The following is a 60,450-nucleotide window of genomic DNA, read 5'->3' as shown; positions in this document are numbered from 1 at the left end:
CATTCAATAATATAATAAAATAAATCTAATAATCATGTTTGTTGTATGTTTCTGACCCTTCCAACCAATGCAACAATGCAACATGGCAAATAGATTGTTGTAATAATTTGAAGGTTGTTTTCATTTACATCACCCATACACAAACCATTTTGTATAACTTCGAATCAAATCTATTAATTACTTTTTGGATTTAATATTACTATTTGTTTGTTGGAGACTATCATCATATTTATATGTCTATTCTGGTTTAATCACTAAATAATTATAATTATTTTAAAATTATTCTCTTTATTCTGAATATTTTTTATATATGTATCTTTTTTCATAAAAATCTTATATATGAAACTATATTTTGTTTACTATTTCTCTTATGTTTTTAAAGTTTTAATTTTTCAATAAAAATATTGAATAATTAATTTTATTCTTAATGTATTTGTTAGAATTCAATGAATTGATAGATTTATATATATATATATATATATATATATATATATATATATTCTCGTATTCTTATGAACCATAATAGAAAGTTGTAACTGCCCTTAATAAAAAAAACAGCTGAAAGGTTTTTCTTTATAGTTGGAAAAATAACATGTTTTTGTAACTGTAAAAAAGGGGTTGGTTTGGTATAATGGTTACTAATTATAAAAAATTTAACCAATATCTTCATAGTTTCAAAGTTAATTTAGTCCAATGGTTTTAGCTAGTTCACATGGAGCTTTCATAATTCATTTTTTTTCTTAAAATGAGCAGTTGAAAACTTGGAATAGAAGTTTCATTCAAAATAAGTTCACCACACAGTTTATCACTTTAGTTAATGTGATAACGATACATTAATATTAGCTTACATATTTAAAAATAATAACAGTTGAAATTATCTGAAACATAAATAATAATAACTATAATTATAACAATAAAGAGATAATAAACTTAACTTATATTTACTCTTATACATAGATACATATCTCACTAGCAGAAGGAAAGAAGAAAGAAAAGAAAAAGAATAGAACACCATTGAGAATGACCTCCAAACAAATATTGGGAGGATAAAGGAGAAAGAAAAAGAAAAAGAAATTGCCCAACAAATTTGGACTTTGATGGTGAAGAAAATATTTTTTTTTTGTATAAGTTTAATTTAGTAATTTTAAATAAAGCTACTGTTGTAATAAATACAAAATTAGGGTGAAATTTGTGAGATTTGATAAATATACACTAAAAAAAATTAGAAAATATAACTCAATTTTAAAGAAAAAAATAATTAGTTTGATTAAATTAAAGAATATTTTAGAAACTTAAAAAAAATAGTTTCTAAATTAGTTATTATTATTGTTAAATAGTTTTTAAATTGGTATCTAATTAATTAGCTACCAAGGTGTTAACTATTAATTATTTAGATTTCTAAATTTCTAACAAAAATTTTGGTTATTAATTAGATATCAATTTAAAAACCATTTAACAATAATAAAAACTAATTTAGAAATCAAATTTTTTTTTATCTAAAATTATTTCTCATTTAGTTACTATAACAACTAATTATTTTTAATATCTAAAATTATTTCTAATTTAATCATTATAATAACTAATTATTTTTTATTTTTAAAATTAGTTTTTATTTAATGATTTTTTTAGTGATATATCCGGTAAAAATTAAAAATTAATATACAAAATTATGAGTATTATATGAATGATTATTATCACTTGTCATGTGTGTCACTTGCACAATAATAAGATTTAAAATCATGACAAATAATCATTATTCTGGGTTAATATTTTAACATATATTAGTTGTGTAATGATACGTAAGTGAGTTGTATGTGGTACTGTGGAAATTATTTGTGGGTTTTAGGATAATTAATTTACCTTTTTTTCCATTAATCTCTTCATTTTTATGTGAATATGTTGGTTATGTTTTAAGATATGGATAAATCCATTCCACATTAATTTCTATTCAATGGAAATATTTGTATTATTTTTCTCATTAATTCCTTTGAGAGTCCCAATGTTATAATTTCACCTTGATTTCCTTTACAATCCTTTTTACTATATATTTATTTGGTTGTTTGTTAAAATAAGTCAAATCATTGTACAAATCTTGATTTCCATAAGTAATTATATTAGTTTCTTCAAAGCTAGGGTTTGCATGTGTTGCTTACAAGTGCACAAACTTATCTCTATTTTCAACTCAATTTAGAAAAAAAAACATTTTTACTATGAGATTAACATGGTCTCAAGAACAATAAGAACCCTAACTTATCATTATCATGAAAGGATATTTCCATTTGATGATTTAGGATATACTAATAAGTTAACAAAAAGAAAAATTAACAATAATAATAATAATAATGAGATAAATACAAATTAGATGATGATATATATAAAAAGGTTATATCATATCTGCACTTTTCCTGTTTAAAAAAAATCTAAAAATGTCTGTTTTTATTATATAAAAACATATAATTAAAAGATTATGATAAAATATTGTCATTACCATTTATATATAGTAAGATCAAAACAAATAATCCAATTCTTGATAAATAATTCTCAATCGAGATGAACATATCACTAAAAACCATTCATTAGTTTCTTATTTTTTTTCTGAAGAAAAGAAAAAGCATCATATCATAAGCTGTTTTGTTATCTGTGTGTTCCTCTTGTATACGTTACTTGAAAAATTAATAATTTGAGTAGATTTATTGAATAGTTTAATGGATTGAATTAAATGTATTAAAGAGTTTCTGAATATATGGGTATTGATATGTATTAAGTAGTGCAATAGTTTTTTTATTGGTATGAAAGGTATGATATGATGAAGGGCGAAGTTGTTTTGTTGAAATGGTGAGAATGGAAGGAAGAAGGCGTGGAGGTTGCAGTGGTCGACGCATAGTGGCAAGCAAAAGAGGGAGTGGCAACGGCAATGGCAACGCCAATGGCATCAACACCAACACCATCAACAACAACAACAACAGCATCAGTGTCATCAAGAAGCTTCAAACCCGCGAGATTTGTTCCAAGCCTCATCGTGCTTTTGCCTCAGCCACTTCCCCTCACAGATTCCGCGCTATGCGTTTGACGCACTATTATGACTCTCATGATCCCTCCAAGTCTCGCTCTTCCCTTTTGCCCTTCTTGTTGAAAAGAACTAAAGTTGTAGAAATTGTTGCTGCCAAAAACCTGATTTTCGCCCTCTACCATTCTGGTCTCTGTGCAGCTTTCAGTAGAGGTGAGGCTTCCCTTGTGGCCTTTGATTCTTGATTTCTGGGTTTCAATTGCCATTATCCATTGCCCGTTTGTTAATCGTTGTCGGGTTTGTGTAAAAATCAAAACTTTTTTATGGTTTCATGCAAGAATGGCCATTGCTCATCGCCCATTTGATAATCAGGGCGTATTTGTGTGAAAACCTTATATTTTTTATTCCCTCATGTGTGTTAGCCATTACCCATTTGCTAGGCATTTTCATGTTTGTGTAAAAGCCACAACCTTTGATTCTTTGTTGTGTGAATTGCTATTGTCCCATTACTCATTTGTTAATCGTGAGAAATTTGGTGTGAAAACCTAAACTTTTGGTTTTTTTTTGTATGAATTGCCATTGCCCGTTATCAAGTTGTTTGTTATTCATGGGCACATTTCTGGAAAACTCAACTTTTGATTGGTTGATGCATGAGTTTCCATTGCCCATTACCCATTCGTGAATCATGAGCGCTTTTGTGTAAAAACCTGAACTTTTGATTCTTTCATGTATGAATATCCATTTTTAATCAGGGGCACATTTGTGTTAAAATCAAAACTTTTTATACTTGCATGTGTGAAATGCCATTGCCCTTTACCCACCCATTCTTTAATCACGGGAATGTTTGTGCAAAAGGCTCATGTTTTGATTCCTTCATGTATTACTGCCCATTACCCATTTACTAGTCATTGTCTTGTTTGTGTATAGATCTACTCTTTTGATTGACTCTTTCATATATGAATCCTGTTGCCCATTACCTTATGTTAATCATGAATACTTTTGTGTATAAGCCTAAACTTTTGAGTCTTTCATGTATGAATTGCCATGGCCCATTTTTTTTCATGTATGAGTTTCCACTGCCCATTTGTATAAAAACCACAGCTTCTTATTGTTTTATATTTGAATTGTCATTGCCTATTGCCCATTTGTCAACCATTTGTATGCAAACGTTGTTCCTTTTTGGGTATGGATTTTCGTTACAACTACAACTCCCTCCCACTTATTAGTTATTGTACTACATACGTGTCTTTTTGGGTATGAATTATCATTTACTGCTTCCCATTTATTAGTTATTGTCCTATCTACACAGACCACTATTTTTTGTATGAATTGCGATTACCACTTCTCATGAGTTAGTTATTGTTGGATTTTATACAATTCATGTAATTGGGGTTTTGTGTGTGAATTCCTTGCAGAAACCGATGAGAGGATTTGCTTTTTGAATGTCTGCCCTGATGAAGTCATCCGCAGCCTCTTCTTTAATAAGAACAATGACTCACTTATTACTGTATCCGTTTATGCTTCAGAGAATTTCAGCTCTTTGAAATGCAGATCCACAAAGATTGAGTGCGTGCATTGTATGATTGTTCTTTCAAATCCTCCTATTCAACGTGTTAAAACAATTTTGCTTACATGATCTTTTGTTTATGTTCTTAGATACATACGGAGGGGCACCCCAGATGCTGGGTTTCCTCTTTTCCAGTCTGAATCATTGAAATGGCCTGGATTTGTAGAGTTTGATGATGTCAATGGAAAGGTCCTAACATACTCTGCACAGGATAGGTACCTTCATCATTCTATTGTCTTTCTGTTCCAATTCTACTGTTTTGCAAGTGTTTAGTCTGCTCATTGCTTATTCTATCTAATACATTTTGTTTGAATGGTGTCAGTATTTACAAGGTTTTTGATCTCAAGAACTATACCATGCTATACTCAATTGCAGATAGGCATGTTCAAGAAATCAAGATCAGGTACTTTCTCTTTCTCAGGCTGACTTTCTGTTTCATAATTCCAGGTTTTGCAAAAGCCCTATTTATTTAATAAATTAGCATGCATGGTCATGTCGCTGTCATGGTAATTTTATCCTATCTGTTTGTACTCCTTGCTACATAGTTACCGTTATATTGTTCACTGGTAAAAGTTATTCAGGTTCTTATTTTGTGGATGATGGTTGGGATGGTTATATATTTTAGAAACCTAATGATTGACTCAGGTTTTATTAACAAGGTTCTAGGGAAAAAAGGATTTTCCAGCAGATGAATAAGTTGGATATCTGCATGTCTCACATCTAGTACATTTGGTCAATAGAGATCTAGAAGCTTTGTTTCACAATCGAAGAGGTGTGAGGCAAGGAATGTGTTATCTCTTCTTTGTCTATTTTTGTTGTGGATGTTCCCCTGTCTTATTTCTTGATCAATTAATTATGAGCAGCAGGTGGACTACAGGAACCATAGTGGGTTAGAAGGGGTAGTACTGTGGTACTCTGTCATTTTCAGTTTGCTAATGACATCAAAATGATGTGGATAATATCATGATTGCTCTCTCTCTATTCCATTGAAGTTCTGGCGTGTTGTTGGATTTGTACAGTGAGTGACCTCTTGTTTACTTGTTGAGTTCCTTTGGGTGGTACTGTTTCTTTTGGGGACCCAGTTGTTATGAAGATTTCTAACCACCTAGCCAGTTGGAAAGGGGCCTAAAGTCAAATTTCCGTCACTCAGACTAGTCTTTCCAGAGCATTAGTCTCTGCTATTTCTCTTTATTCCATATTCTTTTATGTATGAAACAGTTATCATTGTTTCACTGCTCTTTTCATTGTGGCATTTAAGGAAGCCCAGTTCTGGAAAGTATAGGGTCTCCACTAATTTCTAACATTCTCCATTCCTCCGTCACCTTAACAACATGCTCCTTAAAATTAAAATTAGCTTGTATCTCCCTGAAGATCTGAAGCCACTCATGCCCTCCCTTCCCTCCCTATGTCAACTGCTCATAAATAGAAGTACCGTACCACCTTAAAAAAATCAGTCAATTATGGTTCTAAATTCCCAACACCCCCAATTGTTTACCACCTATATCCATGCCCAACCTCTAAATTAATATACCCTTTGGTCGTCTCTGGTTGAATTATTCACTCCCTCACCTGGATTAGAGAATAAAATTATTTGAAGCACCTGAATCTGCTAGCACCATCACCTTTTCTTTGATCACTCATTCCTTGATCATGGATGTCTTTGATGTCATCCCGGCAATACTGCTCATGTTCTGTTGCATGCAAGCTCCACTGACGAAATTCTTTCCTTTGCTCTCCTAAATTATGTCCTATTTGTCCTTTCAAAAGATCAACATGTGTAATTCTTTGGTATTTTTTGTAAAAGAAATTATTTTCATCACAACAAAGACGAATCTCTTATTTTTCATCATAACAGAGACATAATCTCCTCCGTACCTTTTCTGAATTTCATCCTTGGTTAACTTCTTGAACTCAGCATTTCTTATATTTCCATCACTAGAGATGCTGAGTGCCAGCCACACTAGACATGCTGGCATGCTCTGTTTGCGCACATTGACCATTGTTGCCAAGTGCTTAGATCTGTCTTGTGTCTTTTCTCCCAAACATTTGCTCTTGGGCCATGACCCAGTTGCTATTATGTGCCTATCAACTAGAAGCTTACCCAATCCACCAGGTTGACTTCTCATGTCCTGATGACATCACTACTAAGTTTCCAGACTGCTTGATTAAGAGACCAAACTCCCTTCAGAACTGCCTCCTCCATTCTCTCAGCATACTTCTATTCTTGTCCCTTTTTTTTCTCTCATACACCAAACCTTACTGATGTGGCCATCTTTTGGCTTCTTTTGTCTCCTTCTATGTACCTGGATTATGGATTAGCTCATCAATATCAGGAGTTGATAATAATATAAAAGATTTTGAAAGATTTATTCCACATGCTTTTACACTTATACTACATTTTAGTCATTGCATTCTTGGAGGACAATTGGGTATTCATCTCTTACTTTGGCTTTCGCACAACTTATCAGCTACCCCCTTTACACAATTTTCCTATGCACATTTTTAGTGTTCAAGACTCCAGTCCTTATAATATTTCTATTTTTGTTTGGAATCGGTGACAATCTTGGGTCTCCTTGACTTTGTTCTCGTGTTGTTTGGTCTGGATAAAAGGGATTTGGTCCCTTAACCATCTTAGGTGGTTTATATGCGAATCTGTGTTTTCAATTACTAGCTCCTTGAATATACATAGTATCACATTGATAAACCTGTTTGTAAGTCCATTGCCCCCTCCAAGGTTTAAGTCCTTTATTTGGACTATGGTGCACATGAAATACCAATGACATGGAACAAGTTTGAAGGCTAAACAAGGATCTCTTAATATGTGTTTGATGCTAGCTTAGAATCCTTTTATACCTATTTCTTTGTTGAATACTTTATTTTTGTCATTTTAGGAGAATGCCAGGTGGTCCTGAAGTCCTTGAACCTTTTTCTCATTTACTAGCTTTACTGACTTTTGTAGAAACACAGTTTTCTAACACTTCGGTGTATTTGATTAGAGATTAATTCTCTCATCTTTAAGTAGATCTACTTGGTGTAAAGTACATGGTCTTTTTAAAAGGAATCTCTTACTCCTCTCCTGATTTTTTCTCTTTTTTTTTTGTGTAGGATCTATTCCTAATCTTTTTATTTCGGTGGATTTCTTCTTTTGTTACTTTTCCTGTACTTATTACTTGTTATTTTGTTACAGTCCTGGCATCATGTTATTAATTTTCAATAGAACCAGTGGTCATATTCCCCTCAAGATTATATCCATTGAGGATGGCACAGTTCTCAAAGTATTCAACCATCTGCTTCATCGGAATAAGAAGGTGGACTTCATAGAGCAATTTAATGAAAAGCTTCTAGTCAAGCAAGAAAATGAGAACCTTCAGATTCTTGATGTGAGCTTCATTTTTCCCTTTTCTTTTAATATTTGTGTCTGAAAAGGGATCCACTTACTCCTTGAATAAATCTTCTCTAACTGTAATATCTTTCTATGTACTTTTGAATTTCAATAAACTAACGTTTAATGTTGAGAGTTCTCATTTAGTAGATTAAATCTATAAAATTTATTTCATGTAAAACTCATTTAAATTAAGCAGATCCCTTTCTTTCATGTCTGTGTTTTCCTATATAATTATTTTCACGTCTGGTTGTGTGATTTTCGTAGGTTCGAAATGCCGAGCTGATGGAGGTAAGCAGAACAGAGTTCATGACTCCATCAGCATTTATCTTTCTGTATGAGAATCAGTTGTTCCTTACTTTCAGAAACCGAACAGTTTCTGTTTGGAATTTCCGAGGGGAGCTTGTCACTTCATTTGAGGATCACCAATTGTGGCATCCAGATTGCAATACCAACAACATATACATAACAAGTGATCAGGATCTCATTATCTCTTACTGCAAGGCAGATTCTGATGATCAATGGATGGAAGGCAATGGTAATCATGTTTGAGTTTAGTTTTCCTTTGATTTCTAAATGGAGTAATCATAAGCAGCTTTTAATTTGTTTAAGTGGTCTTATATCTTTATAATTTGCTCTTTGGCACAGCTGGCTCAATTCATGTCAGCAACATCTTGACTGGGAAATGTGTCGCCAAAATTAATACAACAATTAGTTGTGCCAGGGCGGATGAGTGCAGCCGCAACGGTTGTAGCTGCAGGGAAAGTCTTTATCCCTGCCTAATGAGGAATTCAGTTACAGAGGCTTTGGAGGACATCACTGCCCTCTTTTACGATGAAGATCGAAATGAGATCTATACTGGTAACAGACATGGTCTTCTTCATGTATGGTCTAACTGATGACTTTCCATGTTTCTTCAGGCTTCATGGGCCAAAGAACCCCATGCTTGGGTTTTCCCTTTTGATGATGGAATGGAACTATTTCAGCTTTGGATTTCAGAAATACAAGCTGCCTCACAGCATTGTAACAATAGTTTGTGAAACTATGATCTAGGACTCTGCATTGTGGATTTCATAGTTTATGCAGAGGTAACCAAAAGTGTTCAGGAAAACTTGATATGTATGCTTTTCTTAGGCTCTCTTATATTTTCTGTATAGTACAATCACTGCTGAAAATTGAGGCAGATGAGACATACTACTTGTATTAAGTTTGTCCTGGAATTCATAGGAGAACGATGTGGGATGGAAAAGGGGCATATTTTATGGAGTTTTTTTTACCTCATCCATGTCATTGGTGTAAATCTCTCTATAAATCTGTTTTTCATTTTTTTTTTTTTTTTTGTTTTCTTAGAACGAGTAGAAACATAGGCCCTATGAGTCCTAGGTATGATCTTCTATTCCCTAGTTTATATTTTTTTATACTTTTCTTTGATCTGAGATCCTGCAATTAATGGAAAATTGAATGCTTTGGGACAATGGCTATGGTGCACCATCTTATTAGGTGGTTTATGGTGCACCACTAGATTGACTTGATCTCTACACCATAACATAACTTTCTTCCTCTCTAGTACCATTTGTCACTGCCGACCACTGTTTGTTGTCAGAAACGTTTTCCTGCAATATTGTATCTTCCTCACCATGTTCTTCCTCCATTTGTAACCCCTCATTGTACCATTTTCCTCCACCAAAGAAAATTCAAGAACCCTCACTGTCTCTTTCCTCTCATCCCAAAATAGCAATCAACCTCAACAAATCTCTTGAGCCTTGAGCAAGTTCACCCCTCTTTCTCCCTGCTTGTTGTTACTTGATAAGATGGTATGGGTTTGTTTCCCCTCATCCTGCTTCTATTTGTATAACTATTGAATCAAATAGGATTTATTATAGCTTAGGTTAATGTCACATGACAACCATACAAGTTTGTTTTCTCTTATCTACCAATGTAGCATAAGTCAAAATATATAATTTGAAAATTGAGATTTTTACTTTGGTAGTATGTTTTTTTTTTACTTAAGTATGTTTTAAGTTTATGCAATTTAATTCCTTTTGACTTTAATCCTTATAGTTTCTTTTGTTGATTTTAGATTTCTTCTCATCATTAACCATTATTAGCTTTTGCATTAAATAGAAAATATGAAGAAAATTAAAGTAAAAATAAATAAATAAAGATAATTAGGTTATCTTAGATGCATAATTCAATTAAATGGTGTATTTCTATCTTAAATAAATCAATAGCATATTATATATAATTTTTTAATATACTATTAACAGTGTTTTTTTTTAATCTTTTTAATAGTAGTTTACTTTTTAACATTGCGATTTAAAAAACCTATAATTTATTAGATGTTAGAATGTTCATAACAATAATAAGAATTTATTTTTTTTATCTTCTCAGTCTATAAGTCAAGTAATATTTTTCATAATATATTAAATATATTTTGTTATTAATATTTATTAATACATTCACTCTATTATGTAATGTAAAATAAAAGTAATATATTTAACTAATTTCTTTAAATAATGTATTAATAAAAGTGATGATTATTTAATACTCAATGCAGTGGTATAGAGGGTTTAAGATCATTAACACGAGGTCTTAGAGGGTCATCATACTTAAAATTTAATAATCTAAATTTTAAATTAATTCAAATATTTATTATTTGATGAGTGAATGAAAAGATAATTGTTTAACTTTAAAGTTTTAATTGAAGCTTCTGGATGAAGACTATATATACTATGTCAACATTAGCTGGAATAAATCCTTTTCCTTATTCTAAGACACAAGTGTTAGGTTAGTGTATAAAGTAAGAATCTTGTGGAAGTTTTATGAACATTAAAGACCATAAATTATGTGGTTCAACATATTCCTAATGTGAATGCTCTGAATAAAATTAATGGTATTGGGTTCCCTTCTATCTTGTGTGCATAAAAATTCTCTCAAACTCAAATTACAGCCTTCAAAATCTTATTCGGACTGTAGCTAAATTTATAATTAAATTAACTTAAAGTTTGATTACTCATTATTCAGACTAAAACGAATAGCTCATTCCGCTGTTGATCAACCCCTGATACAACTTTCGCCTGTAATTTTCACGTAATTCAGTCATGAAGATTATAATGGTCAATCTTCTATAATGATCCTTACTTCCTAATGGTACTTTTTTGTGAAGAGGGGTATATTTGTGAATGTTTTTCAAAGTGTGCAGATGGCTCCTATGACTTGATCAAATAAAAAGTTTAATATTACTGTTTAGAGTAGCTATATTTGATCATAATGTTAATTAAAAACATTACACAGAGATGAACAAGAAAAATTCCTGATTCAAATATAATTCGGCACAATAAAGTGTCAAAATGGCATTAATTAGTGTACTGTCATCTGCAGACTGAAATGGGAAACTCTTAAAGAACAAAACCACCTCACATATGATGTATGTGGAGGGATGAAACCTTGAATTATTTGAGCTGTATAATCTACAGCATTCCCTGTATTTTTGCAAAATATTATAACTCTTGTATTGGTTCCTATTTATCAACTACTTCTATGAGAGTCTGCTCATAGTCGCTGGGAGCCTCAAATCCATGAAGATTGATCACAGTTGCAGCAACGTTGGCCAACCCACCTGATGGAACATCATTGCGGAATCTGACACCCGAGCTCAATCCAGGACCTCCAATAGCAATTGGCACCTTAACCAAAATTAGAACCAAAAATGAGATTTAGAACCAAAATTATGACAATGTCGTAACAAAAGTCAGATTCAGTTCCTTTTGTATTTTTGGCCTCATTTTCTAATCAGAATTAGAGTTTCATTTCGGTTTATAATTGTATTTGTGGAGATCCTACAAGTTATCCAAAGCTCTTTGAAAGTTGACAGTAGAGAATATTGTAATTCATGTGAACTTGTAATCAGTGACTGACAAAATTTGTAAAACTTACGGGCTCAAGAGTATGGGAAGTAAGAATCTGGACTTTTCCATCCTTTAGAAGTGGTTTTCCAGATTTATCCCTCTTCACCATATCCTCTGCATTTCCATGGTCAGCTGTGACAACATAGATTCCACCCACTTGCTCTATTGCATCAAGAATCATCTGTACATTTACACATGTAAATATACATTAATCAATACAATAAAACTTTGTTTTAGTGAAATAAGGAATTCCCAAAATGTCAGCTATAGTTTAAAAAGATTACAACAAAGTTCTAGTTACACAAATGCTCCAACAAATGTGAAAATTAAGCTTCGTACCTTCACAGCCTCATCAGCAGCCTTGCAAGCCACAACTGTTGCCTCAATGTCACCTGTATGACCCACCATGTCACCATTTGGTAGGTTGACACGTACCTACACGACAGATAAAATAAAAGAGTAAATAACAGACCATGATTCCCAAAAATCACCTGATAAACCATTTAATTACCTGATCAAAATTCCTGCTAAGAATAGCATCCCTAGCCTTTTCAGCAATTTGCAATGCTTTCATGTTTGGTTTTTCATTGAATGTAATCCCAGAGTCGCTAGGAATTTCCACATATTTCTCCAATTCTGCATTAAAATATCCAGACCGGTTTCCATTCCAGAAAAATGTGACGTGACCAAATTTAACAGTCTCACTGTTGACAAAAAAAATTCACACATAAGGTAAGTACTAGACATAGTACTAGACAATGAAGAGCACACAAGGTAAACATAATGTCACAATGGAAATAAAGGACTCTCAAATGAGGAACATTTGTTCCCTAGGTAAACAACATGAACACAGTGACTTCTCATGTGTTACAGTTACACAGTTCCATCATTCACCATCAAGAACAAAATAAGCAGGTAGAAATATTATGGATTTCCATAAATTACAATATTACAAAAAAACCCTATTAATGATTTGAACAGAGACAATTTACCTGCAAGCAAAAGTCCGAATACCATTCTTCACTAAATATTCACCAGAAGTCCTGTCAATCTCTGGTGGAGAAACAAGGTAATGACTTGGAAGTTTCAATTCACCATCATATTCAAGCATTCCAGCATACCGGATTTTTGGAACACGAACTCTATCAAATTTGTCAAAATTTTCATATTCAAGAGACTTGGCAATCATGACCATACGATCAGCTCGGAAATTGAATGTAACTACAGCATCACCATCGACAATCGGACCAACAGGTTTCCCGCTCTCATCAACAATAACAAAAGGAGGCAGATACTGGTCATTGGCCTTTGGTTCTGCCCTCAGCTTCTTGACAGCTTCAAGAGCATTTGTAAACTTATAAGGGGCTTCACCAAGAACTTGAGCATCCCACCCCCGTTTCACAACATTCCAGTCATTCTGCAGTTTGTTTTGAAAACAGTGAATCATAAGTACTAGAAATACACAAATAAGAAAAGAAAAAGTCAACCATATTTATTTGCTGTATAGAACGATATGAAATTGAACTGCAAGTTAACCATAAAAAGGCAGTTTTATTACTATGAATAAGCAACTAAAAGAAATTAAATAATAAAAGATTTAAAAGCAAATTATTTTGTTTTTCTTTGTCAAATTTCAGAGGTAATATGGCACTGCAACAGTGAATCTCAATAGACAGAATAAAATTGGTAGGAGTACGACACATGGCTGCACAAAATCAGTGACAGACTTGTTAAAAAGTTCAATGATGTAGGTTATGTAGCAGTATAAGATGTTACAATACAAAGCTAAATTTGAAGTGACCCAATAGAATGGTCAGAGTACATCTAATGAATACTATAATTGACCAAAACATTTTCAAATTTAGAGAGAAGTTAAATGAAGAAACAATTAACATATGTAATCAGGCACCACAAATTGAAGGCCATTTCCAAGTAACTATATACCTCATAGCGATCCATTGAGACATTCATACGACCTCCACCTGATGCTATCTTAGCATCAATGCCCTTCTCCTGCAATTTTGCAAGATCATTTTCAAGGGTTTCAACAAACTCCACACTTGAGCCATCCAAAACATCACGACCATCTGTAAGAATATGGACACGGACTCTTTTAACACCTCGCTCACCAACTCCTTTAAGCAACAACTGTACAAAAATAGCTAGTTAGAAAGAATGAGTTGTATACACATGAAGGAAAAACAGCTTCAACCCCAAATAATCACCTGCAACTGATCAAGTCTGGAGTGAACTCCACCATCACTCAATAACCCAATGAGATGCAATGTGCCATTTGCAAAACTTTCCTTTATGTAATTAAAACCTTCTCCTTCAAAAAATTTTCCAGTGGCCAGAGCAATGTCGACAAGCTTGGCACTAAAAGGAACAATCACAGATCAAAATGTATCAATCATCACACAGCTAGGGATAATGTTGAAGCAAGAAAAAGAGACTCAATGGTATAGCTCAAAGGGAAGGCCATAACTAAACATTTCAAGGTGGTAAGCAACAATTATAAATCCCAATTCCACTGAAGAAATCAACTGAAATACTAACTAAACACTGTGAACCCAAACTTAATACAAATTCCTTGGGAAAAGTGACACAACAATACAAAACCACAACCATGTTCCGTATTGCATCCTAAAACAAGAGTACACAAGTGTCTGAAGCACATTTAACCCTATTGATCACATACATCTATGATAATCTAAGAAACAATGCAGAACAAAGCAATGTTTTGTTCAATCCAAGACATAAAAAATGGCAGGCACAGCAAAACAAATACAAATGTTCACAAGCGGAACAAAGCAAAAAATTTAGTTTTTCAAACATCAATTAGTTTAAAAAATGGTATGCGACAGCGATTTCAGCTGTGGCTGCATTGGCAGATCTGTCCGCAATTTCTAGCAATATAGAAAAGAAAAGAAAAAACACTACAGCACGCAACCTCAGTTCAAAACCTTGGTAGTAACAAGTACATAGGGGCTAATAGATGAAAAAGAGAGGCTAATTTTAGTTTACCCCTGAGCAAATATGCGACCAGCTCCAAGGGCATTGTGACCAACTTCACTATTTCCCATGTCATCTTCTGTTGGAAGGCCTACAGCGGTACCGTGAGCCCTAACCAATCTCCACAGTTCAGGGGCACCCTGTAATACAATAACAGTCCTGATTAATGTCATCTAACCCAAAAAGAAAGATCTTTTTTCGCCTCTCACTGATATCTTCCTTTGGAGGCAACCCTCAAAACTATCATATCCAACGGATATTCGAACCTTGGTTCGTCACTTCGTAAAGGACTGGTCACTATTGCTACACCCAACCCCCCATCGGTTAAATAACAACAGATCTTTGAAATCTATAAACAAAGATTGGATCCAAAAATGGTAAAAATTGAACCTTTTTAAGAGAATCCATGCATGGTGTCTCAGCGGTAGCGATGCAGTTATACTCGTTGGGCTTGGCCTCTCCCCAACCATCCAACACCACCACAGCCACTGTCTTCCCCTTTGGGAGCTTTGGATGATCCGCCAATTTCCATGAGACACCTGAGCTACCCATCTGCGCTTTCTCCCTTTTTTTCTCCTATCAGATTCAGATTCAATGGCAAAACCAAATACAAATCATTCGCATAAACAAATAATCACTCATCACCCATCTGGGTCATGGTCATTTCTTTTTCCTATCAGATTCAATGGCAAATCTAGATGAACAAAATTCAGACACACTGATAATCATTCATGCTATGAAATAAACGCCACAGTGCTACGATGTTACAGAAGACAAACTGTACATACCTGTTTGTTTCTCGGTGTCAGCCGCAACTAACAACACAAATGTCACAAAAGGTAACCTAACAAGACCGAACTGTTTTGTGTGGTTTGGTTTATTTATAAATACAAGTTTCTTGGTAGAGTCCAGTAGAGTCGCTATTATTTTTTTCTTTATTGGAAAAAAGGTAGCACGTGAATCCTGAGAGAAGTTTACGAATAACCACGAGAACATGAGAAGAAAAAGGAAATACTAAAAGATTTTACTTTAAATATATTAATGAAAAAAAGTTTATACAGTGTTATTAATTTTCAATATTAAATTGTTGTTTTTACAATAATTCGTTTAAAAGTCTTAGTTGGATTTATTTGTAACATATTGAAATAAGCCTACAAATATAAAAAAAAAAAAAAAATGAATAGCCACACAAAAAATAACCATATATGAGTTAAATTTCATTTGTTTTATACGAATATATAAAAAGTGTTATATTAACTTGTTTGTATTTTTAAATGATTATTAGGATTTAACTTTGGATTAATCCTTTTGAAAAGCCTTACAAATGTACAAATTATTTGGGTTTAATTCATTCTTAATATAAAACACTTGGATGAACTACTAAAAAAACAATTAGATGTAAGAAAAAAACTAACTAATTGTTATATTAACTAATTCTTATATTAATTAATCGGGAAATGATTGATGATATTATTATGAAAATAAACACTTTAATTGTTATTATTTTGAAGATAAAAGATATAATTGTTATTATTTAGTTTGTGGTATTATTCTGATGAAAAATTCTATAAATAAAGGATGATCTCAAAAAATAAAAAAGATATTTATGTAATACTTATATTTTATGATTTTACTAATTTTATCGTGAGAGTATTATTAACAGGTGAAGTTTTTCTCATTTCACTATGATTTTTAAGCATTTAAAAGCTGCAATTACTAATAATTATCTCGAAGATTACAACATTGTCAACTTTAGAATATAAATATTTAGTGACTAAAATTTTGGTAATTAATTAGATATAAATTTAGAAATTATTCATCATATACTAATTTAGATATCAATAAATGTTTTAGTCTTTATAATAATACCTAATTTAACAATTAATTATTTTTTATCTTTAAAATTAATTTTTATTTAATAATTTTTTAATCATTAATTAAACTAAAATAATCTTAAATTCGTTTGAAAGAATAAAATTATCTACCTTTTATTCTTTTTCAATTCTTATAAAAAAAATATTCTCATCATATTCTCTTAGCCAATGTAAATAGATATCTTAATATAATGTTCGGAAAACGGTTAAATTTATATATAATGAATAATATATTGTTTTATTTTCTTTAATTTTTGTTTTAAATTACTCTGTGTAAATAAATTTATAAATGTCTAAATTACTTTATATTAAAAGAAGTTTATTAAATTTTTAAATTATATTTTGGTTAATTTTAAAATGGAATATTCGTTAAGATGTTTGGTATATTCCTGAAGCATGAAAACAGCGACGGTATTTTCAAATGCAGATCAGCGTGCTCCATTACTTTATGCTGCCGTGGGTTTGCAAACAGCGTCATTCTCCATGCTTTCTTTCTTTTTTACAAATAGGTATTAACATTAATTTTAGAAAACTATTTTTTACCATATCATATAAAAAATAATAAATTAAATTAATTAATTATGTACAATAATGAATCTTTAATGTTTAAATGATGAGATTTATTTTAAAACATTTTCGGTCAAAACATAATAGGGCCACTTTGTATATAAAAATATAAGTACAAAAGTAAATATAAATTAATTATAAATGCAGTAATAAATATTTCATATTTATATAATGATAATATTTTCAAAACAGTTTTAACAGATTTGATGGTTTTGGACTTGTGCAGATAATTTGAAAGGAAAAGTAATGAGTAAAAAGGTCAATTTTCTTGCTCATTTATGGGAAAACGTGCCCATTTTAAACTAAAATTTATTATGTCAGATACCACTCTTTCTCACTCCTTTTATAGAAAACTTATGTTTCTATTACATCTTGGATTTTAAACATATTCTAAACTTATTGTAGTTCGATTCAGTCTATTTTAAAAGATTTTAAAAAGTGAAAATATATTTTTAAAATTTAAATCATATTATGAAAATAATTTTAATTTTAATATAATTATTTAATATATATATATAATACATGTTTATATTTTAATAAAATATTTTTTTGAAATAATAAGTTTTATCATATAAAACAAGTTAACCCATAAATTTACGGATAAACTCAATCTAAGTTCATTTAAGTTACATACTAAACGGATTAGGTGAATAATGACTTAAAATAATTTAGATAATAATTTTTTTATTTACTTGATAAGTTCGTGTGTGAGCTTTTAGGTTAACATGTTATCAAACTTATTTTAACAAATTTATACATATTAAGTTTTTTCTCTCATCAAAATATATTAAGAAATTAATTTTAAATTTAACTCAACTTTATCAAACCGGTTTGTATCTTATAATTTTATAGGTATGTCATAGTTAAGTGCAAAATAATATAATAACATTAATAAAATATGTATACTATTGATATTCAACACAAAATTATCGAGGATACAATTTACTTACAGACATCTCATTGTTTGAGGTTGATTGTCTTAAATTTGATTCATATGCAACAATTGGATTTGTTTCCCGATTCAAAGAAAATGTTGGTTCTACAGGAGAAGGCAATTCAACTAAGTGACCATTGAGATATGAGACAATAGTCAACATTGTAGGTCTAACATCTGGATTTTCTTGAACGCATAATAAACCAATCTTAACACATCTGATGACTTCAATATTAGAATGATTTTCTTTCAACCTTGGATCTAATGTACTCAATGGCGTTTCATCCCTCCAATGCTCCCAAACCTGTAACAATTGGTAAGCTTAGACAAATCATTTCCATTTTTAGGTTTTAAAACTGATTTCATTTATACATTAAGCATAAATGATAATAGATAGAATAAAAATATGGCAAAATGATATTGTACTCACAAAATTTAAAAGACAATTAACAATACGATGTGGTTCATATGAACCTATGTTCTTTCTTCCACTAATAATCTCGAGAACCATAACTCCAAAACTGTAAACATCTAATTTCTCAGAAAATTGTCCAAACACAGCATACTCTGGAGACATATAACCACTGCAAAATTAGGAAAAATGATAAATAATCGTGAGCATGTTGTACAAGGGACGATAAATGTAGGAATAGATATTGAAAACTTACTATGTTCCAGTAATTCTCTTTGTACTTCCTTCTTGTTGATCTTTTTCAACAATTCTAGCAAGACCAAAATCTGAAATTTTTGGATTCATATTTTCATCTAATAGTATATTACTAGGTTTGAGATCACGATGTATAACTTTAAGTCGAGAATGATCATGTAAATATAGAATTCCTTTAGCAATCCCTTCTATTATCTTGTAACGCTCAGGCCAGGTCAAAAACTTTTCTTGTTTAGTATCTACAAAATATTCATTACATGAGAAAATTAAGTGATATATGTTTCACATTCAATCCTTAAAGCATGTTAAACTTATAAAGAAACTAAAGAGAAATGAAAAGAATCAAACCAAATAAGAAGTAGTCCAAGCTCTTGTGTGTCACGTATTCATAGATAAGTATTTTCTCTTCCTCATTAACACAAAATCCCATGAAAGTCACTAAATTTCTATGTTGGAGTTTGGATATCAACAAAACCTCATTTTTGAACTCCTCTAAACCTTGTTTGGAATTTCTTGAAAGTCTTTTTACAGCTATAGAGGTTCCATCAATAAGAATGCCCTGAAAAAATGGATAATTATTTATGTTAAAAGTCAGAGCATATAATAAAAATAAAGTACAATTTTTCTTACCTTGTAAACTTCTCCAAATCCACCTTTCCCTATCTTATTGTCATCTGCAAAGTTGTTCGTTGCTGCTTCAATTAGTGCCAGATTGAACTGCAGTGACTCGATTGTGGAACTTCCAAGTCCAACTGGAAAAAAACTTCAGTCATTAAACCAAGTTTGTGAACTTCCTTAAGTTTTCTAAATGAAAAGTAAATATTAGAGTTCCCTTTTACTCACAATTTTCTCTGAGAATAACTTTATTACTCTTTTTTGTTTTTCTTCGCATCAAACTATAACAAATGCCAAAAAGTAGTCCCAATAAAATGATAATGGAAATAAGGATCAAGATAATAGTTCGTGTTTGATCTTTTCCTGTGTCAAAAGAGAAGTCACTTGTTAAAAATATATAAACTACAAATATTGTTGATGGAAATACTACAAATATTGTTGATGAAAATAAATTCTTCATGCCAACAACTATTAGTTGGTCCAATTAAGTTCGTCATATTTTTAATATTGTGAATTGAAAAATATGATTTGAATAAGGGTAATCATGAATTGGATTTTGGATAATCCAATCTAAATATTTGGATCAAATTTATAATTCAAATATGTACTTTTTTATAAAATTAATTTGAATATTCAAATCCAAATATTTGGTTTGGATTTTAAATTCAAATCCATATTTTTCTATAAAAAAAGTGAATTGTATTTTAAATCCAATTCATATTTTTTTAAAAAAAATTAACATAAAATTAATATAATAATATGTAAAAAAGTTAAATATTATATACATATTAAAAATATAATAAAATTATAATTTATTAATAGAAAAAAATAAAAATAACATAATAATTTTAGCATTAAAATACACCTACTTATAATACTTTAATTAAACTTTAAAATATTATATCCATTTATTATATTTATTATGTATTTTAAAACTTATAAATATTGGAGCCAATAAAATTCTAAAGAAAAAACTTGATCTCACCTTTGAATGGCTAGCTAGATTCTATAAAAAATATCATGTCATTAACAAAACCTATAGACTAATATTATGATTATGATAATGATGACTATAAAATATTATGACTAAGAAAAAAAGTTATCATTAAAAATGTTATCATATATGATAATGATAACAAAGTACCCAATAAAACATATGTGAACTTTATTGTTGTAAAGTAGTTGTACACGAAGGTCAAACTAATATTTAGAATTATTTTTTATAGTCCATTTTTTAAACAAATCACTCATCCTTTTTTTATTTCAAAAAATACCTTAAAAAAACCCTTTAATACACCATCCATCGTTCACAAAACAACACCTCATTCCTCCATTACAAGTCACATCCTCACCTCACTCAATGAAACAAGCCCTACTACCACCATAAAATCTAAATTCATTGATTTCCATTAACAACAGTTTTAATTTACGAAAAATCAAATATCCCCTAAATTTAAATATATACAAACAAGTTACTGGTCATCTAGAACTAGACTAAGTTTCACATTCAAAACTTTGCAAATCTACATATTAGAGTCTAAAGAAAATAATAACATTCGTATCAAAATGGAAAAAAAATGATTGGAACTTTTTTACCAATTATCATCGAACAATTATCTGCACATTCAATATTTTTTTGACATTTATATGGAAACAAAACAAAATAATACTTATTGATTCGCTCGGCCTATTGTGCCATTTATGCTAGGAATCTTCAATATTTTTGTGACATTTATATGGAAACAAAATAAAATAATAGTTATTGAAAAAAGCAAAATTAAGTTCAGAAAACTTCATGGTTAGCTTTGATTCGGAGTATATGAAATCATATAAACATAATCGCTTTTAGTGGAAGCACTACAAGAAAATCATCAAATAGAAACTAATTTTTAGACATCAAAATAATTAGTTGTAATAGTAACTAAATTAGAGACCATTTTAAAAACTAAAATAAAAATTGGTTTCTAAATTAGTTTTTATTATTGTTAAATAGTTCCTAAATTGATATCTAATTAGTAACCAAGGTTTTAACTACCAATTATTTAGTTTCTAAATTTGGTCTCTAAAACCTTGGTTCCTAATTAGATACCAATTAGAAACTATTTAACAATAATAGAAACTAATTTAGAAACCAATTTTTGTTTTAGTTTATAAAATGATATCTAATTTAGTTACTATTGCAACTAATTATTTTGGTATCTAAAATATAATTTCTATTTCATGATTTTCTTGTAGTGAATGGTTGATGAGGAAGAACTGATATATGTTGTGGATGAAATATAAACTGTTGGTTTTCTCTTTCTCAAATTAGCTATTGTGTCCAAATCTTGGCTTAAAACAATTAAATAACTTAAATCTATATCAATATTTGTACCAGGATCTTATATATAATCTTCTATGGTATCTTTTTATTATGATACACGCGTTTTGAATTTGTCCTCCATCCTTTTTTTTTTAAAAAAACTTAATTTTTGACTTTTGGAATATTTTCATGATTTTCACTTGAGCTAGCTGATTGATGTGGAAGGTACATTTGCTGCAGGTGTGGACAACAACACTTTGCAGCAGTAAAGCAGGGTGATTAGGTGCACCACATGCATGGGAAATACACTTTTAGAAGAGTTTGTGGTGATTCATGAAGCACAAAATTAACTGCAAAATGAAAAGGAATGCTCTTAAGAAGCAAAACTCACTGGTTGTCACTAAATGGTGGTTTTGATATGCAGGGTTGTATGATACTTGTAGCCCTAATTGTGGGATCATTTGTGTGTTGTGTGTGTTACTGTGGACTTATGCAATTCAATTGTATCTGTTTAAACATCTATATTGTGTGAATGTGTAATTAGAAACATGGATTTGGTGTATGGTTAGAGGGTTAAGGTTTATCTTTAGCAACTGAGTGGATCTTGTCTCATTTTAATGAGTGGTCACTAAAAATCAAAATACATTCATTTGACACCATTAAAAAAATAAAAGTATTCATTTATTCTTTAATTTAAAATCTTAATATATATTATTATGTTATAAAAGTTAATTGTTAAGTGAGTTTATTTGTTTAGGGTTGCGAAAGGTTCAGGGTGCAAATTAATGAGAGGTGATCAGTTTTGTTTCTTTCTTTTGCATGGAGCATGGAGAATGATGTGTAAAAAACTATGGCAAGAAGCTAAGTGAGTTGTTCCTGGAGGGGTTTGACTCTAGATCCTTGCCAAAAAAGTTATTTGTAAGGCAAGTCCATGAAACCCTTTTTAAACACTCAACCAGAATCAAAGTATAATTATGCTAGATGATGCAACAAAAGAAAATTAGTTGGACTGATAATTAGAAACATGAGCATAAATTATATGTAAAAGAAGGTGAAACCTTCTTTCTACTTGTTCTGACTTCACGTTTGTTAACAACATATTAGACTCATATTTTCCTAAACATGAAATTTTTAATGTATCTGAAGAAGTCTTTGTTCAAAATACTAATGAAAAGAAATTATACCTCTATCCTCTTTCTAGTGCCTATATTTCAAGGTCACGACTACAAGAAGAAGATGAAGAAGAAGAAGAAAAACCTGGTGATGGAACGAGTGTTTTTGGTGGAATATTATCCGTGACGAGGCCATAGAAAGGGTACATCTCATACCAAATGTTACAACTCGGAAAAATAACTCTTGCTCCTTGTTTTCCATCACAGCACGTTGGAAGAATCTTTATTCCTTCAGCAAGACAAGTTCTGCAGTTTTGCGGTGACAAATCTTGTGTGCACTGAGCGAGAGCGTAAAGGGTCTGAGAACGAGACAAGTTTGCTTCCTTTGTTGAGAACCTTGCTTCCGAATCCGCTGCTGCTTCTGCAGTTTGGTTCATTGTATTGCGCAAGAAGTTCATGAAGCTAATTGTGGAGTTGGAGGAGACATTGTTATTGTTAAACAAAGCATATTCTGGAGATGTAGCCACGATGGAGAAGAAAGACACGTTGGAATACCGAAGCTTGCATTCAGCGTACCACATAAAACCCTCTATGGACTGGTTACATTCTGGGTCTGTAGATAACTTCTGGGTTGCGTTCCCCACGCATTGTTTGCACAGGCGTAAGGGTATGTCACCCCTACACATGAACATACCATACACGCTACTGTTTCCGCCAAGGATCGTGGTGTTGTAGAATAATTTAGCAGAAGCGTTGGAAGTGAAGGAAGAGAAAAGGGTTATCAAGTTGTTTTGATAGGTGCTGGGCAAAGATATGTTTGCACTGCAGTTTTGGTGCTCAAAATAAACCCTGTCCTCATTCTGTGCTTTAGTGGTTGGGAAGTTGAAGAAGGTAATAACAAGGATACAACAAAAGATACGAAAGATGAGGTTGTTGGAAGGCATGGTTATGATCATGTTCAAGGATGGATGGTTTATGATCTTCAATGTTCAGAGTTTCTTCTGTGTTGTTGTAATAGAAAATATAGGAGAAGGTGAAAGTTCGAAAATTGTGAGGGATTCGCATGGGAATGCATTTGCAAGTCAATGAACAGGCAAGTCAAAGTCAACCACTCATCATGTCTCTGTCGTTTGTGATGATCTTAAGTTCTTATAATTTATTTGTACATTATCAGTTGAAAATGAAGGTCTGGCCTGAAGTTGGAAAATGTCAAAATTCAGTTGAAAATGAATGTCTGGCCGAAAGTTGGAAAATGTCAAAAAAATGAGACAAGAATTATAAAAATGTTAATTTTACAAGAGATGCGTTGGGAGCATGATGTCTGCTTGTTCCAACAATGGATGATATAAAATAATTATTTAATTAATATGTTTATAAGAAACTTTTCAATAAAAAAAGTTGTTAAATAACAAATGATTTCAACTAATTTAAAAATAAAAAATAATTAATCATTATAATACTATTTTATAAACTAAAAAATATTAATATTTAGAATAATATTTATTATTAATAAAAATTATATTAATATTTATTATTAATAAAAATTTATAAAGTAATTTTTTTAATTTATAAAATAATATTTAATTTACTCAATGACTATTTTTTTAAAATTAATTGATATTTAATAATCTTTTATGATACTCACAAATAAAAAATATATATTTAGAACTTTGAGCTTGGAAACAGTACAAAATGTGATCAATGGTCGTTCTAAATTTCATTTTGATGTATATATATCTTGCACACCATATAGATTGTATTACATGGTGATGCTCAAAATCCTTCTATCCCTCAAAAGTGAGGTTGTTATCACATTGATCAAGGATTTAAAACAACGAAGTTTCAGAATCTAATCATCAATGTAAAATTTTAAGAAAAGAAGCATTAAATAATAGGAAAATAATGAGCATGCATTTTTCTGTGATATCGAAACTCTGTACTATAACGTGGAAGATGATAAAAACGCACAAATTTCATTTTTTTCATGTGACACAATTCCTTCATTCCTTTTTCTAAGGTGACATGCTTCTATTTTACTTCATTTCTATCTTCTTTCTACATTCCCTTAAATGATAAAAGAAGATTTAACCAATACATATAGTTGTTTTCACATATTATGGTTTTTATTATATTAATTATTATCATTATTATTAGTATTCATATTTGTAATATTATTATTTATTATTTTTTAATTAAATTTTAAATAAGTTACCTACAGTTTTTTTTTAATTAAATTTTTAATAAATTATATACAAATATAATTTGTACGTAACATGTTTAGTTATTTTTTAATTAAATTTAAATAAGTTACGTACGAGAAATCTGTATCTAACACTTTTGTTTTAATTTATATTACGGATATAATATTTATATAACAATTTTTGTTACTTTTAATTAAATTTAAAATAAGTTACATATGGATATTTAATTCATATGTAATATTTTTATTTTTAATTAATTTTTTAATACATTATGTATGGATATAATTCATATATAATATTTTTTATTATTTTTTGATTAAAATTGAAATTATATACTAATTATATCTGTATATAATTTTTTTTTAATTCATTATTATTGGATTGAGATTAATCAATCGTGATTAAGATGTATTATTTAGTTTTTTATATATTTTTTGATTTTAATACATTTTGAACATAACGAAATTTCAAGACTTCTAAAACTCTTCCGACCAGTACAATTAAATTTAAAATTAATTATCACATCAATATCTAAAGCAATAAAAAATAAATTTTAACTCTATAAAATAAAATAGCATAACAAAATGGCTTATAAAAAATAAATTTTAAATAAAATACACTGGTTTTTAATCCGAGAAGTAAGCCAATAGTACGTAACTGACACATTATCTGTATTATTATACTTGCAGATAGTTTCATCATGCATAAGAGTAAGTTATACATATAGTAGAATAAATAATAAGAAGACTTACGTGGGTTGTAACAGGTGTAAAAAACAACATTTAAGTTAAACTAATTTAAGATAATTAAAAAAGAGAGGAGCAGAAACACATGGTTCAGTATTTTTTGATAGAAAGTGGTAGCTAGGTCAAAGTGTATGTGACATAATAATATGACACAGTTTTTTTTTTTTTTTCAAGTTTGCATTGTAACATTGGTAATATTAGCATAGAGGATTATTTTCTGACAATGGGTTACTTACAATTAATGAAAATATTTTTTAAATAATTTAATAGCACAAATTTATTACTTCGTGGTGTTTGGAGTGATGAGAACTTAAAATGGTGTTTTTATAAAAGTTGGAGTATCCATATCCCATTTAATTATATTTTTTATTGGTAAAAAAAATAAAATAGCACACATGTGTAAGTAAGTACTACAATAAAAAAATTATATTAAAAATTATAATTGTAAAATAGATGTCAAAATATATCAGTAATGCTTGATTTCCATTTGATTTATAATAATCTATGAATAAAAGTCATTTAAAGATAACAACATTTTGTAATACAATGAATCAGTGACGCATTTTGGATCTAGTTCAAGTCATTTACTTACAGAATTTAAAATCCAGTAGTTTTAATGGATGATTCAGCAATTTGCTGGAAAAATTGAAGTCTAGTCAAATATATTTTCACCATTCAATGAAAAAAAATAGGGTTTATAGTCGTGAAGATGCAACAAATAAAATAACCTAATGTGTGTGCTGGACCAGAAACATAGTGTATAATTTTCGTTTTCAATGTAATTGCAAATAAAAATTATTTAAAATTACATAATATATCTTCAATGAAACTTATGATTGAAACAACAACGTGACATTACTTTCTAACCCCTTTCTAACCCCTGTTTGCTTTCATGGATGTACTGTTCAAGAGGAAGGATGTGAGTGGATATACATGGTTTGGATCAAAGGATGTGCAAGGAAGTGAAAGAGAGAATATACCTGTGAACAGTAAATATCCTCTCCCCTCAAAATGAAGAGATGTAGAGGGAAAGTCATGTCAGCATCCCTTATTTCCCAATTTACCCTCATTTGAATGTATCACAATGTTTCATTTGAATGTATTAGTATTTTAGAAAATTTATTGTACAATGTTTAAAATATACATATATATATAATATTTAAAATGAAGAAATAAATCATAATAAATTTTAAGGAAGTTTTAAGTTTGTTTATTATTTTATAAAATATTATGAATCAGTGTAAAAAAAATATAGTTAAATAAAATCTTCCATTTATATATTAGTTATTAGAGTAGATCAGGTGATACCTATTTTTCAAGTTCTAATTAGATATTTTATTAAATGTGGTTGGATTTAGTTTTTTTTTTTAAAAGAAAGGAATATACTATATCTAATTAAAATTGAAAATATTACCTGGGTCGGATCATGGTAATCTCCAAAAGGTTATACTAAACATTTTTCATTTTATTTTATACTAAATATTTAATTTATTTAATACAAAAAATTCCTAAAAACAATCCATCACTTAAAATAATTTTATTCTAACTTAAATTATTCATTAGAAATTAAAAATATAATTAATATATTAAAATATGTATTTATGTATTATGTTATGTTTTATTTGGTTTAATGAGCACAATACTTTTTTATCCTTATTTTTTATTATAATTTTTTATGGAATCATTTTCTATGGTTAATTAAGTTATATTTTTTTTACTGTTGTATTTTTTAGATTGTTTTATTGTGAGGTTTTTTATTATTAAAAAATAGTAATTTTTTATTTATATAAGATGTGATTTATTTTTTAATTTTATAGTATATATTTAATATTTAAAGAAATTATTTGAAATTCTGTTTTTTTTTTTTTTTTTTTTTATGTTTATATTAAAATATTTCTATATATAGTTATTATGTTTATGAGTTATAATTTATTTTATTATAATTTTTTATGAAATTTTTTTCTATTGTTAATTATGTTATATTTTTGTTGTTCTAGTATTTTTTATTTTTCATTTCTAGAGGGTTTTTAATATTAAAAATTAATATCTTTTTATTTATATAATGTTTGATTTATTTTTCAATTTTATTACTTGAAGTTCTGTTTTTATTTAATTTGTTGAATACATATTTTTTTTTCTAATTATAGTTTTTATATTATACATATTTACATTTAACATATATTTTTTAATTATAATTTTTAAATCTACGAAATGTGTGAAAGTTTTTTATTTTTAAACAAAAACAACTCATTTTATTATTTTTAATAGGCAAGGGTTAATCTGTAAAGTAACATTTCACACCTTTAAAAAAAATAAAATTCCCTCATAACCATCACATCACTCACAAACTCCCATAAACTTTCCTCACACATCCACCCTAACATATCCCAATCCAAACACCCTCACTTTCTTCACACTTTCCTCACGCATCCACTCCCTCAAATCTCACTCATCCCCTCCCTAATCCAAACAGAGCCTAAGAGTAAATGAGTAATTCTAATAGTTTTATTAGCTTTTTCTTAATTTAGAATTTCATAGATATGTTATTTAGTAATTAGAATATAAAAAATTAAACGCTTAGTTTAAAATTAATGGTAATCTTAATTTACTAGTTTTATAATATTTTTATTATGTTTTATAACAAATTTTACAGAAAATAAAAGAAATATATGTTTTATTATGAGTTAGTAAGTGAATTTACCTCAATTCACTTGAGCTTGGATGGAACTAAAATTTCACTAGGGTTAGCAAATATGAAATCTGAAGGCTTTTATATATGTTCAGGGTCAAAATTCATGATGTTGATGAAGGTGGATTTAATTGGAAAATAAGTTTTGAATATGTTGATTGGTTTCATTCATATTGTAATTAATGAACTATTCAATGTCAACTCAGTTGTATTTTAATGTTAGCAAAAAATTGGTCAGATTATGAGTATTGATTTTAATTAGTATGTCATTTTTGGTGAGAGAAATTGACAATATTTTCATTAATTTTGTTCAGCTTATATTTTAAATTAATATCTATTATTCCAAACTATTCACCAAATGAATTTGTGTTTAGATATACAAAATTCAATTTTAAAACAATAGTGATTAATTAGTATGTTGGGAATTTAAATATTTTTACAAATTGGTTAATGGTGGTGTTATTGTAAAAAATTCCATGCATATACAATGTGAATAATTATTGACGAATTTTAGTGTTGTGTTTGTTAGTAATTATTAAAATATCTATCAATTTGTGTTTGTTAGTAATTATTAATGGATTTATGTATATTAGTAATTATCGAGGAATTTTAGTGACTAATTTGTGTCTTTAAGTAATTATCAACATATTTTATATTTATGATTTGCGCTCAATTATGAACGAATTTGTGTTCATAATAATTATCAACAAATTTACTAACAAATTTATCTCGATCGATAATTTAATTACCAACAGATTTTACTGGTAAATTTTTGTATGTTGATAATTACCGATAGATTTTATCAACAAATTTAAAAAATGTTGAATGTGAATCAATATTTATCAATAAATTTTATCGATAATTTAAATGTTAATTAATATTTATTGATAATTGAACGCGAATTATTATCCATCGATAAAATCTATCCATAAATTTCACAATATTAATATAATCATAATAATAATATTTATAATAGTAATAATAATAATAAATAGTTAAGATAATAATAATTAATTTTCTTCATCTTAATAACATTTTCTCATGATAATAATTAATAATTTTATTTTATATGGATATATAATAAAATAAAAATATTAATAATAATAATGGTAATGGTAATATTAATAACACTAATATTATCTATACCTATATATAAAATATATAAAGAAGATTATTATCGTAATTTTTTTTTATACACATTTACTTTTTCATTTTATCCTTATACGAATATTTTATTTTATTATTTTAGAAATATATAATAAGAAGTTTTTTTATCAATTTATTGTTATCTTGAACATTTCTGTCATTTATATATATATATATATATATATATATCACTACAAGAAAAAGTGTTTTTAGAAACTAAATTTTTAGTTTCTAAAATGATAAAATTAGTCACTAACTTAATTAGAGACTAATTTAGAAACTAATAGTCTTAAGTGGCTAAAATCATGGTCGCTAATTTTAGATACCAATTTAGATTCTAATTTAGAAACCAATTTAGTTACCATTAAATAAAAACCAATTTAGTGACCAAATATATAGAAACTAATTTAGTGACCAATTATATAGAAACCAAATTAACAACCAATTTCATTGAAACTAATTTAGTAACCAAAATATATAGAAACTTATTTAGTGACCAAATATATAAATACCAAAAAATGGTCACTATATTGGTCTCTAAATAATATAATTTATTATAAAATATTATTTTATTTACCTACTTACTCTTTAATATTTATTTATTTATATATTTAAGTTCACTAATTTTAAAATAAATTTATAAAGTTCATCATCTCAAGTCATATTTTATATTTATTTATAACCTTATGCTTAGTGGCATCAACTACTACTTCTTTTTATTAGAAATGGAAATATATAATAAGAAGTGTTATTGAAAAAATTTAATATTCTTCATTTTCTCTTCACTGTAGTTATTACTGCTTAAATAGAATAAAAAATAGCCTAGATGTATCCCGAGATATCATGAACAAAAGAATATCAAAAATTAATATCAGGTGGAAAAAAAATAGAAAATAATTTTTTTTTATACTTTTCTTCTTTATACTGTTAACATCAATAGAATATCAATAGAATATTCAAGGCAATAGAATATTATCATCATGTTTTAACATGATAATTAATGAATCGGGCTACTTGGATCCGTGAGCTAAACTAAAAAAAAAGAAAAGAGTTTAACTCGGATCATCCAAGCATGCATGCAGAGTATTAATTTATTCCCTTTTTTTGTTTTTCAATCTCTCCATTTTCTTCTGTTCTCAATCTGCTTTTCATGCTAGAAAAAGAAAGAGGGAAGAAAAAAAAAATATAAGTACAAGTCTCAAAAGACAAAGCCTCGATCAAAGAACAAATAACAGAAATCACCATACACACGCATTATTATTTCATGAATGATTGTTTCTCATTACTATTATTATACCATGATGATGAATAATTCATATTCTTGCACAATTGTTATTGAGTGAATCTCTTATAATCTCTAGTACTAACAACTAAACAATCTAGTACTGTCAAGCAGCAAAGGGATGATGATGAACTAAGTGGAGATTGTACAAATTTACTCACAATTAATAATTAATTAATTTCCCTAGAAGTGGGGAGGGTAATAACAAGAACTGTTTGTAGGTGGTCTAAAAAGACAAAAGATAGCCCTTTGGATGAAACCCCAAAAACAGCAACACATAGCAGTGCTCCATCTATCCTCTTTATCAATGAATGCCCCATCATGATAATTTTGGCATTTTTTGGCATGTTAACCAGTGATATACTTTCGTCCCAGTTTTTCTCAGTGCTTTTCTACTCTGATTCCACAAGCATTGATTAGTGGAATGATACAATAAAACCATTTACAATTCAAGAATATACTACATCATTTTTTATGCAATTAACGCTAAATTTTACAAGTTTGTTCTGATGTGACATTTTATTAGAACTCCCTAGTTATAATATTTTATTTGCATTTCAATTTCTTATAAAGATTGTTGTTGATATTGAAATATTGTCTTTTATTGTTAAAAGCCAGAGTTCTTAATTTTAAGACCTCCAATTATATTATATAAACTTGTTTCAATAATGTTTTTATAATATTTTAGTTTTAAACTTAAGATACTTCATAAGATCTCTATATTAGAGATGTTCTAAGCGTAAAAATGAAATAGAAATCCTATTGTCCTTTGTGTACAACCCAAAATGAAGTAAGTTCTTTTGTGTTTTAGCTTCAAATTAGACAGACTAAGTTCTTTGAAATACCATTTGAGATTTAGATGACTGAGTTTAGGTTTTTCTCTATAAGGTTTCTCTCATATTAAGTACATTTAGTAAATCACATATAAATTTAAAGTATGAATTACTTCTAGAATAAAGATGAATCAACCGGGAATTGTCTATATTTTGCAATTGCTATTGCTATTGCTAGGAAATAATTTCATCATGATTTTTTATGCCAGTTCTATTTTGCAGTGACCACATACTCAGTGACTAAAAAATCAATCGAGTTATACTAAACACTCCAAATCTATGAGAGTAAAACCTTCATTGCAGAAAATTAATATAGATAAAAAATTTTAAACCACAAGAAACTTACATGCTACTTCCATCCTTCAGGATTGAATTCTGTATATTGCCGCATGCTACCTGTTAGGAGCTAACAGAAGCAATGCCAAACTGTTTAATTCATTGTGTCAATAATTTAACATAAAAACAAATATTTAGTTTCATTATAAAAATTGTGTACATTACATGATTCTAGAATCATGAAAATTGGTTGAAAATTATCCAGTAGAAAAATTGCATAGTCAAATCATTTAACAAAGAAAGAATTAGAATCTCACAGTCTTTGGAGAAGTTGCCTGCTCTGTATGAAATTAGGTATTGTTCTAGTAAAATTGTTATCATTTATTCTACTGCAGTGTGATAATGAATTTTATGCATGAGATGCAGTATATGAGTTAAGTAGTTGGGTTATAATTAAGAAGAAGGTCAAATATCAAAGCTTACAAGTCAGTCAAATGTTGTAGTCCAGTAGTGTAAGCGGTAAGTTCCCAGTCAATTGATTCGATGACAGAACCCTTCAGTGTTAAAATTGCAGAAAAAAGTCATAGGAAAACATGATATCTTAAGAGAAAGTAAAAATAATAATAATATTAAAAATGAAAGAATTGGTGTCTTACAATGTCTCCAAGTTAATTAGTTTCCCAAGCTCCGGTGGAACAGCACCAGAAAATTGGTTTGCTTCAAGCATCCTAATTGGAGACAAGACAAATGAAGAGGTTAGTAAGGATGATAAACCACATACTACCACAATAACACTTTCAAAGTATACCTCATTCTTGAGGATTTCTATAAACATGATAATATCTAGGACATAGGAATGAATTGAATTAAAGCTTGGAACATACAGGTATCTAAGAGAGGTAAAATTTCCTAGATGCTTTGGAATTTTCCAGATAAGGGATTCACAAGAAGAGAACTGCACACAGTTTTACGTAATATGTAACTAATATAAAATAAGAATTGTATTGGAAAAGACTCAGACTCACATTGAAGCTAATTTCATTGAAGCCCATTCCTCTCGAATCGAACCGGTGAAGCAATTGTAAGCAAAATCTCTGTCCACAGAATAAATTTAGGGTTGAAGATGGGGAATATACACTGTAAGTAAACTTACGCGGAGCTTCGAAGCAAAAAAATAAAAACAAAGAGAGAGAATGAACACGAATCGAATCTGACGCTTGAAGAGGTTCTTCGGAGCAGAGAAACTCCATTGTTGTAGAGTGCGAGAGTGCGTTGCCGTCACCGTGCAGAGTGCATTGCCGTCGCCGTGCAGAGTGCGTTGTCGTCGCCATTGCTGCAGGGTGCGTTGCCGTCGTCGTTGCCGTCGTCGTTGCAGAGTATTGCAGAGCCGCAAGGTGCCTTGTCGTTGCCGTTGCCGTAGCTGTTGCCGTCGCAGAGTAGAAAGGGTTAAAGAAAGAGATAAATTTAGAAATTCAAAGCACTGTTTCTTCAAATTTAAAAAAAATTAAATAAGTTTTTAGAAAGTATGGATATCTATTTAAATTAATTTATAAATTTTTTAATTTAAATAATATTTTGAATTTATTATTAATTTAAGTTTATGTTTAAGTAAAATTAAAAAGTTAAAATACTATTTTAATTGTAATTGTTAAATTGTTATTAATTATTTTAATATTATACTAAAATTAATAAATTAGTAAATTTATTCATATTAATTTAAAATATTTTATAAATTAATAATTAGTTTTATAAAATTTAATCACTCTAAAATTAGTATCTAAATTTAAATAATAATGACTAAAAATTAAGTATAGATTAGAAACTAAAAAATTAGTTTCTAATTTAATTATTTTTATAAACCAAAAATTAGTCACTAAAATAAATTAAAAGTAACTTAAAAAATGGTTTCCAATTATATCTTAATAAGAGACTTAAAAAAATGGTCTCTAAAAATAATTTTATTTTTATTTTTATTATTAGAAACCAAAAATATAGTATCTAATTGATTATAACTTTTTACTAATAATAGATACCATTTTAGTATCCAATAATTTTTAATTTATAAAATGGTATCTAAATTAGTTACTATATAAACTAATTTTTTTTGGTTTCTAAATTAGTTAACCATTTTCTTGTAGTATATATATATATATATATATATATATATATATATATATATATATATATATATATATTTACTTTTATTTTTCTAATTTTATCCTCTAAAAAATCGAACTTGACTTCCTTTAACAACTTTCCACTTTCCTTTCTATCAAAAACTTATCATTTTCCTCTCTCTATAAAAAAACTTCTAAATTCTCTCTATATCAAAAACTTTCCACTTCCTTCTCTTTATCAAAAACTTCTCACTTCTCTCTCTCAATTATTGTTCCTTAAACTTTATTAGTTACAATATTAAGATATTTCAAATTTCACTCCATTCTCTTACATCCTTTTATATTTTTTATATTGAGACACGCGCCTCTATTAACATAATAAGAATAATAAAAGTCTATTAACGTAATAAGAATAATAAAAGTCATAATATAATTACTAAATGACTTAGTAGTTACCATATCTCATATGCAATGAGCTCGAGTACAAATATGATTCTTAGCAAAATGGTAATTTAAAACTTTAATAAACTTGAGTATAAGTCTGATCCATAGCAAAATGGTAATTTTAAAACTTTAATAACTTCAACAATTTTGACTTCTAGCTATCGAATATGCTTTTTCCAGATCTGTCAGTAATTCAATAATTTCTTGTAGTGTAGATTCTAATATTTTTTTGTCCATGATTTTTCCTTTTTGTTGAGCTGATTAGTTGAGTTTAGTTAGATCAGATATAATTTCATTTTGTTACTATGTTATTGTAATTTATTGAACAAATACCTAAAATTTGATTGGAATATGTTTCTGCTAGGGAGATGAGACCTAAAGAAATGTTGAAGATTTCGTATTCTTTCTTCCTTCGGGCAGGTTGCTAGGGTTTTGCTGTGATCCTTCCGGTCTTCGCACTACTCCTTCGACTCTCAGTCTCGAGTGAATGCCAAATGAGGGAGGTATCTGCAAAAGACACTCCGACGCTCAAGTCAGTAAAGAGGGTGTTCGACACTCGGGTGTGTACAATAATAATGACGTACCTTGTTCCTCAGAATATATGCTATTTATATTATTTTAATGAGTTTACCTTACTGGGTCTGATTAATGGAATGAATCACACTTATGGTTGCATTACCTAATTCTTAATGGTAATTTAACTTCACTGACCTTGGTTTGGCGATAATGATTATATGTGTCGGTCGGCCAGACCGTCCGTGGGGTCTCGGTCATCTCGATCATGGAGACCGAATCTCGGGCAGCTCAATCTCGTCGCATACCAGTACAGAATCATATTCAAATTTTATTGGAATTTTAATATATTTGAAATAGAATAAATGAGACAACTTTCAAATAAGATAATTGAGATAGGTTTCGAACAGGACAAATAATTTGAAATCATTTTATTTTTTTTCTAATAAATGCTAGCGTTGACCACAGCAATGAAAAGTGTTTTTTTCAACTCAGAGGCCCACAATTTTTTTTTCAACTTAAAATCTGTCAAGCCCACTATAATGTTGGCAAAGAATTCCTATTTTTGAACCTGCACCCAACAATATTTTCAAATTCCGTTTTATTTCAGAAATGAAAATCCAGAATAGAAAATAATACATTATGAAAAAATAGATCTAGAAGAGATTATTGTGTTCCAAAAATAAAAATCAGGAAAATAAAATAAAATTTCATTCCAAATAAAAAAATTCAGAATTGAAAATAATACATTCCGGAAAAGTAGATCCAGAAGAGATTATTGTGTTCCAGAAAAGGAAGTTCGGAATGTATTTTGATATGTACCCCATTTTTTTAAGGGCATTTTTGTTTCTCCCCTATAATTGGGTGCAGTGATATGGTGCAAGAAGCAATTGACTTATTTCTTTTTTCAACTCAGAATCGGTAAGCCCACTCTAATTCACAATTTTTTTCCATGGGCCAAAGCGCACTCTAATACTCAATTTCTTTTTCTTTTTCCTTAAGTATAGGTTAGACTAACACAAATAACTTATTTTCTAATTATTTAGGGCTAGATCTACACAATTTTGTTTCCTTTATTTAGTGTCCATTAAACCCACACTATAATTATATTATTAAATGTTTTTGCATGCGCTAATGGATTCTAATAACATCCGTTCCATATAGACCTAGGCAAATATATGTTGCTTCCAACCAAAGAACGAGTTTTTTTATCCCACACAAAACGAAAGCTACTCTAACTTTAGCGTTGACTTCTTCGTATTAGAGTATATTATTATTGGCTCACCCTACAACTTTGTATTCTCGTAGTGTATTATTTGAAACCTTTAATAAACCATCCTTCGTGGACAAAACAAAACCTCATTCCTTCATTAGAACTCACATCCTCGCCTCACTCAATGACACAAACCCTACTAACACCATTAAAAGAGATACTTCAGCTTGTCATAACCTTTATACAAAGCTCATCTCCTCATATACAACCCACAAAGGCCTAGTTTACTTTTAATCTTCTTTAGTATAACACAAGAAAAAATTAAGCTATATCATGCATGCTGTGCTTTAACATATGCAGTCACAAATTCCAGCTTGATATAAGCTTCTTCCAATCCAGCTTTGCAATAGAACTAGACATAACATTCTCAAACATGAACGCCCAGGCTCACAAGTAAGCAGCTATTATGCAGTAAATTTGCTTCAATTATGCAGCTATCAGAAATAGAGGCTGCAGCAGTCAATTAGCCCTACTACCACCATAAAATCTAAATTCACTGATTTCCATTAACAACAGTTTTAATTTAAGAAAAATCAAATATCCCCTAAATTTAAACACAAACAAGTTGTTGGTCATGTAGAACTAGACTAAGTTTCACATTCCAGACTTATGACAATCTACGTATTAGAGTCTAAAGAAAATTGTAATATGTATCAAAATGAAAAATAAATGATTGGAACTATTTTACCAATTGTCATTAACAATTATCTGCACATTCAATATAGAAAGAAAATAAAATAGTAGTTGCCACAGCATTTATTTCAAATTCTCTCTCTCTCTCTCTCTCTTTTTAAACACTCAACCAAAATCAAAGTATAATTATGCTAGATGATGCAACAAAAGAAAATTAGTTGGACTGATAATTAGAAACATGAGCATAAGTTATATGTAAAAGAAGGTGAAACCTTCTATCTACTTGTTCTGACTTCACGTTTGTTAACAACACTAGACTCATATATTATAAAAATGATACAATAATAAGGTTCAAAATGTACACTAGGATGTTTAACAAAAGATTCACCCCATTCGGGTGCCACCAAGAAAAACCTGATGATGGAACGAGTCTTTTTGGTGGATTATCCGTGATGACGCCATAGAAAGGGTACATCTCATACCAAATGTTACAACTCGGAAACTTAACTCTTGCTCCTTGTTTTCTATCACAGCACGTTGGAAGCATCTCTATTGCTTCAGCAAGACAAGTTGTGCAGTTTTGCGGTGACAAATCTTGTGTGCACTGAGCGAGAGCGTAAAGGGTCTGAGAATGAGACAAGTTTGCTTCCTTTGTTGAGAACCTTGCTTCCGAATCCGCTGCTGCTTCTGCAGTTCGGTTCATTGTATTGCGCAAGAAGTTCATGAAGCTGGTTGTGGAATTAGAGGAGACATCGTCAGCGTTAAACAAAGAATATTCTGGAGATGTAGCCACGATGGAGAAGAAAAGCACGTTGGAATACCGAAGCATGCATTCAGCGTACCATATAACAGCCTCTATGGAGTGGTTACATTCTGGGTCTGTAGATAACTTCTCGGTTGCGTTCCCCACGCATTGTTTGCACAGGCGTAAGGGTATGTCACCCCTACACATGAACAAACCATACACGCTACTGTTTCCGCCAAGGATCGTGGTGTTGGAGAATAATTTAGCAGAAGCGCTGGAAGTGAAGGAAGAGAAAAGGGTTATCATGTTCTTCTGATAGGTGCTGGTCGAAGATATTCTGTTTGCACTGCAGTTTTGGTACTCAAAATAAACCGTGTCCTCGTTCTGTGCTTTAGTGGTTGGGAAGTTGAAGAAGGTAATAACAAGTATACAACAAAAGATACGAAAAATGAGGTTGTTGGAAGGCATGGTTCTGATCATGTTCAAGGATGGATGGTTTATGATCTTCAGTGTTCAGATTTTCTTCTTTGTAATGGAAAATATATATAGAAGGTGAAACTTCGAAAACTGTGAGGGATTGGCATGGCATGCATTAGCATGTTAGTGAACCGGGCGAGTCAAAGTCAACCACTCATCATGTCTCTGTCGTTGTGATGATCTGAAATTCTTATAATTTTTGTTGTACATTATCTGTTGAAGATGTCTAGCGGAAAGTTGGAAAATTTCAAAATGAGATATGAATAATAAAAATGTTCATTTTCAGGTGGTGGGTGAAAAGAAATGAATTGGGACCATGATGTTTTGCTTGTTAGAACAATGGAGGATATATAATAATTATTTAACTAATTAACTATCAAATCAATCCCTAAACCTAAATCTTAAACACTAAACATTAAACTATGTCTCTAACAGACTCACACATGAAAATATATCTACTTAGAACTTTCAGCTTGGAAAACAATACAAACTGATTAAGAATATTCTTGTTTTTTGAGTTCTGAGCATATATTCAACTTGCTGCATATATTCTTGTTGCACACCATATAGACTGTATCAGCATGGTGATGCTCAAAACACTTGTATCTCTCAAAAATCAGGTTGTTATAACAATCATTATATAGTTAATTTTCTTACGTTAAATTTAAAATAATGATGTTTCAGAATCTAATCATCATTATAAAAGTTTAGGAAAAGAATCATTAAATAATACGAAAATGATTAGCGTACACTTTCGCGTGACATACAGCATCTAGGTGCCGTGATGGGAAAAATGATAAAAATACACAAATTTTATTTTTTGACGTGGTGCCTTTTTGAATTTTTTTTCTTTATCTTTCTGACGTGACATGCTTTCATATTTTTTTTTTCATTGTTCTTGGTTTCCAACTTCTTTAGTAATGATGGTCTTCTTGTGTTTCGGTGTCAGGGGCGTCATAGATAGTTTTGGTTCGTTGTATTTGGTGATGGTTTTCGATTGTTATTTGTGTGGTTTGGATCACTGATAGACATTCTCTTCGTTGTGTATTATTATTTTATTTACAATTCAATGTATGAGAAAGGAAAATTTTTTGCCTTCAATTTTCTCGGTAATACAGTTTTGTCCACTATTTTGTAAAACAACTTTGAATTGAAAAGCAAAATAGAAATAAAACTAAGAAGTATATGTGAAATAAATGCAACCTAAATCTGTTATTTCTAAGACAGATTTTTTTTTACTGATGTTACTAGGATGGAGGGATCTGCTAGTGATCTCAATACTTTTGTTGAAGTTGTTGTTGGTTAAGTGGAGGTGAGATAACTTGAAAGTCAAAAGGTAAAGAAACATGCAAAATATTTATATCTTGTTGATAACTTTGTAGTTGTAGTTAATGATATAGAGGCTGGGATGTGATCTCATGTTAGTATTTTTGCTGATATGCTTTTGTTAAAGTGTTCATGAATTAGATAATTTGGTACAATCGAAGGAATATTTTTCTATTGATAATTTAAGATCTTTTGAATTCTTCCAACTTAAATATGCTTTGTCTATTGATAATTTAAGATCTTTTGAATTCTTCCAACTTAAATATGCATTTTTTGTTGTCAAATACGTTACTTCTAAAATTTCTCATGATTTGGCCTTGCAAAATTATTTTGAATCTGTTTTAGGTGATGATCAAGAAATTTATGAGTAAGGTCCAAACGAATATAGTTGAATTTATCTCGAATGATATTTTTTCAAAACAAGCCAATTTGGTTGCTAAGTTCTGGATTGTAAAAATTGAATAAAGTGAATAATCAAGTAAAGAAAAGGAAAAAGTACAAAACCACCAGGAGACCGAATAGTTCCTCATGAGTAAAAGTCAATAAGAAAAAGAAAAAGTAATAGTGTGCTTGATTTTCACCGATTTTTATTTTGGGAGCTTCGCTATAGAGAAAATTCTTTTATTTGCCTTCTTCTCTTTATTTCATTTGCTAGTCTAAACTTTCAATGTAGTTGCTTAAAGAGTTTTTGCATGGGTTTGGTTTTACCCCAATGTTTGTTTGTTTTTCTTTTTCAATTTTTCCTGTGATGGCAAGTGTTGTCTAACATGAGTTTTAATAAAAAAAAATTTACTGATCTCTTTGTTTATCATTCCCACCAAGAAAACTGATTATGACCAAATATTCTAGCAACTATAAAAATAAATGGCATTTTAGAGAGAAGATTGAAAATCATGTTCTCTAATGAATCATAAGGCATATGTTGAGTAAAAAAACTTTTTACAATATCCAAACTCCTTGTTAAAATTTACGAGAAAGTAAAACATGAGGAAATGAGAGAAAGTTAAGAGTATTGCAAAATCTTTGGTATTTTGATATCTAATCACTAAGAATTTGTCCAAAGTTTATATTTAGTTTTACAATCAGTTGAAACTAAATGATTAATTACAATTGATTTGAAACTGAAATAAAACAAAAATTTGACTTTTGAAAGCCTAATGGACTTGGTCTTTAAGACCCTAATTTACAACAGAGAACAAAACATAAAAGTAATCTATATCATATTTTTTTAATCTATATATTGTGAATACTTATTAAAAGAATTTTTGTCAAATCTAATTTAGATGTGAGAAATTAATCAAGAGGATGATTTGTTTCTCCAAATATTTCCCGTGAATGATTATCATTAAATCCAACCGTCAAGAACAACAAACTTACAAGATAATCAAAATTATATGTTTAATTATATCATTATATGAATGCAACAATAAACATTCATAAGATGATCCAAATCTTACCATGCGATGCCAACACTATCTTCTTTACAACCCGTTTGTTTTCAAGAGAAAAGAAGGTTTGTACTGTGCATGAAAAAACGCAATAACCAAGAGAATAAAGTGTGGAAATCACGGAAAACGAAAATCTTGTTCAGGTTTACATTTTCTTCACACTTTAAAAGGGATTTGCACGGAAACATGTATATATATAATTATATAATTAATAATTTTTAATTTACTCTATTATCCTTTTTCATAATCTTAAATTATAATAATATTTTTGTAAACTAAAATTAGAATTTAAACATAAAAAATATAAATAAAATTATAAAAATAATATAATATTTTAATTGCAAATAATTACAATCTAAAAAAATCAAACAAATTAATTTTTCAATAATTTTTAAATTCAAGATAATTTGTAAATTTACATTTTTATCAATTAAAAAATACAATTTCAATCACATATATTCCATCACTCACAAACTTTTATAAATTTTCTCTACACTTTTCACTCTATTTACCTTAATCAAAACAACCTCACTTTCTTCACACTTTCTCTTCAAATCATCTCAAGTCCATTCTCTAACATTTAGCTCTTAATCCAAATAAAGCATTACAAACACCAAACAAAGCATTACAAACACCGGATTTTTTTTATTGAGACAAGACACAAATGCAATAAAATAAAATAAAATAAAATAAAGTAACAAGTTTGATAGAGGAAATGACATCAAAGTTAGAATTATCATATTTATTTATATAAATAAACCAATGGACAATATATAACATCTATGTACTTAACATAAATACTTTTTTTCATTGATACTATCCAGTATTATAACCATTCTATTGAAAGATAACAAATATATATGAAAAAATTATAACATTTTTCTCATATTAATAAAATTTAGCATACAAACCAGCTAGTTGACACGATAATATATTAGAAATAATGATAAGATTTAGGAACACAACATAAAACACAAAAGGCACGAAGCATTATTATTAGATTGAAAGACTAAAGTCCGCCACCAGCTTCGTGCTGGCCAGAAGGTCGCTGCTCGAGGGCTCGGTCACTTTGTTCTGGGTTTATTGGTGTTTCATTTTCATCATTTGTTTAGCATGGAGATTCTGGTAGGGTTCATAGGTTGTACCCCTCTTCTGTTAACTTCACCACTTTCTTCTTCTCTAATTTTCCGGTGAACTAGGGAGAATATGACATGTTCAAGACCTTCCAGAGATGGGCTAGGGTGAAGGAAGTGTTTATTTCTAGGAGGCTCAACAGGTGGGGAAGAAGACTCTGTTTTGTGAGATTTTTTGAGGTGAGGGATGTCCGAAGGTTAGAAAAAGAGTTGGACCAGATATATATTGGGAAGATGAAGCTTTTCGTCAACATTCCGAAATATAGAAGAGTTGAGCGTGTATGAGAGATGGGAAGGTAGACCAAGCTCGTTTTGAAAGAAGCACAAGAATCTTTAAGTCTCACGAGGGCCACCAAGCGAATCATACAGGTCTTAGGTCTCATGATGCCCCCAGGAAGACCTTTTTTAGTAAGGACGTTTAGAGAGATAAGAAAGGAAAGGATAAAGTAGAATGGAGACTTGTTGATAGTAAGCAAAACGAGGGGAATATGTCATATGCATGTGCTGTAAAAAGCTCTCCACAAGACAGGTGGAATGGCCTCTCAGTTGAATTTGTTCAGCAAAACCTCCTATGGATGGAGAAGAGTATGGTTGGCCATTTGGTCGCAGGGTTATCGTTTAAAAAGTTCAACAAAGAATGCTTTAATGGGGGGCTGAACATGGTGAAGGTGAGGTTCCTGGGCGATAATATGGTTCTGTTAACACCTAGAGATGAAGATCAGATGGAAGAGATTGTTAAGTTGAATAAGGAGTGGTTTGATGGCTGCCTGGAGTCTATTGAGCCTTGGTCGGACGCACCTGTTGTAGATCGGAGAGTTGTTTGGCTTAGATGTTATGGGTTGCCTATCTCTCTTTGGAATAAAGATTGTTTCTTTAAAGTGGTTGGTAATGTGGCTAACCTGGTAGCCATTGACGAGGCAACAAAAGCGTGGGACAACCTCGAGTATGCTCGTCTCCAAGTTAGACTACGCAAGCTTCACCTGTCCAGGGTTTCTAAACGTATTCGGATCAATGACCTTTTCTATTATAGTTTTTTTGGAGGAAGAGGTGTCGTCTTTTGGTGAAGGTTTATGTAACTGTGAGGAAGTAGTCAAGGTGGGGCGGCGGAATCTGATGCCTGCGAAGGAAGGGTTGGGGTAGGGAGAGCATAAATGCTAGTCTTGCTGCAGGAGGAACACGTGAATGGTTCTGGTTTTTAAGGAGTGACTCGTGAATCTGAGAACACCCTACTCTCTCAAGATGTGAAACTCCTGCAAGCGAAACCTTCTTCTCTTCTTGAAGGAAGGTTAAGTGACCAAGCGTGCATCCTTCAAGCTAACGAGGGCCCCCAAAATTGTCTTCTCAAAGCAGGGGGCGGAGCCATTATAGGTGCAGTAGATCTTGAGGGTCGTGAAGGTTCGGGAGGGAAGGATGATTTAGTGTCGGGGCCTAATCTATCTATTCTTAAACGAATTCAGAGACGACGTTATCTTTAGGGAATTGGGTGATTGTAGCACCCAATATCAAAGGTTGTCTTCTAGTGGAGGAGGAAGCCCACTGGTTGGATATTGCTCATCATCGAATGTGAGTAAAAGCTCTAACGATGTTTCGGATGGTGGTATAACTATTTCCAACTCTAGATTTTGGAGTGCCCATGACTGTGATATACCTTTGAATATGTGGGAGTTAGGTAAACATATTGGGGTCAGGTGTGATGGGGAAGAGGAAGAAGTTGTTAAGGAGCTATAACGTATGGAAACAAGGATTTGGAAGTCTTGGAAAAGTTTAAGGAAGGGGGTTCTCTATGATTATTGTTAATTTGAACATAAAAGGTTTGGGCGGGGTACTAAAGCTAAGTACGTGAGGAATGTTCACTCTAAAGAAGGTGCGAAGGTGGTTTGTTTACAAGAAACTAAGACTTTTGTGTTCTTGGATGTTAGATGCTTCTCCTTACACTACAAGAAAATGATGAAATAGAAACCAATTTGTAGAAATCAAAATAATTAGTTGCAATAGTAATTAAATTAGAAACCATTTTAGAAACTAAAAAGAAATTTGGTTTCTAAATTAGTTTCTATTATTGTTAAATAGTTTCTAAATTGGTATCTAATTAGCAACCAAGGTTTTTGCTACCAAATTTAGAAACTAAATAATTGGTAGTTAAAACCTTAGTTGCTAATTAGATACCAATTTAGAAACTATTTAACAATAATAGAAACTAATTTAGAAACCATTTTTTTTTAGTTTCTAAAATGGTCTCTATTTTAGTTTCTATTGTAACTAATTTTTTTTGTCTCTAAAAATTGGTTTCTATTTCATGATTTTCTTGTAGTGTTATGAGGGGGTATTGATGTGGGGTGGGTTCATAATGAAGGAACAAATGGTGCGGGGAGTACGTTGATTATGTAAGCAATACGTTAAACCGAGAGAGGTTTATGATCATTGTGCTCTAGTGGTGAAATCTGTGGATAAAACTAGGGGTCGAGACCTTTCCGGTCTATTAATGCCTGACAGATGGAGTGTGGGTTCAAGGAGATGGTTCGAGGGAAGTGGGAATCATACGCAGTCAGAGGTAATAGCATGTCTAGGTTCAAAGACAAAATGAAGCTCCTTAAAGCTGATCTTAATGTGTGGAACCGTGATGTTTTCAGGTGTTTGGATACATACAAAAAGCGTATTCTAAAGGAGATTGAGGACTTAGGTAATCAAGACGACGCAGACAACCTTGTGGATAATGTTAGGGAGAAGAGAATGAACCTCTTTAAGCCAATTAAGAATCTCAATAAAACACCAAAATTTTCAAACTTCAATAAATAAATAAAATAAAATCTATTTATAAATAAATAATTAAAAACAACATAGTTTTAATATATGTTATAACTAAATTCTCTAAAATTTTGAAAATGTAACTTTACATTACAAATAAGTTTTCTAAAGTTTCAAAATTTTATTTTAAAAAGTCAGCAAAATAATCTTTGATAATAAGTATTTCAACAATTAATCTTGGATAATAAGTATTTCAACAGTATTTTTATATTTTTTATGATTGATGGTAGTTGGTTTATATAGTTCTTAGTTTTTTTGGTTATGAACTCATACTTCAAAAAATCTGACTTATTTTGTTTTAGCTTTTGATGTACGTATATTTATGTGTAATTTTAGTTTTAGTTATAATTGTTATATTTAATTCTCACAATTTTGAAATATTTTAAATTAAGGCCTTTATTTTAAAATACACCTAATAATTAATTCAATATGAAAGTGATAAGTAATAAAATTAATTTATCCTCGTAATATGTTCTTTCAGTCTTTAGTAGCCATAACACACATGGCTTTGAGGCCCATATTTGATAGATAATGCAATTATTTAGGATATATAAAGTAGTGATAAACGCCAATTGTTTCCGAACTAGGTAACAATGGCTTGGCTTATGATCCAAGTTGGGGCAGTAAGGTGATGAAAGAAACTATATTGGAGTAAGAAGAAGATAGTACCTTATTTAGTGATTATTCTCCTTAGATATAATAGACATAAGTGTGATTGAATCGTAATTCCTTGCTAGAACTGCCATCGACGACAATTGTGCCTGTGCCAGAGAGCAGTGTGTTGCAGGTCATTTTATGAAAATTTTGAAACTCATGGTATTTTACTGAGGTTTTTAAACCCATGATATTTAACGGAGGTTTTGAAACCCATGTATTTAACATGGGTTGTGAAAGACTTTTCCCGAGGTTTAAAAAAACCTTGGGGAACACGATCCTCAAGGATGGTTTAGCGGAAGAAACTGCAACCCTGGATAAATGACTTAATAAAGGTTTTAACCCTAGATAATGTAAAAATAAACTCCCATTAAAACCATTTTGTAGTGAACTAAAGCAAAATATCAATTTAAAAAAAACGATTGCATCAGTCAGACGAAAAAAATCAATGTAATATGACCACATGTTCACAATTTACATCGGTTAATTGAACAACTGATGTAATATCCAACCTCACATATACAAAATTGTCACCGTATTTTCCTTCTTACACTGATATTATTTACCAATTTAAAATTGATAATTTTCATTAGTAAAAAATACATTACTTATTATAGATTTTCCATATTTGTACTTTTTTATAAGCACAACGAGTTTATAACACAATAAAACATAAAATTAGCATAAAACATGTCACAGGTAAAAAAAAATCAATCTAATAAAGAAAGTTACACACAATATACATAAAGTTGAAGTCTCCTGGACTAACATAAAAAGCTTTACATGATCTAAAAAAGCATATCTCACAAAACAAACTTAATAGTTTGAACTTTATAATAGATCTTACTATACATTTTAACATAAATATATAATTATATACAAAAGGTAAACTATCGAGGATAAAATCCACTTATAGATATGTTATTAGTAGAAGATGGTATGAAAGTGTTGGCATCTTGGCCTGAACTTGATTCACATGCAACAATTGGATTTGTTCTATGATTTAAGAAAAAAGTAGGTTCTTGTGGAAATGGCAACTCAATTGTGTGACTGCTAAGATATGAAACAATTGTTACCATTGTGGGTCTGACATCTGGATTTTCTTGAACACATAATAGACCAATTTGAATGTATCTCATGACCTCAACATTAGAATAATTTTCTTTTAATTTTGGGTCTAATGCATTTAATGTTGTTTCATCCCTCCAATTTCTCCAAACCTATAACAAAATTTTAAAATTGTCAGTATCATTACACTTTCATACTTCTAAGTTAATCTCTTTATACATTACCCATGAATAATGATTAAGTAAAATAAAAAGCAAGATTTTGGCACTCACAAAATTTAGAAGTCCATCGGCTACATGATGTGATTCATGTGAGCTCATATTCTTTTTTCCACTAATAATCTCAAGAATCATAACACCAAAACTATAAACATCAGATTTCTCAGAAAATTGTCCAAACATGGCGTACTCCGGAGACATAGCCACTGCAAAATCAATAGAAAGTTACAAATAATTTTAAAAATATTATAAAAAGGATGAGAAGCATAGGAATGAGTATTAAGAACTTACTATGTTCCGATAATTCTATTTGTACTTTCCTCCTCTTGATCTATTTCAATAATTCTAACAAGTCCAAAATTTGAAATTTTTGGATTCATATTTTCATCTAGTAGTATATTACTAGGTTTAAGATCACGATGTATAACTTTAAGTCGAGAATGTTCATGTAAATATAGAATTCCTCGAGCAATACCACCTATGATTTTGTGACGCTCAATCCAACTCAAAACATTTTCTTGTTTAATATCTACAGAAAAAAAATAATTATTATATAAGTGATATTGAATTGGTTTAAGACATATAATACATTAAATATCATAAACACAATTTTAACTAATGTTAAATTTTTTAAAAAAATAAGGTCAAAAGCATCTTACCAAATAAGAAGTAGTCTAGACTCTTGTTTGGCACATATTCATAAATAAGTATTTTTTCTTGTTCATCAAGACAAAATCCTATGAATGCCACTAGATTCCTATGTTGAAGTTTGGCTATTAATAAAACCTCATTTTTGAACTCTTCAATGCCTTGTTTAGAATTTTTTGAGAGTCTCTTTACAGCAATACATCGTCCATCATAAAGGATGCCCTAAAAGTATAAAAAATATTTATTAAAAAAATAGAAACATATAAGAAATAAAATTGAACATATATTTTTTCTACCTTGTAAACTTCTCCAAATCCACCTTTTCCAGTTTTGTTCTCCTGCGAGAAATTACTTGTTGCTGCTTCAATTATTGGCAGATTAAATTGTAGTGACTCTATAGTGGAACTTTCTTGCCCAACTAAATAGAAACATGTCAATAGTTAAACTATGATTGAAAAGATAGTAATTATTTTTCCATACTCACAATTTTCTTGAAGAATAGTTCTAGTATTTTTTCTTATTTTTTTTTCGTATCAAATAATAAGAAAAGGTGAAAAGTATCCCTGTTGCAAGTATGCTCGATGTAACGATCAAGATAATTGTTCTTCGCTGACTTTCTCCTACATTACAAGAGTAACACATGTCAACAAGTCATGGTGAATTGATAAAGAAAGGATTTTTCTTGGTCCAAAAAATACTTAATTTTGTAATTGTTTAGTGTATGTATTTGATAATCATTTATGTAACAATAGGCTCTTAAGAATAATTTGCTGAATGGTAGAAGAGGGATGTTAAGTGATGAGATAAAATTGTTGAACTTTCATATCATTGTCCTTCTTTTATTAGCATGCGAATGATTATGAAGTTTTAGAGATAGAAAAACCTGGTGGGGGATGAGGAGTAGCAGTTGGGGGAGGAGTAGGCGTGAGACTGTAAAACTTGAACAGTTCAAAGCGAAGAATACAGCTAGGATACAGAACTCGTCCACCTAAGCTTCCCAGACTGCTCCATTGAATTGCTGTTCCAATCACATCATTTAGGCACCCATTGCAACCATCGGTTGATAGATCCGATGAGCATTGACCAAGAATAAACACTGTTTGCTTATCATTCAATCTCAAAGATTCATCTGTTAGGAATTTGTTATCAGTATTCCCTATCATGTTAGCTACCTTAGCTAACTGGTTCGATAACTTAGTAGCAACGGAGGACTGTATCAGATTGCTGTTGCTGATGTTCAGATTCACAAATCTCGGACTTGTTTCGGTGCTGGAGAAGAAGTTTTTGTCGGAATAGCGAAGCCAGCAGTGATTGTACCATATTATGGCCTCCGTAGAAGCCAAACCGCACTCGGAGGTTAATTTGTCTGTTGAGTTTTGGATGCATAGTTCACAGAGGCGATGAGAAATGTCGATACGGCACCTGAAGAGGCCATACGCTGTTCCCTCTGGCGTCTGGAATCCATAGCTAGAGGTGGCGTTGGAAGACAAGGCAGAGAAGAGGGTTCTGAGGTTTGATCGGAAAGCAGCGTCAGAGTTGCTGTTTGAGCAGTTGTGAGAAATATAGCCGGGATCTTCTGAATATTCAGAATCTGTGTATGCATATGTTGTTTCTGGGACAAGTCCTTGTGGTGCATCATCGGTAACGCTGTAGAAAGGGTATAGTTCATACCTAATGTTACAACTGGGAAACAAAACTCTTCCTCCTATTTTTCCATCACAGCAAGCCGGAATTCTTGATATTGCTTCACCAAGACAGTCTGAGCATTGTTGGAGTGAAAGGTCTTGTGTGCACTGAGTTAGACAGTAAAGGGTCTGATTTTCAGATAAGTTTGCTTGCTTTGCGGAATACCTCTTACTGGAAATGGCTGCTTCATCTGCAGTTTCTTTCATGGTGTTGTCCAATAAACTATTGAAGATTGATGAGTTGGAGGAGATATTGGCCACGTTCCAAACATAATATCCGGGAGTTGTGTCCACAGTGGAGAAGAAAGAGAGGTTGGAATATCGTACCATGCACTCGGCGTACCAAATCAGACCCGATTTGGACAGGGAACAGTTTGTGTCTGAAGATAAAGTCTGGTTTGCGTTTGCCACACAATCTTTGCAGGCGTCGGGGAGAAGATCACCCCTGCACATGAAAAGACCATATACTGTGTCAGAGGAGTTTGTGCCAAGGATTGTATCGACGTAGACTTCATCGCCGTTGGCTTTAGCTTTGGAAGATAAGGAAGAGAAGAGGGTCCTGAGGTTCGTCTGATAGGGGCTGTTGTCACTGCTTCTGTCTTCTTCACTGCAAACTCGGTAAATATAATCAGCGCCCTTTGCTTGACGAGTTGCGAAAATGAAGAAGATAATACAAAGGAAGATGAACTTGAAGGGATTCCAGCTCATGCTTCTGTTCATCTTCCACAACAATGTCACACCGTGTGGATGGATGAATTCTTGTTGTTCATAGTTTTCGGGTGGTGTATAATAATGGAAAATAAGATAGAACATTAATATTTAGACACTTGATTTTTGAAAGAAAATAGTTTGAATAGTATGAAAGTCATCTTCCACGAAAAATGGCATAAGTTAAATGAACCATTGTTATATTTTTTTAATTGATATAATTGATTATGTGATAGGGAATCACAACTATCAACCCATTAGGGGCTTTTGGTTAAATGACTATAGAAGAGAATTATGTATTTGCTTTTCCTTGTATTATCTTAACATTAGACTCTCTCTCTTTTTTTTTTCTCGGTCCCCTTTCTTTTCTTCCCCCTTGTAACAATATGTTTTTACATCTAATTAATATTTTTTAATATAATACATTATTATCAATATCTATATTTTAAATATAATAAATAAAATTAACTAATTTAAATTTGATATTTTATCAGTTAATTAATTCTATTTTTTTTATTTTGAAACATGATTTTGTATTGTCAAAAATTTATAATTTGTTTTATTTTAATATAAAATTTATTTTAATTTATATTTATATTTTTAAAAATTAATATTTATATTAGTTTTTTAAAAAAAATTATCATATAAATTATTTTTTAAATATATTAATATAAAAAATTACTATACTATATTAATCAAATCATCTATAATTTTCTATTTATTCTCGTTTACTTTTCACTCTATATATTCTTCTCCGTCAAAACAACCTTGTTTTATATTCTTTCTTTTTTGTCTTTTTTTTCTTCTTTTTCCACTCTTTCCTAGTCCAAACAACACATTACGTCATTTGTCTAGGATGACTTTAATATTTAATTAGTATATAATCCATAATTATTTACATAAATATTTTTAATACAAGATTTTATTTTTATTTTTTTTTATAAAGTTTTCGTGTTAGGCATCACTATGCAACTTGACATCTCAGCTAAGCTGACACCTCAAGTAACAACAATCATCTGCCATCACATGAAAAAAAATATTATTAAAAAAAAGAAAAAAGAAAGAAAATACAAAAATATGGGGGACTAGACCAAAACCCATATGTTAACACAAACGATACATAGGTAGATTATACCTATTCATGAAGAATTCTAAGAACAGACTAGCTAGGAGTCTATTATACCAATGAAAAGATTCTCTATGAATAAATCCTAAATTAGCCAACTTATCAACACACGCATTCCCTTCACGAAAAATATGAGTTACCCTAAACCTGATTGTCCCACAAAAATTAAGACAAGTATTCCATCGATTCTGAAGCATCCACGGAACATTAGTCCTAGCAGTAAACGCAGCACAAACCAAGGCAGAATCACATTCAAGTCAGACATTAGTAAGTCCCATTTTTTGAGCTTCCTCCATAACATGTATAACTCCATAAAACTCAGCAACCAAAACAGTTTGAACTTCAAGAAACGCTGAAAAAGCACCAATAAATTCTCCCATACTCCCACGAAAAATACCTCCACAAGTAGCAAGACCAGGATACCCCCTAGCAGCCCCATCAGTATTAATTTTGACCCAGCCTGGTGAAGGAAATTCCCATCTAATAGGAAGAGGACGAAGAACTTTACCACTACGAGTCTTAATACCGAAAAACTTAATCACGTTGAAGTCCAACATATCATTCTTCATTGAAGCTTTAGACGAATTTCCCACTAGACAAGTTAAATCTTTAATTATCGAAATAGCCTTAGAAACCCCAATCTTATCCTGAAATCTAGCATAATTCCTCATACGCCATATCATCCATATAGAAAAGGTTATCACCGCAAGCTTAATCAATTTAACCAAAGGACTACCATCACTCTTAATAAAAGAAAGTAGATAATCCTTATTAGAGAAATGAGAAGTAAGAAAAATTTGTCGTACCCAACTCCAAATATGCAATGCGTTAGAACATTCAAAAAATAGATGTTGAATAGATTCCTCTTGCTTTTCACAAAGCGAACACATAGAACATATATGCAAACCCTTATTCTGAATATGTTGATCTGTAGGAAGTCGCCCATGAAAATTTTTCCAAAGTACTAGAGTTTTGGAAGGCGGAATAGATGAAGACCAAATGAATTTACCCCAACCACCTGGAACTCCTGGTTCCAAGAAAAAAGTCCTAGCCGATTTAAGAGTGAAACGACCAGACTCATTTAGAATCCAATTAGGAATATCCTGTTCCTCTCTAATCATGATATGATTAAAAAAAAGAGGCATCTGCTGTAAAGAGAAGGGAATATTCCAATCACAACCTGTCCAAAATTGAGAGACTGTATCCGGAATGCTAACACCATCAGATAACCCTGCAATATTTGCTAAAGAAGTAGTAGAGCACCATTTATCATTCCAGAAATTAATAAAAGAACCTGTACCAACAGTCCAATAAGTATAGTCAAGTATGGTAGAATAAAATTGCTTAATTCCAGGCCAGAGAGAGGAAGATCTATAAACTGTTCGAAATTCATATTTTGATTTAAGAACCCTGGCTTTCAAGAGTAAAGACCAAGGTTTGTCGCTATAAGCAAAGTTCCAAGCAAGCTTAAGAAGATATGCATTATTTTCATGATGAAGATTAATGATATTCAAGCCTCCATCCTCAAGAGGTGAACAAATTTTCCCCCAATTAACGGTAGCAATACCTTTTTTCAGAATATCACCAGTCCAAATAATATTCCGACACCACTGCTCAACTTGCTTAATAAGTGAAACAGGCCACTTATACATATTAAAACTATAAGCTAGAGATCCAGTAATCACTGTATTGACCAGCTGAATTCGACCCATCTTGCTAAGAGATTTACCTTTCCAAGATGCTAGCTTCAATTTAACTTTATCAGCCAAATGTTGAAGAAACCGACACTTTGGAGCACCAACAAAGATAGGCACTCCTAAATAATGGAAAGGCAAACAACCATGACTACAGGAAAGAATATTTTGAATTTTGGTGACAAATCTTGGAGAATTATCCATGGTGAAGAAACTACTTTTAGAGTTATTAATATATTGACCAGAAAAATCACCATATGTTTTAAGAAAAGAACTCAAATTTCTAAGAGACTTAATATCCCCCCTACAAAAAATAAATATGTCACCAGCATACAAAATATGAGAGGGAGTGAGATAACCGTGCGGACTGGCCATATTTAAAATCTTCTTATCATTCACAAGCTTAGAGAGACCTCTACTAAGAACTTCCTCTGCAAGACAGAAAAGTAAAGGAGACAATGGATCACCTTGTCTTACCCCTCGACTGCAAGGAAAAAAACCCACCAAACTACCACTTATTCTTATAGAAAGCATAGCTGAACGGAGAATTGTACTAATCCAACCGACAAATGAGGGGTGAAAACCAAAGCGTTTTAAAACTAATAATAAGAACTTCCAACTTAGAGTGTCAAAAGCTTTATGAATATCAACTTTGTAAGCCACATTACCTCCTCTAACCTTTTTAGAAAGCAGGTTAATAGCTTCAGAAGCAATACCAATGCAATCCTGAATCTGTCTACCCTGCACAAATCCATATTGATTAGGAGAAATGATTCTAGCAGCCACAAGTGCAAGCCTATCCGCCAGTATCTTGGAAATAATCTTAAACTTGAAATTAGCAACAGCAATTGACCTGTAATCTTTAATGGAATCAGCACCCTGAACCTTTGGAATAAGAGATACCACATTACTATTCATTCCAGGGAGAACCCAGTTTTGTTTAAAAAACTGTTGAACAACATTGCAAACATCTGTCCCAATAATTTCCCAGCAAGAATGATAGAAAACACCACCAAAACCATCAGGACCAGGAGCACTATTACCGTTAAGATTAAAAACAACATTTTTAATTTCAGAGAAATCTGGACACTTAATCAACATCATATTCTCCTCAGAGGAAACCATCGCAGGAATATAAGTACCAATAAAATCTTCCATATTATCAGTATCCAGAACATTAGAAATAGACTCAGCATAAAGATTTTTATAAAAGTCCAAAATATGATCCTCAATGATTTTAGGATCCTCCGTAACCTCATTATCAATCCGTAGACGATTAATCCCACTAGAATTATATCTCCTTTTGACCACCGCATGGAAAAAAGCAGTATTTCGATCTCCATCCTTGAACCACAACATCCTGACCCTTTCTTTCCAAAACAAATATTGACAGTGAAGAGCATGATCAAGCTCCTCCTTAGCAATCTTTTCTTGACAGAAAAGTCCATCACTATCAGACAAACTAGCAGTCTCTAAGCTTTTTTGAATACCAAGAAGGATGTCCTGCTTAAGAAGAACTCCATTATGAACATTACCAAAAGAATTTTTATTCCAGTCTCGGAGCTCAAGTTTCAACCTTTTTAACTTATGTTGCAAGATAAACATAGGATAACCAACAACCTGATTAGCCCAAGAATCATGAATAAGCTTTAGACACGAAGTGTCCTGAAGCCACATCGAAAAGAAACGAAAATTGCTAACCTTCCGTAAAGAATTACTAGCAAGACTAGCAAGAATAGGGGAATGATCAGAACAATTTTTAACAAGAACCTGATAAGAACAAGATTCCCATTCATCCAGACACACTCCATTACATAAAGCCCTATCCAGTCTTCTGTGAATTCTATGCAACCCTCTCCTTCCGTTACACCAAGTATAACAAGATCCAGTAAAAGGCATACAAGAAAGATCATTAGTATTAATCCAGTCCAGGAATTCATTACAAGAAACCTGATTAGGAGCCACCCCTCCTTTACAGTCATCCGCCGAGAGCACAACATTAAAATCTCCCAGAATACACCAAGGCCCTGTGAAGAAACTAAGATCCCTCCATAAAAATCGTCTAGACAAGTATGTGTTAGCACCATAAACACCTGCAAAGCTAAAACTCTTATCCTGCAGACGACAAGTTACAGAGATAAATTGATCAAACCAAGAAATTTTGGACAAGATTAGGAACCGACAAACACCAAAGCTTAGCAACTTTATTAACAATAGGAGACGTAGCCACCAAATGCATATTAACAGATTTGAAAAGGACGTCGAAAGCATTAGTGTACGACATCATGGGTTCAGCAAGAAAAACCAGGAGAGGTTTATGTAGGTTAAGTAAACTAAGCAACATCTCCACAGTTTTGTGGTTCCCCAATCCTCTGACATTCCAAAAAAATGAAGAGACCTTCATTGCGACGTTGTAGAGAGAACTGCCTTAGCAGTTTTCTTGGATTTACCAGTCCCCTTAGGTGGTCTCCCTGGTTTTCTTTTAGTGCGAACTGTTTCCTCCCCATTATCACTGTCATCCTCCTCCATGTCATTAGAGTCAGTCCAAAATTTTGAAACAACCTGATTTTCAATATGATCAGAATTAATTCCAACAATGGTAGGCGGAATAGTTGACGCTCCAATATGAGAATCAACTCCCACATCTGTAGTTTCCAAACCATCAAGAGAAGAAAAGTGATTTTGAAGGACCAACGATATTGCTTTAACATCCCCAAGATATTTAGCCTTTCGAGGGGAGGGATGAGGCGACTGAGATGGTACAGTCACAATAGCAGAGACCTCCACATTAGGAACTGGAGCATTAGTATCCGCATGTGATTTAACCCTCTGAGGAGAGGTAGTACGCAACGGAGATGGTACAATCACAGGAACAGATACCTCCACATGATGATCATCAATAAAAGTTGTTGAATTTGACTCTGAGTCCTTAGCTTGCATAACAGCAAGTGAGTCCAAAGTGGGAGTGGACAACCCCTGTTTGGGTGAGGACCTATCATGATCTGAAGCATCCTCAAGAGGAGGCATATTTGCAAAAACATCCTCCCCTCCACCTGTTTCATCAACTTTCAACTTATCAATGAGGCCTTCCACGAGTTTTGTCTCCGGATCCTTTTTCCTATATTCTTTACGTTGTTTAGGAATCACGGTCCTCCCTTGGTCCCGTTCATCAGAAGATGCCTTCTGATGTACTAGATTGACATATACAAGTTACTAAGATTGTCTTAGGAAACATTCGAGAATTGATGATGACTATTGTGAGAGGACTAGGTAATTATATTTAACTAATTAAATTAGTAGATAATTTATAGTTTATAGAAAAAATTTAAGTTACAATGTCATGTAGTATTTCGTGGATATACATTTTTTTACTCTGAAATAATTGCTTATATGAGATTGGCATGGACAACTTATTGTATTAATTTTTATAATACATTATAATAAATTATATATTAGATTATTTTTTAGACTTCTTAGTTCTTTAATTTTATTTTTTTAGGATATATTTTTATGTATTACAGTAATTGACATTTTAGAATGGTTTATACTACCTTTAGTATTATTACTCAATGTTGCGTTATATATTCTATTATGGTTAAATAACATTTTATGATTTTACGATTTAATTATAAATGATATTGAACTTTTTTATATTTTAATTGTGGACTGTGAATAAATTCTACTATATACAGGTTAATTAAATTGATGTAAACACTAATAATATAAAAAAAAAACTAAAAATGACAATAATTCTTGCCATAATTGTTGTTGTTGCTTCATATACAGCAACAATTTTCACTCTTTGCAAATAAATAAGAACGCTAACAGTTGATATAAGTATTGTTGTATATATATAACACACATATAACATTGAAAAATCTACATTTTTAATGGTAATGATAATTCTTAAATTATCCTCAAAATCCTTTTTCCATATTAAGATCCCTAAAAAAATTATTATGATAAATTGTAAATTAAGAGTTAACTTAACTATTAATAAATCCACTTAACAAATGAAATTTATATATTATATTTAACCCTATTTCTATATATTGTGGGATTATATAGTTTAAAAGTAATAGTTAGCACCTTGGAGGCTCTAGTGTGAAATATACATTTGAACTTTCTTTCTCATGAGATACATATTTGAGTTGAACACAGCAGTGAGAAACAGACGCAAACAAGTCAATGAAATAGGTCAGTCAAACATTAGGTGAGTCCAACATTTGTGTGTCTTTCATTATTTTTTTTTTTGTCTTTTCTTCTTTTTTTTCTCTTTTATCATAAGTTTGGACTGAATAAATTTTTTATTTCTCTCATATTTTTTTATATATTTCTGCGTTTAAAAGTTACATGTGTAAAACGAGTAAAAAGTTTTCTCAATAAAGTTTCATTACTCTTTCTTTATCTCTCACATTATTTGTATCCCTTAAATTTAATTCCATTTTTTACTGATAAAAAAAAAACCATATCCCATTTATTTATAATTGTATCAATCCTAAAACATAATTTATTTTTTTTAAAAAACAACACAAATACTTTTAAAATAGTCAATATTTTTAATTTGTCACACAACTTATTTAAAAAAAAAGTATTTAAAATTATTGTGAAAGAAAATTTAATTTTAATTCTTCAACTTTGTGTATGATTTTCTTAAATAAAACAAAATTGAATTATTGATAATATTTAAAAAATTTCAAAACATTATTATTCGATTCACGTAATTTTAAACTATTTATAAATTATTATTATACATATTTTTTTAAAATAATAATTATCATTCGTGAAAGACAAAAAAATTCAATTGAAATTACTGACAGTTGATAACTTCATTTTAAATAAAATAAAATACACCGAAATTGTCAATCTAACAATCTCTTTACAATCTATTTCATATGAAGTTGTACTTCAATTTAAGTAAAATATACTCACGTTTTCAATCGTAATATACAATTCTTTTACATTTTATTTAAATTGAAGTTATTAATTCAATTGACGAATTTAATAAAAAAAATAATAATAAATAATAAATTAATGGATTTAATTAATGTTATACATACAAACTTTAACTTAAAAATATTTATTGTGTACTTTTTTTTCATATTGAATTGCACCATTTGTATAAGTTTTCCGTTATTGTCATTGTTTCTGTCTTCTTGACTGCAAACTCGGAAAAGATAATCAGCACCCTTTGCTTGACGAGTTGCGAAAATGAAGAAGGTAATACAAAGGATTTTTGTTGTTCATAGTTTTCGTGTGGTGTATAATAATGGAAAATATTTAGAAACTTCATTTTTCAAAAGATTGTTTGAATAGTATGAAAGTCACCTTCCATGAAAAATGCCATAAGTTAAATCAACCATTGTTATATTTTTTCTTTTCATTTTTAGTTTTTAACCAATGAAATAAAGTCATGTGCTTGTTTCGAAGTATTATTTTCCAATAAAATATAGGGTGAAGTTTTTTTTGATGAGCATGGTATTTGACATGGCATGATAATGGCAGTGAGGGAAAGGAGCAAGCATGTCGATGAAGCAGACGAGTCAAAACTCGTGTCTTCCTCAAACAAAGTAAGATAAAACATGGAGGAATTTTCAATGGGGTTAGAAAATGATTGTAAAAGGAGTATTTAAAAATAAATAAAAAATTAGTGAAGAAAGGAAATTTGACAAAATTTTGTAATATAGTTAAAATGAAATACACATTATATTTTGATAAGTATAGAATTGAAATAAATAATTATAACTTTGTAAATGTTATATAAATATTATACAAGATGTTAATTTGAGATTAACTGTTTAATTTAAAAATTTAAATATGAGGAACTAATTATTGTGATCATATTTGAAAAAAAAAATGAGGAAAAAAACAAGGAAAGTAAAACCTTGTTTTGGTAATGATTTATAATATAAATATTGTAATTAAATTCAAATTGAAAACTAAATTATAAAGTGACATTTAAATTTCTTCTATTATTATAAACATTTAAAATTTGTTAAGTTAATTTTTTTATACAATAATCACTTGTTTCACAATTAATTGATATAAACATTTAAATTTGCCACATATAAATTTATTATTATTGTACTTAATTTTTGTATAAACATATGAAACATTTACAACATTATTAATTTATTAAATTTTGTACTTAATATTATTATATATAGTCATTTAAAAAGTTATTTATTTTATAGTTTATATTTATTTTTTAATTTGATATTATCATAAATATGATGTTCACACGTTATCTTTGTTAAAACTATCAGTTTATGTTCTTCGTCTCATTTAATGGCTAATTTTATGTGAAATTAACATCTAAAATACCTTTTCATAAAAAATAAATTTATCTCACAAGCATTGGCATATTAAAATTATAAACCTGCTTCTCAATCCCCCTTTGTTGTCGGCCCAAAAGGTTTTTTACGAGGCCCAATTGGTAAAAAGGCTGCTTGAGAACTGAAGCCCAAATGGATGAAGAGTGTACTTGAAGCGAAGCCCGTTTGGGCATGGGAGCTAGTGAGGAGCCGAAAGTGGGTATCGGGTCACACATGCAAGATGACATCCTTAATGAAGAAAGTGGAAGCGGTGGGAGTGGAATGGAGGTTAGAGTTGTGCATGAGGCAACGCTGAAGAATCCGTGTCATGGGCTGATTCTTCCTGCACCCAATCAATTCTGACTAGCACCCATTTGTCTATGTGAAATGTCTATAACACCCTTAATAATTTATGTAAAATGACCATAATACCCTTAATGAAGTGAAATTAGGTTACATGCACCAAATAGCCAAGCACAGTGCACAATGTCGTTAATTGGTTCTTGTGGACATTCTCTTCCGGAAGCCTTACACACACGCGCAAGCACCGTTTTGTGTCATTCAGGCAGCGCTTTTGAGCCACTTCGACGGCGACAAAGAGAGAAGGCACCGGAGAAGGAGATGCGTCGCAAAACGGTCAGTTTTCGTGTTTCTTGTGGGTTTTAGATATTTTGTCTGTAACTCTGTTATGAGTTCTGGATATAAATGCACCGCGGATGAGCTGATCCGGAAGTCTTTTCATTAGGTCCGGATTTGAAAATCTGGAATGTGTTTATTCAGTGTTTTTTTTTCTCCTCTCAATGATGTTCTATCTTTGTCCTTAATGGTTAATGCATTTGGAATTATATAAATGATAATATAAATAATTTAGAATGAAAAGCAAGTGCTCTGGTTTTATGGATACCTTTTAATGTTGATTTTACTTGTATTCTTTAAAGTGGTTTGGTTTAGTGGTTTTAATCCATTAAAAGTAACAAAATCATCACACTGCAAACAAAAAAAAAGAGTTCAGGATGATTGGCTTTCGGATATGTATATACAGAAACATGATGATGCCTTCTAGATAAAAATGTCCGTAGTCAAAGAGTGCTAGTTCTGGATGCCAATGTCCGTAGGCAAAGCTGACACTTCTGGATGCCAATGTCCGTAGGCAAAGCTGAGACTTCTGGATGCCAATATCTGTAGGAAAAACTGACATTTCTGGATGTCAATATCCGTAGGCAAAACTAACACTTCCAGATGTCAGTATTCGTAGGCAAAACTGTCACTTCCAGATTCCAATATCCATAGGCAAATATGTC

The 60,450-nt window shown here is 30.6% G+C and overlaps 6 protein-coding genes and 1 pseudogene across 31 annotated transcripts; 1 reads left to right on the top strand and 6 right to left on the bottom strand.

The window, feature by feature from the left end:
* Window positions 1-2,522: 2,522 nt before the first annotated feature.
* LOC137825043 (uncharacterized) lies at window positions 2,523-9,241 on the top strand. The gene is made up of 7 exons (XM_068630717.1): window positions 2,523-3,220; window positions 4,423-4,573; window positions 4,664-4,789; window positions 4,897-4,977; window positions 7,762-7,954; window positions 8,224-8,494; window positions 8,605-9,241. Exons 1-7 carry the CDS (start codon window positions 2,833-2,835, stop codon window positions 8,853-8,855), a joined length of 1,461 nt encoding a protein of 486 aa, XP_068486818.1. The 5' UTR covers window positions 2,523-2,832; the 3' UTR covers window positions 8,856-9,241.
* Window positions 9,242-11,253: 2,012 nt separating this feature from the next.
* LOC137823628 (2,3-bisphosphoglycerate-independent phosphoglycerate mutase) lies at window positions 11,254-15,854 on the bottom strand. Its single transcript, XM_068628837.1, has 10 exons — window positions 15,665-15,854; window positions 15,267-15,452; window positions 14,889-15,016; window positions 14,090-14,240; window positions 13,809-14,012; window positions 12,857-13,281; window positions 12,376-12,568; window positions 12,204-12,299; window positions 11,893-12,045; window positions 11,254-11,642 (listed from the first exon to the last, which is right to left on the bottom strand). The coding sequence occupies exons 2-10, from the start codon at window positions 15,426-15,428 to the stop codon at window positions 11,478-11,480; spliced, it is 1,677 nt and encodes a 558-aa protein (XP_068484938.1). The 5' UTR covers window positions 15,429-15,452; window positions 15,665-15,854; the 3' UTR covers window positions 11,254-11,477.
* Window positions 15,855-18,205: 2,351 nt separating this feature from the next.
* Window positions 18,206-24,061, bottom strand: LOC137826233 (cysteine-rich receptor-like protein kinase 25). The gene is made up of 7 exons (XM_068632121.1): window positions 23,093-24,061; window positions 19,762-19,896; window positions 19,549-19,670; window positions 19,267-19,477; window positions 18,920-19,157; window positions 18,682-18,835; window positions 18,206-18,555 (listed from the first exon to the last, which is right to left on the bottom strand). The coding sequence occupies exons 1-7, from the start codon at window positions 23,901-23,903 to the stop codon at window positions 18,244-18,246; spliced, it is 1,983 nt and encodes a 660-aa protein (XP_068488222.1). The 5' UTR covers window positions 23,904-24,061; the 3' UTR covers window positions 18,206-18,243.
* Window positions 24,062-30,612: 6,551 nt separating this feature from the next.
* LOC137826234 (probable LRR receptor-like serine/threonine-protein kinase RFK1) lies at window positions 30,613-33,596 on the bottom strand. Of its 26 annotated transcripts, none has more exons than XR_011083445.1 (7): window positions 33,320-33,596; window positions 33,146-33,214; window positions 33,005-33,075; window positions 32,777-32,848; window positions 32,604-32,674; window positions 32,191-32,270; window positions 30,613-30,882 (listed from the first exon to the last, which is right to left on the bottom strand). XR_011083445.1 is itself a non-coding variant. In XM_068632124.1 (6 exons), exons 1-5 carry the CDS (start codon window positions 33,449-33,451, stop codon window positions 32,611-32,613), a joined length of 408 nt encoding a protein of 135 aa, XP_068488225.1. In that variant the 5' UTR covers window positions 33,452-33,596; the 3' UTR covers window positions 30,613-30,882; window positions 32,604-32,610. The 26 variants fall into 26 exon arrangements, 6 of the variants coding, with proteins under 6 accessions (XP_068488225.1, XP_068488226.1, XP_068488224.1 ...); XR_011083442.1 differs by having other exon boundaries at window positions 32,191-32,250; window positions 33,320-33,595; XR_011083456.1 differs by having other exon boundaries at window positions 32,191-32,250; window positions 33,336-33,583.
* A 3,568-nt stretch (window positions 33,597-37,164) lies between these two features.
* LOC137823729 (cysteine-rich receptor-like protein kinase 25) lies at window positions 37,165-38,313 on the bottom strand. Its single transcript, XM_068628971.1, has 2 exons — window positions 37,515-38,313; window positions 37,165-37,175 (listed from the first exon to the last, which is right to left on the bottom strand). Exons 1-2 carry the CDS (start codon window positions 38,311-38,313, stop codon window positions 37,165-37,167), a joined length of 810 nt encoding a protein of 269 aa, XP_068485072.1.
* An 8,265-nt stretch (window positions 38,314-46,578) lies between these two features.
* On the bottom strand, window positions 46,579-50,027 carry LOC137826940 (cysteine-rich receptor-like protein kinase 8; annotated as a pseudogene).
* Window positions 50,028-53,935: 3,908 nt separating this feature from the next.
* Window positions 53,936-54,512, bottom strand: LOC137823726 (uncharacterized). Its single transcript, XM_068628964.1, has 2 exons — window positions 54,090-54,512; window positions 53,936-53,986 (listed from the first exon to the last, which is right to left on the bottom strand). Exons 1-2 carry the CDS (start codon window positions 54,510-54,512, stop codon window positions 53,936-53,938), a joined length of 474 nt encoding a protein of 157 aa, XP_068485065.1.
* Between the last annotated feature and the right edge of the window lie 5,938 nt (window positions 54,513-60,450).

This window comes from Phaseolus vulgaris, chromosome 8 (assembly GCF_000499845.2).
Source record: "Phaseolus vulgaris cultivar G19833 chromosome 8, P. vulgaris v2.0, whole genome shotgun sequence".
Taxonomy (NCBI): domain Eukaryota; kingdom Viridiplantae; phylum Streptophyta; class Magnoliopsida; order Fabales; family Fabaceae; genus Phaseolus; species Phaseolus vulgaris.
The sequence above is the reverse complement of the archived record's forward strand: the minus strand, read 5'-3'. Positions and strand labels throughout refer to the sequence as shown.

Bases quoted from the DNA above. Each gene is read 5' to 3' on its own strand.
- LOC137825043 (XM_068630717.1), top strand. From the start codon at position 2,833: ATGGTGAGAATGGAAGGAAGAAGGCGTGGAGGTTGCAGTGGTCGACGC. The intron at 4,790-4,896 runs GTACCTTCATCA...GAATGGTGTCAG, and splicing joins ACATACTCTGCACAGGATAG to TATTTACAAGGTTTTTGATC. The intron at 7,955-8,223 runs GTGAGCTTCATT...TGATTTTCGTAG, and splicing joins AGAACCTTCAGATTCTTGAT to GTTCGAAATGCCGAGCTGAT.
- LOC137823628 (XM_068628837.1), bottom strand. From the start codon at position 15,428: ATGGGTAGCTCAGGTGTCTCATGGAAATTGGCGGATCATCCAAAGCTC. The intron at 12,569-12,856 runs GTAAATTGTCTC...TTTTGTCAACAG, and splicing joins ATTCGGACTTTTGCTTGCAG to TGAGACTGTTAAATTTGGTC. The intron at 11,643-11,892 runs GTAAGTTTTACA...ATTTTGGTTAAG, and splicing joins CTTCCCATACTCTTGAGCCC to GTGCCAATTGCTATTGGAGG.
- LOC137826233 (XM_068632121.1), bottom strand. From the start codon at position 23,903: ATGATCATAACCATGCCTTCCAACAACCTCATCTTTCGTATCTTTTGT. The intron at 19,671-19,761 runs GTGAGTAAAAGG...GTTTTTTTCCAG, and splicing joins AGTTATTCTCAGAGAAAATT to TTGGACTTGGAAGTTCCACA. The intron at 18,836-18,919 runs GTAAGTTTTCAA...CTAATTTTGCAG, and splicing joins AAGAGAATTACTGGAACATA to TGGTTATATGTCTCCAGAGT.
- LOC137826234 (XM_068632123.1), bottom strand. From the start codon at position 33,451: ATGGCGACGACAACGCACTCTGCACGGCGACGGCAATGCACTCTGCAC. The intron at 33,215-33,319 runs GTTCATTCTCTC...TTCTGTGGACAG, and splicing joins AAGCGTCAGATTCGATTCGT to AGATTTTGCTTACAATTGCT. The intron at 30,883-32,776 runs GTAAGACACCAA...TTCTTTTTCTAG, and splicing joins CTAATTAACTTGGAGACATT to CATGAAAAGCAGATTGAGAA.
- LOC137823729 (XM_068628971.1), bottom strand. From the start codon at position 38,313: ATGCCTTCCAACAACCTCATTTTTCGTATCTTTTGTTGTATACTTGTT.
- LOC137823726 (XM_068628964.1), bottom strand. From the start codon at position 54,512: ATGTGGCTTCAGGACACTTCGTGTCTAAAGCTTATTCATGATTCTTGG. The intron at 53,987-54,089 runs GTTACGGAGGAT...ATAATATGGAAG, and splicing joins GTCTACGGATTGATAATGAG to ATTTTATTGGTACTTATATT.